Source organism: Sabethes cyaneus, chromosome 1 (assembly GCF_943734655.1).
Source record: "Sabethes cyaneus chromosome 1, idSabCyanKW18_F2, whole genome shotgun sequence".
Classification (NCBI taxonomy): domain Eukaryota; kingdom Metazoa; phylum Arthropoda; class Insecta; order Diptera; family Culicidae; genus Sabethes; species Sabethes cyaneus.
In genome coordinates this window covers 145,598,836-145,665,767 of record NC_071353.1, presented here as the reverse complement: position 1 = coordinate 145,665,767, position 66,932 = coordinate 145,598,836, and the positions used below count along the sequence as shown (strand labels likewise).

The 66,932-nt window shown below is 37.1% G+C and overlaps 2 protein-coding genes across 2 annotated transcripts; both read right to left on the bottom strand.

Annotated features, from left to right (window-relative positions):
- Window positions 1–23,260: 23,260 nt before the first annotated feature.
- Window positions 23,261–25,489, bottom strand: LOC128746354 (zinc finger protein 626-like). The gene is made up of 2 exons (XM_053843407.1): window positions 25,413–25,489; window positions 23,261–24,215 (listed from the first exon to the last, which is right to left on the bottom strand). Exons 1-2 carry the CDS (start codon window positions 25,487–25,489, stop codon window positions 23,261–23,263), a joined length of 1,032 nt encoding a protein of 343 aa, XP_053699382.1.
- Window positions 25,327–36,514, bottom strand: LOC128742730 (uncharacterized). Its single transcript, XM_053839181.1, has 3 exons — window positions 36,138–36,514; window positions 26,088–26,394; window positions 25,327–25,920 (listed from the first exon to the last, which is right to left on the bottom strand). The coding sequence occupies exons 1-3, from the start codon at window positions 36,392–36,394 to the stop codon at window positions 25,582–25,584; spliced, it is 903 nt and encodes a 300-aa protein (XP_053695156.1). The 5' UTR covers window positions 36,395–36,514; the 3' UTR covers window positions 25,327–25,581.
- Between the last annotated feature and the right edge of the window lie 30,418 nt (window positions 36,515–66,932).

Sequence of the window (66,932 nt, the reverse complement as noted above, 5' to 3'; positions counted from 1 at the left end):
TTTTCCAGACGAGACCTGGCTGGTTATAATCACCATACAGAAGATGGGCATCATGAGTGTCCAGTGAATTGACAACAGCGTCAACACATTCAATGTTCCGTGCAAGGTAACTAGAATCTACTGCACATTCAGGGGAAACATATGCTGCGCCAATGAATACATTCCTATCGGTAGTGAAAATGCGAACCCATAGATGTTCAATGTCGTCATTGCCAGTTAAAGTTGGATTTTTTTTCGAACCCAGACGGTTCGACACTGCAATAAGGACGCCTTCGCCTCTCTTTTTCCCGGTACTATCTACATCACGATCCCTACGGTGTACAGTATAACGATGGCCAAACAGTTGCGGTGAAAGGAATTCCTCATTTAGCCAAGTCTCAGTAAGAACGATTACATCGTAGTCCGCATCCAATACAGCCAGATAAAATTTGTCGACTTTCGTACGGAGCCCTCTTGTGTTTTGGTAGTAGATGCTGAGAGTACTCACCGGAACTGGCATAGCGTCGTTGGTGTGTGTAGCAAAATCCGAAATTGCACTCGCGTCACGTGGAGATCCCGAGCTGGAAGCGGGAAAAGGAACACGACTATCAGCTGCTGGCAGGAACTCGGGGGATCTTATGATGCCAACATCAATGCCACTCATATGATATTGAGGTGATGACTGTCCAGAAGTTGGTAGAGGTTGAAAGCAGCAATCAGAGAGGGAGTCGTAAGCAATGGAAACTTTGCTGATAACAGGTTCACTGCAGCTGTAACGTAAGAAGGAATCAGGCAGATGGACGATACTGGAACTCGCATACTTGCCTGAGAAAGGTTTACGGGAGTACCCGTCACCAGCCACGACCAAAGAGCCAGGACGACTTTGTTGGCAGGAACAATCACGAGGATCCGGGCGGTTATCTTGACAGGAACTACAGTCAACTTTCGTTCGTTGGGCTATCTTTAACTGGGCTACGTTTTAATCGGGCTCCCGTTAATTGGGCTATAGCCCATCTAAAACGAAGTCAAACGTCATTTCTGACAGCGTATTTTTTCTTCCGAGGGGCTCTTGAATATAGTTCATTCAAGTGTAAAAAATAATTTATATAGAAAATATTAAAATTAATTGAATGGAAAACAATTGCATAATATCGTTTGCCGATCCCTTATGAACTTGACCCTCCTATTTTTAGCATCACGGTGAAACAATTAAAAATGCCAGTATATATTAACATTGTAGCATGAAATTCAGCTATTTACTTGTTAAACAATCTAGAACTAAATTTCAACAATGAAAAGATTAGGTTCCTCTTTGATTCTGTATTTAACATAAGTGTATATTTTTATAAACCTTTCTGTGACGATATCGACAAAAACAATCGATATATCCCTCGGTTTTGACATCTCAGCCCAATTAACGAAAGTCTTTCACTAAACGGGCTAAGAGCTTAGTGCAATTAGCGAAAGTTGACTGTACCAGGATGCGCGGCTTGGTCGGGTGGCTCAGTTATGCACTAGTTGCTAGCAGGAATAGTCGATGCGCTGTTTTGCTAATTTTAGCCGTTTTTTATGAAGCGGGCAGTTGTGACTCCAGGCAGCATGGGCAACGTCGAGCGGTTCTTCATTCGGCTTGCAGAGACGGTTTTGTTCTTTGCAATTGATGCAAACTTCAGTCTGTGACGGACAATCGCGGACGTTATGCTCTCCGGAACACTTGGGGCAGCAGAAAGTATTTTGACAGGAAGATGATTTATGGCCGAATTGCGAGTACTTGAGACAGCGCATTGCGTCGATGACTTCGTAGATCTGGCATCGTTCCCATCCGATATAGACACACCGTGACTTCATTAATGAATCGAAAGCCACTGCATTGCATTCAAAAAAGGCAGTGAATGTTTTACCAGAAACGTTATTCACTTCGTTTATTCGCAGCAACTTCATCTCAGCCGACTCAGGCAGACGATTTTGTTTTTTTCAGCTGGTCGGATATATTGTTAGGTTCCTCGATAATGCCAACAATTTTGACTCGCGGTTTAAGAGGTTTCCGGGTGTCGATCTCGTATCTATCAGAGAGTGACTCTCGAGCCACACGCACCATTTTGTTTGCAAGTTCATTGGAATAACATCGAACAACGACATCACCATTATCACGATAGCGCACATCCTTAACCGCGTAGGAAACTGGATTAAATTTACTACGCACGTCTTGTTCAGTGACTTCAACCGATTGCGTTTGCTTTGGTTTAAAAATAACAGTCTGCTCAATCAGCTTTAGTTGTTTTGGCTTACTTTTTAAAATAATTGCATAGTTTGGACCAAAGAATCTCAGATTTACATAAAACAATGTAAATGTGCTTAACTTGTAGCTGGTAGACTGTCTGAAAAAATCTAAATCGTCAATTTTCCCTGCGGGCGCAAAGGACATTTTCTTGTTTTCTCGAATATAGCTTTCTTCAACAATTCCTCCCTCTTGGAACAAATATCGTGGAATAAACATTTTTTTACGAAAATATAGCAAATTTTCTTAGCAATGCAAAAATAATATGTATCTGGTTTATCAATCAGAACAATTTGAAATGTCAAGAAATGACCCACCGGATCAATTGCAGGAGTTTTAATACCCGTATTGTTATATTTTATCTTAGATCTTCTCTAGTCCTTAAAGATTGACTACAGGATGCCTAACCCGATCCATCTTGTTGTCTAAGGAAACTACACGGTATCAATTTCAAGATTGTTGGTGCCTATATTACTGATATTCTTCCAATATGAGTGGTTGCCGGACACTCTTTCGAAATTGCGAATCTTGGGGAACAACGTATTGTTTGATGGCAAACTGGTTCAATTTGTTTAAATAAGATAAATTCAGGAATCCAATGCCACCAGTTTCGTTGAAATCGGTTGAATATTGTTAAAGTTATAGGCTATGGCGGTTTTACCCCGTTAGTGGGCGTGATTCACCCCGCATGGAAAAAATACTCTATTTTTTGGACGTGTTTCCAAATCGCAATAAAAAATAGAAAATCATTATAAATATTTATGTTTTTATTTTTTACATGTAGGTAATAGATCAATTGTTCATTTAAAGCAGATAAATTAGAAATTGAGCTACAACTTTTTTTACACAGGTGGTTTTGCTTGAGGTGGCGGTCTTGCCCCGCCTACCCTTACATGAAAGTTGCTAGGTAGATAAATTCGATTCTGCAGTAATTCTACTTGCATACAATGGGAAACCTTTGAGGTGATGGTGGCTAACCCCATACATACATACATACATACATACACAAAGGACAATGTATCATTAATTTTAGTAAGCCATCAATTCAATTTTAGTAAGCCTTCAAGTATCTTTGTCTTTTTTTAACAACTTGAGAATTAAATTCCAAAATTTTAGTTGCCACCCGTTATTCCTAGGTAGCTCTCGGGTTTTTCCATTCCGATTCCAACTCGGTTTTTCCACGTATTAACGATTTAAAAAATGTATCCAAGAAAATTACCTATGTCGATCAAGTAGGTAGCGATATCCTTAGAAATACAATTCCACACACATGGCCAAATGAGAGGTAATGAAAAACAGGTAGAATTGATATTGCTATAGAAAGGAAATTCTCGTACCGTTATTTATTCAGTCGTTTTCCGATCGCAGATAGTGAATAGTTCGATAACAGTGCTTATTACACTTATATTAAAACCCGTTGAAAAATCATCATGAATGGTATAGAGCAAAACAAGGCCCGTTCTCAGTTCGAAACAATCGTCGTGGCCACTGAAAACGAGATAGCCACTCTGAATGTGCAGCTCAACCCTTCAACCACTTTCCCGATGCAGGCCGAGATTGAGGACCCAGAAATTGTGTGTCCAGAGGCCACTAGTGAGGAAAGCATCACTATCATGCGGCAACTGTCTACCAGAGTTACGGAGATGGAGCGTCATATTGTCGAGATGAAGGATATGATGGCAACTTATTTTCGTACGCCGTCCAAATCGACTGCAGATATCAACGGCGAAACCTCAAGCTTGAAGGATGCTCCAACATTGGTTGCAAATCCAAGAGTTCAACCCGCTGGAGTAGAAGTAAAAATAGACATTTATTTTGATGGCTCTCATCTAAATAAATACATGGCAAAATTGTATCCAACTCGTACGCCATCTGCTGCTGAGCTGGCGAAGGATCTTGGATTACCCTCAAACTGGGTGGATCGTACTCTCCCCATGTTTGTCCCAGGCAGAATTAGCGAACAACAATTCAAACATCTATGTTTGTTGTATTGCATTTCAAGGGCACAACATAAGTACCCGGATTTGGCGGCGGTCTACAAATATATAATGGATGACGTCAAAGCTAGTCCGACTGGAGCTATGGGAATAATTATGGAACGTGTCACTCAACCAAAAACAATTTTGTCTTCTGTTGAAGCTAAAGCCAAGCCCTCCATTGAAGACGATCTAGATGGTCTTTATGCAGAAGTGGAGCATGATAAGGTACAAATAAGGGCCCTGGAGCTTAAGCTGGCTGATTTGACTGCATCATTTTATAAACAGCAACGCGATGCTGTCGAGATAAAAGAAATGGTGGCAGCTAATTGTAGCAAGCTGTCAGAATTGATAGCAGATCTGAACGGCAAGACTCCCGCCGTAGTGCCACAAGCAGTGGTACAAGAACCAGAGAACAGTCACCAGAGACAGTTTGATGGTCTCAATTATGTTGCCAACTTGATAAGTGAAACATCTAGTGAAATATCTGCTGCTGGTGCTGCTGCGAGGAATGAACCAATCGTATATTACAATACAATGGGAGATTTGCTCTATAAGTTCTATTATCAGTAAGGGTAGGCGGGGCAAGACCGCCCCCCTAAGCAAAACCACCTGTGTAAAAAAAAGTTGTAGCTCAATTTCTAATTTATCTGCATTAAATGAACATGTAAAAAATAAAAACATAAATATCAGTAATGATTTTCTATTTTTTATTGCGATTTGGAAACACGTCCAAAAAATAGAGTATTCTTCCATGCGGGGTGAAACACGCCCACTAACGAGGTAAAACCGCCATAGCCTATAACTTTAACAATACATATTCAACCGATTTCAAAGAAACTGGTGGCATTGGATTCGTGAATTTATCTAATTTAAACAAATTGAATCAGTTTGCCATCAAACAATACATGGTTCCCCGAGATTCGCAATTTCGAAAGAGTGTCCGGCAACCACTCGTATTTGAAGAATATCAGTAATATAGGCACCGACAGTCTTGATATTGATACCGTGTAGTTTCCTTAGACAACAAGATGGGTCGGTTTAGGCATCCTGGAGTCAATCTTTAAGGACTAGAGTGGATCTAAGATAAAATATAACAATATGGGTATTAAAGTTCCTGCAATTGATCCGGTGGGTCATTTTTTGACATTTCAAATGGTTCTGATTGATAAACCAGATACATATTATTTTGGCATTGCTAAGAAAATTTGCTATATTTTCATAAAAATGTTTATTCCACAATATTTGTTTCAAGAGGGACGAATTATTGAAAAAGCTATATCCGAGAAAACCAGAAAATGTCTATAGCGCCCGCAGGAAAATTGACGATTTAGATTTTTTCAAACAGTCTACCAGCTACAAGTTATCACATTTATATTGTTTTATGTAAATCTGAGATTCTTTGCTCCAAACTATGCAATGATTTTAAAAATCTCCTTATCGCACTAGCATTATGCACGACGGTCTTGCGCCGTTCGTTGTGGGCGGTTTAACCCCCAAATGACCGATTTACACATTTCACTATTTATTTCAACAAAACTGCATGAACAGTTACCTAATTTAGGTACTGCCGGATGATGACAGGATCAGAGACGCGATATGAGTTGGATTTACTAAAAGTTTTAATGCTTTGAATAAAATAAACCCTAAGTTCTGCGGGAACAAAGTTATGAAAAACGAAACGATTATAACGAAAAATCTGTTTTTATTTATTCCTCCGATAGTTTATAAGATATTGTTGTACAAGGTATTGTAAAATATTGCGTACGCATTCAGTAATATGACTGTCATCAACATTTAACACCAATTTGAGTAAGGTCCTGTAAAACCATGGTGGACGGTTTTACCCCGGTGGGCGTTGTTACCCCGTTTACCCTTACATGCAGACTGCTAGCAGTGTTCAGAACGGCATTGTATTCGATAGTTAATCATTCATTATTTTTATAGAAAGAACTTGAACTTTTGTAGCTTGAATTATGGAAGCAAAAGCTGTGAATCGATGGATTTTGTATATAAAAAATAAATAAAATTCGTGAAAGCAAAAAATTCGAGTATATTTTTTGTTATTTGATTAATGGTATTAATCGAACGATTAACGATCACAATTCAAGTTTTTTTTGTTTGTTTGCGCAGGGTTCAACGAAAAAGAAGTAGTATGGAAAGGTAGTTCAACTTAGCTTTGCAGCAATAAGCATTTACGACGCCTCAGTGAAATAATAGTTTTTAAAATGTTAGGGTAACCAACCTATTTTGGACCCCTTCAGCAGCTGTACATAATTTGGACACTTCCATTTGATTTTGCTGTAAGTGTCCAAATTATGTACAGCTGTTGAGGGGTCCAAAATACGTTGGTTCCCCTAGTTACCCCTCGGCATTACGTAATCTTTAGTAACCCACCTAAAACAGTGTCTAATCGAGCGCGTATCTGAGCGGATTTAAAATAAATGTACTCTTTTAAGGTGAATGTCGTCAGAGTCTAGCTGTTTTTTACTGATTTCAGTATTTGTTGCCACTATCGTTTTGTTTATGCTATGGCACTTTTTCCAGCAGAACAGGATTGCTAGTAGTAGGTAATAATCTGTTATGAACTATTATGAAACGTAGAATCGCACATCTATTTTTGCTGTTGAACTATATCCGACAGTAATTCTACCACATAAAATGAATATTTATAGGTATATTATCGACACTTTACGACGACCCTTAATTTAATAGCGAAAATAATTGGTCAATTTCATGCTCAAATGCTTACGTTGGCATGACTCCATATATACGTCCGTTTCCTTGGTAACGTACAACAACGACGGTCGTGGATTCTAAATTGCAATCGAAACGAAGTAAAGTTGTTCATATCAAGTCAAGCGAACGGTTTGGGCAAAACCATGCATTATAATATCTTACCAAATAAATGTTCGGGTGGTAAAATAAAGGTTTCTGTGTCTCAAATTAAGTTTCGCGAGTGATGTGACGAATGAAACGACCGAAAAAAACTACAAGGTATACAGCCCTAAGGGTTGTACGAAAGGGTGACGTAGGACTATATCAGATCATTAGATCAAAGACTAATGTAGACTCCATTTCTGGCATATGTATGTTTATAAGAATCTGTGGCTTTGAGTGCCATTAAGAGAAAAAGTGAAATATTCAGATTTAAATCTTCATTGAATGGTGGCTTTGAAGATATGTGGACGGGGGTTCATAAGTACAACGCCTGCAACCATTGAGACATAAAGATTTCTTTTAAAAACCACTTGTGTGCATCATAAAGGTTGAAATAGTACCCCACGTTCATCGCAAATATAACGTGCCATTCGAATGTCCTTCTCTTTTGGCATGAATGGCAACAGCAACGTAAGTTAACGGCATCGATTCACTGTCTTTTGCTCCGAGAAGGTTTTACTTTCACACCTTACCGCTTGTTACATAGCAGAAAATATGGCACATATGCAAAAATTTGTAGTCCTTATCCTCCTACCACAGCGGTGAGGGGTCTCAAATCATCACAAAATAAATTCATGCCTCCAAAAACCCCCACATGCCAAATTTGGTTCCATTTGCTTATTAGTTCTTGAGTTATGAGAAAATTTGTATTTTATTTGCATGGAAGCCCCCCTCCTAAACAGGGGAGGAGTTATAATTCATCATAGAAAAAATTCTTGTCTTCTGAAACCTCCACATGCCAAATTTGGTTCCATTTCCTTGATTAGTTCTACAGTTATGAGGAAATTTGTATTTCATTTGTATGGGAGCCCCCCCTCTCAGAAGGGGAGGGGTCTCTGTACACCATAGAGAAAATTTTTACCTAGAAAAACCCTCACATGCCAGTTTTGGTTCCTATTGCTTGATAAGTTCTCGTGTTATGAGGAAATTTGAATTTCATTTGTATGGGAGCCCCTCCCCTCTTAAAAGGGGAAGGGGTCTCAGTACAGCATAGAAAAAAATCCTACCTTCTGAAACCCCCACATGCCAAATTTGGTTCCATTTGCTTGATTAGTTCTCGAGTTTTAAGGAAATTTGTGTTTCATTTGTATAGGAGCCCCCCCACACTCTTACGCCCTCTTTGAAATTGCTCTCTTACCCCCCCTCCCATAAAATTGCTGGTCATTTTATCTATCCAACGACATATAAATTGTTCAGTTTCATTCAGTAGTTCAATAGTTATTAGCATTTGAAATCTTTCATTCAAACGTTACACTTCTATTTTCGTTTTCACAAAGTGCTACCCAGTCCCAGTATAATAAACAAAGACGTAGTCCTACGCCAAAATTAATGAAAAATCGACGGCGAAAAAGTGAAAATATAGTGATGAATTTTAATTGGGCAGAAATCTTAGTATTTAGTGTAATTTATGCCACAAAAAGTAATAGAACCTATAGAATGTTTAGTGCTTCGAGTTGTAAGATCTTATTAGGGCTAGCAGCCCAAGTAACCAGTAAGCACTAAACACTAGTCCTTGGACAACATTTTATAAGCATACAGAACTATGATTAAAAGCATATTTTTCTTTATATACTTCTGTAAAACTCACATAATGCTAAAAAGGCGAAATAACGGGTTGTTAAAATGCTACGCCACAAGCATCCAATAAGCATTATCAGTGTTTGTTTGAAGCTTAAACGAAACGTCATTTTGTCTACATTATCGACGTATCGAAAAAGAATCGATGGCATATCGTTTGCTTGTTATGATAAATAAAAATAGATTCGGTCGGGATTTAAAAAACAAAAAAAAAGCTAGCGATTTTTTTTTGCTGCATCTCAAGGGGAGCAGGATAAACAGGACCATTTCTGGAAATGCTGAATAATCTTACCACCTAGACAGGGCTCGAACCGGGAGTTAGTCATGCAACCTCATTCGTTTCCTTGCACCTTTGCTATCTAAACCATAGCATATGTGATTGAGTGAGGTGAAATTAGTCGTATTTAAATCTTGGTGATATTCCCTCTCATATCATAGCTACTTGTCCTGCATTACCAATAGGGTAGAAAAAGACGGCAACCGTCAGATAGAAGAGGGCACAAATAGTGGCCGCAGAATAGCAAAATAAGAAGTCAAGTACAAGCCGTTCATCAACACTTACGGCTCGTTTTAATGCAATTGACTAAATGCATTATATTGTTACATTATATGCGCATATATTGCTTTTTTTAATACTGATTTACGTTAATGCTTCTATGCATCAACAATGTTAATATACGTTTTATAAGCATTAAGATTGCTAATATACAAAAGTTTGGCTCTTGGGATGCAGAATTATTTCCAATATACGGTTTTAGATTAATGCTTATGGTTACTTGGGGAATTGGCTGCGTTAATGTGAGATTAAATTAGATTAGATTAAAGTTTTCCAAAACTTCGGCATCACTGGATATGAGCGCAGCAGCTCTGACAGCTTTTGGTAAACAAACATAATTGCAACAAATATTCGTTGTGAATTTCTCTACACTCTGCACTCTGGTCACTTTGCACTGTATGTTGAATTATTTGCAGTTGATTATTTTGAAATAATCATCAAATGGCCCCGAAACGTATCTATTTTCTCACTTTTCTTCTGCATCTGCTGTTTGGTAACAGTAGTTTCCCGTGGGAGCAAGCATGCAAGCAACCAAAAGTTCGAATTTCGCTTTAGAAACGAACTCTGAAATTGGTTCAAATTTAGTTCCGTAGAATTTTCTTGCTGAATAACAAGACACTGCATTTGTAAACCGAACTTCATTCCCGATAAAGTACTGTTAATATTTGTAGCAACGTAAAAGTTCAACATGCAGCTTAAAAGTTCAATATGCGACTTGAAAGTTATCAAGAGTTCGGATAAAGGTGTCTAAGGAAGGTTAACAAGCTTTGTGTCTATAGATCTATAGCTTGCTAAGCAGCTCCATTTGTAAGTAACTAAGCGAACTATAAAGTTGCCTTGAGTTCGCTGCATAGAACGATAAGCAGCTACTAAAGTAAATTTGTCAAATATTAATAAAAAGCAAATAGACCAACCTTTTGTTTTAAGTCTTGACATTTTAAGAAATGCCAGGAATATATATTATATATTAATATTTTTGGGGGGAAAGAGCGGAAAGGTGAATCGATAGTTTTTATTCTTTAGTATAATTCTTTGAGCATGATATAGAAAAAAATAAAATTTATGAAAGCAAATAATAGGAGTATTTTTTTGTTATCCGTTCAATTATTCGAACGAATAACGGACACAATAGAGGTTTTCCGTCGAATTTCTTTCACTAAATGTTCGGTTTTGACTCTTAGAAATGATACCCATATAAAACTTTCTTTAATAAAGCCTCTAACTACTGTAAAAATGAAAAACTAAAATGCGTATATTTCAACCCGTCACTTCTCGGATGTATTACATGCCTTTTTGTAGGGGAGTGTCGTCGTGGTTGGGCCACGTTTTGGAATTCGCCCAATTCGCTTTCGTTTCCAAATGAATTTTGGAAATCTAAATACAGCGTTGCAAAGGTCTAAGAATAAAATATATTTCCGGAAAGTTTTGAACTGATTGCTTGAAAAATAAAAAAGTTATAGGCATTTACGTGAAGACAAAAAATGTTGTCATAGTCGGGCCATGTTGTACAGGTTGGGCCACCGCAGAAAATCTAAGACATACGTATTGAAATTCAATATAGAGACATGAAAAGAATGAATTCCGTGAACAACGACTCATACAGGTACAACCCAGATAACACAAAATCGTAATAGAAAGTTCACATTAAATCGTTTTCATGTCAATTTCATATTGGAATTGTATAATGATTAGAGTATGTCAAATCGAAGTGAACAATAATTTGTTTTGCAGTCGTGCGTGTCTTCATATACAATTCATGACTGTGAATTATAAAGCAGAATAGACAATTGCAATATTTGATTATATCTTAATCATATATTCAGGAGTATTAAGTTGCGTGTTATAAAAACTGCGCAAAATAGAATTACAAATAGTTGTCTAAATTTTCGCACGTATATCGCCTCCACTTTGGTACATATATGTTCTTACATGGCGTGAAATATAACTTTTTCGTTCAGATATGATTTTGTATACCTCAGTTGCAATCGAGATATACAAACCAAATGGTTTACTGGGAAATACCCTATTTTTAATTGCATTTTTGCGAAATTTTGGCGATCTTGTAAAATCAATTTTGCTACAATCGCCTTTTTTTGTGTGTGGATATTATCACTACGACCAGCATTTTGATCTATTGTGATGTTATCCGGGTGTTGTTCCGCACTTCGTTGTTATTGCAGTATCGCTATAGAGCGAACTGCTTATTATCCGTGCTTAAAGTGTCGGTGTGTTTTCACCCCGTTTTCCCTCTACGCTTTTTACTACTTTTCAACCAATCTAGCTCTAGAGCCAGGAAGTGCGGAGACTAGTTATAATTTGTCCTTGGACAAGAGGCTTCATTCGCACCTCGAGCAAGTATCATTCTTATAACCAGTCCCGGCTAAAGGCTTCATGGTCGATAAAGCAGAGTTCAGCACAGAGTGAGGGTGTGTATGTGTGTATGTATGTGTTCCTTACTACTTATGCATTACCAATCTCGTTCCTAGAACCAGGATGGGGAACAAGCTATAATTTGCCCTTGAACAAGAGGCTTCATTCGCACCTCAAGCAAGTACCACTCTTATAACTTGCCCTGGCAAGAGGCTTTCATTATTAGTAAATGCAGAATGCAGCAGGAAGGATGTGGAGGGGCCTGAGAATAAACCCATGCTAAAGTCACTTAACATCGGAACGGCTTGATTCTACTAAGAATCGAACCCATGACCACTCGCTTGTCAAGGCAGACTCGGTAACCTTGCGGCTACAGGGCCGCCCTATAATCGCCTTTTCCGAAGTGCACAACTACAATACAAAAAAAACAAAAATCTAGGTTTTTATCGTATTAATTTTGCTTTATTTCATCACATTTTACGTGACTGACATTCTCTAGTGATTATTACGCTTCGGCGCTTAAAATTATGGTGGCCCAACCATGACTACTCAAGTGGCCCGACCTTTACAAATAGCACTTTTCTAGTATTTCACCTTAGGCTTTCCAAACACCTTACTGGAGGAGATTTTTCTATACTCTTCGTGTGCAGCACAACACACTTCATACATTTTCAAAATTTATCTCGTTAATTGCATTTCATGAATCATTTCTTGAAGAAAAGTTCATTGCGCCTGGAAAACTTTTTTTGTAAGATTTAGGCACTGATTTCAGTACGGGTGTTTTGAATACACGATTGAAACTCACAATATTGTGAAAAGTTAGCTATCACAGTAAGAAGTTTTACAATGGTTGTATCATAAATATCATGAGTTACTAAAACTGTAAAATCGTGATGGCCTGACCATAACAGTGGCCCGACGATAACGACAATACCCTACCAGTGTCCTCTATTTTCACCACTTCGAAACCATTTGCGGCACTCTTTACCGTTGTGGCAAGCAACACACGAAACGAAAAAGAAGGTAATCATTAGCTTTTCATTCGTTTTGTCCTTTTCACTCAAACTCAACCACTGATACACATATGTCAAAATTTGTTGTGCAATGCTGCCAGAAAATCTGAAAATTTTGCGAAACAGTGCAGCCGAAACGATTTTTTTAAAACTCAACATTCGTGATTTGGTGAAAAGCAACTCAACATTCTTGCAATTTGCATTGTTTAAAAAATCGTAGCAAATTCTACATCAGTCAACGAAAAAAATATATTTTTGCACCATTGTCACTCGTATCGAGAGTACTTTCGAGAAAAAATAAGAAAACGAGGGGTATGATCTGACGGAAAACCTCTTATTTATTTGTTTGTGCAGAGTTTAACGAGAGAGAGATATAGAATGAAAAGATGGATCAACTTAATTTTGTTGCAATAAGCATTTACGACGATGATTTTGGAATTGTTAGTCAATGCCAACATTTTTTTCAAACAGCCCTGAGTGAAATAATAGTTTCTAAATAGTATTGTGCCTGGCAGCGGAATCACGATTAGGCACCAGTCTCGTGATGTGCTCAAGCGGCTCTCCGGTGCACAGAAAAGGCAGCACAAGTTGCATCTCAACAAGGAATACACACAGGAAGAGGCCAGGAAGTCTTTTGTTTTAAAGTGATGAACCCTCTATCTAAAGTCCAGCCATGCGCTTAACGGTCGCTCGAGCACTGAACCAGAGGACAAGAATGAGTTCAAGAGCTATGATTTTTAAAGCAGATGTCCAAGTAAATCTTAAATTCGAATTCCTCTATTTTTCCAGAAAAGATCTTAATGATGTCCTTTAGACACATTCCAGCGTTACGGGATACAATTAGCACCCATTTTTACTGTGTAAGTTGCTTCCTGTTTCACAATTTTTTTGACAAATACCTTGTAAAATAATTGATCAAAGAGCACCTTATTTCCCACATGAATGCCAGGGGTTTGATGAAATAGACACTGATTTGCATAGTAGGGATGGTGTCCCGCAACGCTGGAATGTGTCCTTAGAGTTTTCTGCGAAAATAGGAGGCATCGCATTTTTTGTATGCCCGCATACAAAACGCCGTGGAATTCTTGGAGCCTTTGGTCAATTTTTCCGAATATTATGGAAAAAAGTTTCTACTATTGAAAGCGAAAGACTAAGAATTGTATTTTGAATGTTCGACCAGCTTTGCCCCATTCGTAGTTTAGCGTTTCAAAGAAAGCCTCTTGGCTATGAAGTCTTTTGATTTCAAGTGACGAACCCTCCCTTTCAATCCCATATGCCAGACGTTCGAATTCCTGGAGAAATGAAAAAATCGCCTTAAAAATATGTTTTCTCTCAATCGGTATTATAAACATGCGGTCGTTTCCCGGTATGTTCGGTAACGACTGATGTGCTCAAGTTTAGTGGTCCTAAGTAACTTTCCTGGGGAACTTCAGATTGATGGCGGAAGCCGCACCATCCGATGTAGCATTGCGTTTTATTGAAAGATTACGATTGATCAAACACAAACAACGTATAAATCAGACGAAATTATTTAAAATTTATTTAACTTTCGCTCTTCGGTGTGGCATAACATGTGCTTTACGAGCTCTCGACGATATCTAAAATCTTTTCCACAGTCGGAACACTTGTGCGGACAAACCGGATCATGTGCTTTCTGGTGAATTTTCAAATGATACGCCGACTTATAGAATGAGCCGCAAGTGTCGCATCCGAACGGTCGCTCCGTACTGTGACAACTGCTGATGGTGTGCGTTCTCCGATGTTGCCTTAAGTTTCGCTTTAGGGCAAACTCTTTGTCGCATATTTCACATTTGTAATTCTGGAAGTCGGATTTGCCGGTCTCAGAGCCTGTTTTGCTATTTGCGTTACATTTCGCATTACGGTGTATCTTCATGTGAGGCAAAAGATGTTTTTCCGAGCTGAAACCTTCGGCACAGATTGGACAGACGTGTCTGTTGTGTGACGCAATGTGTGCTGCTAGGTTAGCATTCGTTGCGTAGGACTTTCCGCAAATGTGGCATTCCTTTTTTACACCACCCTTGCAATTATTTTTCTTGTGTTGGTTCAACGCAACAATACTGGCTAGCTGTACGTTGCAAACGTCACATTTCCACCATTTTACACGGACCTTGCAATAAAATGTCTTGTGTTGGTTCAACGAAGCGATGCTGGCTAACTGTATATTGCAAACGTCACATTGATAGCAACAAGTCCTCTTGTGGGCCCTACGATGCTTGCGAAGTGAATTCTTGAGTTTGTATTCTTTTCCGCAAATGTCACAGCTGTACTGAATTGAACCGTCTTTCCGATCTCCGTCGAGGTTTGTGGGCTCCAAACTATCCGCGGCACTGCAACAGAAGAGAAGGAAAGACTTTCGGAGTAAAATACGTTCACGGAAGGAATTATCACTGGGCATAGTCATAGTTATAGAATTAAACCCCGTGTACCCATGTAGAACGAGGATGACTGTTAGAAGACAATGCGCTAAGTGATTTATGAATCCAACATGGCGGACGGTGGTTGAACGTTTCCTAAAGCTCTCGGTTTAGGTTTTGAAAATGGCATCGCCTCTCAATTTTCGACTTTTATTAGCCACACCCGGCTGAAAACCCCAAATTCTAGAGTTTTCTTACCTATTGGCTGCACCACCATCAGCGATTTTGAATTTTGAAAATGACTTTAAATAACGACTTTTTACTTTTGAAAGTAATTTTCGTTAAAAAAACCCCTATTATAAGAACACAACTGCTTGAAAAAAATCTCGATTTTTTCCCGATAGGATTTGACTATTTCCTGACTGATTTTTTTTTCGTTATGGAATAAAGTTTACACAGGTGTAGAAAAAAATGAACTCCAATCTGCTGGATACGGCTCTAGCTCTCCATTTATTCACCCAGATCCATTCGAGGGAAATTCTAACTGAGTGCTGAAGGAGTGAGCTGAAACAATGAGAAAACCGAAAAGCTATGGCAATTGCCTAATTAATCAAGAAAAATGATAAAGTCGTGTATTGACTTGACTCAAAAGTTGCTGAGTGTCAATTAGACTAAGAGAGATATCAACCTGTTTACCGGTTTTGTGACATGACATTGTACAAGCAGATATCATCTTCGAGATCTACGAATCTTCAGAATCTACGAAGGCCTGTGATGCATCACCGATCAGGGTTAACTAGTTTTATAAACCATAAGTTATTCCTGATTTACACCTGTCCCGCTGGCTGCTATCCTATCACTTCAAGTTTTGGTAAGCAAGCTTTATGCGTAAGATAAAACCGGGGATTATCACAATAATTCAAAATAATGGACGCAGTACTTCAACTTTCCAATGGAAGATGTTTGGATTTTCCTGCGAGGAAAATGTTTCATCTTTTAGAGCTGCTCGAAAAGCAGCTAGTTAGCCAATAGTAGTGTTTAAATCAACCCCAAAATAATATAAAATGCTTAAATCTAAGCACGAATCAATCCAGCGACCTTTTCAGGATAAGTTGCGAGTGACAGAGGTGAGAGGTGAGGACGCTGCAAAGAAACCTGAACCAGGAATCGCCAAGAATTCCGGTGTCAATCGAAAGGTCCAACCAAACATCTATCTATTTATATAAGAGGCTTATGTCTGTCGCCCAAAACGAGGGGCGCGATATGTATTTTCGTGGTAATAATCGCCCCCATTAAGCAAAAACTCAAACCAATTGCACCTCATAGAGTTACATAGCGTCAGCGTTACATAGCGTACCTCCTATTTGATCTCAATGGATCATTGAAAAAGCTAACAAAAAATCACAGATGGCTCCAGCATAGACATGTTCTGTCAAACGCTCTCGACGAACGTCTATGACCGACTGTCAAACGGCCTTGCAATCTGATTGGTCCACCTGAAAAGACCGGTTCAGATTAACCGTTATCAACCATCAACAACAACGGAACGGCCAGAAATTATGACGTGTAATCTGTATCAGCCTTAAAGTTTACTCTACACTCAAAATAATCCACACGTCCTTTCCACGTGAAAAATCACGTAAATTACAGGCAGTACAGGCAGTTACGTGATTTTCAGATGACTTATTGGAAAAAAATAATAGCATCTATCTGATTTTCACGTTAACGCTTTAGTATGCGTGCGAACTACCTGAAAATCATGTAAATAGTACAGAAAAAGCTGGATGGAAAATATTCACATAACTTTTCCTATGATTTCGACGTGAAATTTATTGTAAAATTGTAAATATTGAGTGTAAATATGTCACGTGGGGCTTTAGTGTCCATCTAGCGGTAAGCACAAGCAAAAGCTACCTACAATGATCCATTAGACGCGAGGCGACGCACGCGGGTTACAACTATCTATTTATATAAGAGGCTTATGTCTGTACCGACAGCCAGGTCTCTGACAGGACGTCACAAGAGGCTTATCGGTAACTAAAACCAGCTCCCTGACAGGACGTCATGCTTTCGTAGCAATGGGTTGTATTCTCAGTCGACCGCTGGACTGCTCGATTGCTCAACTGGTTGACTAGACGGCTCGACTGGACTGGTCGATTAGACTGTTCGATTTGTTTGCTCGACTGAACTGTTCGATTCGACTTCTCGGCTCAACTGCTTGATTGGACAGATCGACTTGACTGCTTGACTGAACAGCTCGACTCAACTAGTACAAAATATAGGCTAATCTCATGTTTTTAGCCTTGACCTTGAAATATGCGGTCATACATATATTATTATTTGAAACGGTGGTTCTACAATTGATGAAGGGACGGTTGGGGAAAGAAATTAAATTTTTTTAGTGAAGGAGGGGAAAGAGCGGAAAGGAGAGGAGGGAGGGGGGGTATTGGTAGCTACGCTTAACAAGTAGTCGTTTTGACTCCTACCTTTTGTCCAGTGCTAGAAGGTGCATGGATCGAACTAGCATTGGGCGATACTGTATCTGTATCGAAAAAATCGATACTTTTGAGCCGATATATCGATATTTTGGATCGATACTGAGCGTCCCGATACCGGCCAGTATCGATGCTAAAACGACGATATTTGTATCGATACCTTTATAGTAAATGCTAGAGAAACTAAAATACTTTACTTATCCTAATGCGATGTCCATTAGGATTTCACCTGCATAACAATGTTCCGCCAACAAACTCGATCCATGGCTGTCCGCCTCCAATTTCTCGAATGTCCCACACTTTCCAGGACTTGCTCCATATGGTCTAACCGTCAAGCACGCTGCGTACCTCTGCGCCTGGTACCAACCGAATTCGAGGCAAACATCATTTTTACGGGATTGTTTTCTGGCATTCTCACAACATGTCCCGGCCATTGTACTCTTCCAGCCTCAGCAACTTTCTGAATGCTGGGTTGGCCGAAAAGCTGCGCCAGCTTGTGGTTCATGTTTTTCCTCCATAGACCGTACTCACATACACCACCAAAGATGATCCTAAGCACACGACTTCCAAAAGTGATCAGTCTCCGTCGAGCATTGTCCACGTTTCGTGCCCGTAGACTATCGGTCTTATTTGCGCTTTGTACATGGTACATTTGGTACAGGGATGAAGCTTGCCAGATTTTAGGGTCTTGTAGAATCCGTAGCAAGCACGACTTCCGGCAAGAATACCTCTGCGTATTTCTCTGCTGCAGATGTTATCCGACCACCTCGAACTCGTAGAAATTAAAATAAGAGGTGTACCTAATTAATGCGGCAGCTAATTTTTTTTTCGATAAATAAACTCTGCAAAAATAGATGCATTCCCAGTTCCAGTCTTAAATCAAATTTTAAGTAAAACTTCAATTTCAATTTGAAATCTAATTTAAAGTCGGATTTCTTGGGTGATGTAAAAAAATCAAATTCAATTTCAAATCCTATTTCAAGTTCAAGTATAAGTCCGATTTAACTCCAATTTCTGGCAAAGTTGTAAGTATAATTTCTAGTCAAATTTTACATCCAATTCACTATTAGTTACTAGTAAAATTTTAAGTTCTTTATTATGTCCTATTTCAAGTTCAATTTCATGTCTCATTATAAGTCCTGTTTCATGTGTAATTTGAAGTCCAATTTATATATTCTAGTCTGAATTGGTCCAAACTTGAGTTTAACTTCGCGTCCAATTTTAAGTGTGATTTGAAGTCCAAATTCAAGTTCCACTTCAAGTTTAATTTTAAGTTAAATTTAAAGTCTTACTGCCAGCTCAATTTAAAGTAAAGATTCAAGTTGAAATTGATTCAAACTGAAGTCCAATATCATTTGTTCATCAATATCAATTTGAAGTTCAATTTTAAGCATAATGCCATGCTCAATTCTAAGTTAAATTTCAGTTCCCATTTCAAGTTCAATATCAAGTTTAATTTCAGGTTCAATTTTAAGTAAAATTTCAAGTGCAATTCCAGCTCCGATTTTAAAATTAATTTCAAATGCAATTAGACAACTCACAAGTTGCTGAGTGAAGCTCTGCTTTCCTCAATGGAGGTAGCTGTCTTGGCACTCGAAGATGGATGTGGTTGGAGACCGTCAATGAAGCCGCAACTGCATTGTTAAGTGAAGAAACCCTGAGTGCATGAAATAACTTTTGACGGAGATGAACTGGAAGGGGTTGATGAATTCATAAATTAGGGATCTCTGGCAACCGCCGTCAATCATACGAGTAAGCAGATTCAACGACGCATTCTAGCTAAGTCAGGTCTACTTTTCCCTTCGTAAGTCATTTCGATCAAGGAGCATAAACCGTATGCAAAATATAAAAGCATTTGCTAGCGCTTGGCTGAGTGGTCGATTTCTGGTCGGCCCGGCCGGTTTTTCACTTGCAAAGCCGGTGACCGATCAATCTGGCAAAAAGTCGGTTTACCAACTTAAAAAAACGGATTTGTACTTTTTGTCCGATTTTTAAAATTTATTTTTCATTTCCATCATTCCACTAGATTTTCTATTAAATTTTGTAGCAATCCTGAGCAATTCGTTGCAGTTTCCGGTCAAAAGAGTTTAAAACCGCAGGCCTGACCAGTCCGACTCAGCTATTATTTCGTTCCTAACGAGATTTCGTATGAGAACGAAAGAGAATCAACAGTAGTAAAAGCACACGCATATAATTTTCTAAAAAATTAAGCTTAATAATAAACAAAAGTGTGGTTTTCGTTGCAGCCTGTCAGTGTATCGATACCACTGGTATCGATACTTGCCGCCCGATATTTCAACGGGATCGATACCTTTACAAAAATTGTATCGATATTCGAATATCGATGCTTTTCGCAGTATCGCCCAATGCTAGATCGAACCAAGCTATAATCTGAGATTATAACCGGATTCGAACCCACAACACCCACATGCGGTTAAAACAAGTCTAGGCGGGTTAAAATGCACCATGAGAAGCACGAATTAACTAAGCACACGCTTGCAGCGCAGGCAAACATGTGTCGATCTAGTAGCTCATGCGCGCGAGTGGACAAACGTCAAAACGTTTGTAAAAAGCCATATCTTAGCATCGACCGCTCCAGCGAAAAAAGATCTCGTCGGGACCGGGATCTGGAATAACAAATTTAAGGATTAGGTAGGTCACGCTGTTCTGAGTCTAGCCACTTTGCATTAAACTTAAACTAAAACTGAACGGATTCTGCTCATTGATTATGGCGCATTTTAACCCTTGGTTGTACTTTGTTTTGTACACACTTATGCGCATTTTGCCCCTAAGTAATCTGCAAACCAACTTTCGGAGGCCTTAGAAAATTTCACAATTAACCCATTATGACCCGAGTATACCTAAATTTGGACCAAATGAAGTGAAACTCTGTAATCTATTATATTATGGCTCGAATGTGTCGGGAAACGCAAAATCGTCATTTGGAATGCTTTCAGGGCCAAAATATCGCAGGTTAAATATTTTATAGGCTCAGTTTCAAACAAACAAATCACAAAGTTTTTTACAGATTTCTTATCGAATTTTGTGATAGACTTTACATATAAATACTAATTTACATGTCAGGTAATGTTTCGTCACTAAATGTAGACTTTTTCATGCGTTTTGGAGACAAACATTTTTTCGCCATTTTTTCAACTTTTTTTCCGCCATTTGTCACAACTTTGCACTGTTGAAAATACAGGTGAAATGACAAAAACTGACAAATTATATCACACACACATCAGATTGATGTCTTATCTCTCTTGTAGTGATATATTAACAATGCTAACTATTGAAATTCAGTAGTAAACAGGTTTTGAAGACGAGGTATGATATATCATACGCTGGGTCATAATGGGTTAAATTGTTTTTAAATGCTCATTTCGCCAGCCCCACAAAGATGTTTTTCTATAGTTTGGTTTTAATATCTTTATCAAGGCTTAAAACGGCGCGGCAAAAATTATTCCATGTTTAAATAAAATTGGGTTTGCTTTCATTATTGTAAAGACAAAAAAATCACAACCTGCAGCTAGGTTTTTTTGCCAAATTTTTGAAGCACTTTAACGGTAAATTTAGTATTTATTTTACTGCCTGGTCAATTGATATTATTGAACACAATAAGCAAACGTACTTAGTTTTTTTTGTCATTGCTTTAAAAATATCCCCGTAAAATTACTGCAAAAAACGAGTGCTAATAAATCATGGAAGTTCGACAAGTCGCTCGGACAAGTCCAAATCACCGTATGAATCTAAAAATTTTTCATTCGATAAATTTTCTGATTTGCTTGTATAAATTACAGAAATATAAATTACTTTAGTAGCATAAATATATGGGAAAAGAATTAGCCAACTAGTCATTCGTGCAAGCAAGCATGCAACAAATATAATTTGTTATTCGTCACAAATTGCTCGCGAAGAATAACATAAACGCTCTTCAAAATGCATCATCGCCGGCTATCCGTCAACAAATTCATCCAGTAATATTTGCTTCGTAAACTGATCGAATGTTGTAACTAAGATTACAAGCAACCTATTTATCATACCACATTCACTCGTTCGGTGCTTGTTTACAATTTACACCGATTGCATGCAATCGCAACATTGTTGTGTGCAATTTTCCTATTATAACTGTTATCGTTCATATTCATGAACATATTCACCTATCTGCAACCTTGATTTTCATCACAGTATGCCACCGTTTTTAGTAATTTCAGACTATGGGGGCATTCATAATAACGAACGCTCCAAAGACGCTATATTGCTAAAATGGATGGAAAAGACGCTAGGATTGGCTTTTTACACAAATGGTACACTTTCGCATATGATTCAAGATGTGCCACCGGGAACATTATTATTGTATTATTGGGTACGTAACTATCGGTCGAAAATAACGATAAGAATAGTGTATTTGAGCTTACAGCCGGAAAAAACCACACAATCATTGAAGTATGAAGGCATAAGTTTAGTGGTCCTAAAGAACTTCCCTGCGGAACTTCAGATTGAATGCGGAAACCCTACCATTCGACGTACCATTATTTCATTGAAAGCTTACGATTGATAAAATACACACGTAAAAACTAAATGAAGTCATTTAAGCACTATTTAGTTTTATTAAATTTGAAAAAACTACTGCAAATGGTATGACTGTAAAGGCATATTCGAACGAACCTGAAGCCACTGACAACTAGAGCAGAGGGAACAAAGCCCTCAAAAGGAGGATGGTTTTAATAGCTGTTATCTATGGCTATTACGTAAAGACTTGAATGGATAAACCCCTAATCCAAGGTGTGACGCGACCCGTGCCGAGGAAGGAAAGGGTGGAGGGGGTTCTATAAAGAGAGAGCCTGTGGAGGCCGGAGAGCCTGTGAACCGCCCTCCAAAGCAATTTACCATTGCTGCATTAAGCCTATCACTGATGCAGTGGACCATTTCTTACCGAGCAGCCTCTCTCTGCCGGAAAACAATATCTGTTGCCGGCGAGGTTCAGTCCTGTTCCTCGTCTATCCTCAACACGCTGGCTCGTTGTGAGTCAACAGACGAGCCAAGGTATCCCTGATTGGCACCTGTCTCACTCACTACCAGCCCATCACTTCCGCAATAACTGATAGATAAGCTTGAAGCGTACAGTAAAAGAAATAAACAGGGCATACCACAATGGTTCAAAATACTGGACTGGACTGGATAGTGGTAAGAGTACCCAACAGAAGAGGAGATATTTCGCTCTTCTTTTTGAAACGTTCTCTTAAACCACAAACTAGTTAGTGTCTGTATAGTTTGTGCTTGAACAATGACACTCACAGATTCTTATAAATATACATATGCCAGAAATGCAGTTTACATTAGTTTTTGATCTAATGATCTGATATAGGGCTGTCTACCTTGTAGTTTTAGTTTTCCTTTGTATTTTTCAACTAAAGATGAAAAAAATAAATATGAGAGGATCGGGAATGGGAAGAACTGAGAATTACAAATTGATGTTCGCACGATTTTCAGATTCAAGATGACCACAATAGGGAATTGAGACAAAGACAGCCAGAGATGCCTCTGCTCAACCGTCAAATGTCTTTCAACTTGAGAGGCACGTTGAAACAAGTATTTTCAAAAAAAAAAATCACTGCGTTTTATCATACAAGTATTCTTTTTTTACATACTTCTCATGATTCCACATAGTTGTACAAAATAAATTAACTGAACGTGGCTCTATATTAAATCGATCAACCCTCCTCCAGGGGACGCCTTCTGTTCCCCGTGCACGCTGTGACGTTCTCGATGCTTCGCGGCTTGGTTTTGACGTGAAAAGCGACGACCGCACTGGTCACACTCGTACGGTCGTTCGCCGGTGTGCACCGTCATGTGCTTTTGCAAACAGGACTGCCACAGGAATGGTTTGTCACAAATCGGACATTGCCGTTCCGAGAGGGTGCTATGAATCCTGAGATGTGTTTGAAAATTTTGGCTGCTTATGAAAGCTTTCCTACAAAGCGTACACTTGAACGGTCGTTCATTGCATGCGGTCCACTTGTGCGTCCGGAGACTCATACCGGAGGGAAATTGCATTCCGCAGTGGCATCTGAAACTTCGGTTATCCAAGTGTACCTGCTTGTGAGTCTTAAGCCCGTGCTCGAAGACAAACCTGGCATCGCACGCGTCACATTTGAATGGTTTTTCCTCGAGATATGCGTGGGTTTTCTGGTGATTTTTAAGAGAATGAGACGATCTGAATGACGAACCACATATGCTGCATTCAAAAATTCGTTCATCCGTGTCACAGGGAGCGTGCCTCGTGAGCTGTTGACGAAACTTAAACTGTTTTCCGCAAATTGAGCAACCGAACGGTCGATCGGTGGCGTGCGATTTTCGGTGAACTTCTAAATATCCTTTCAGGGAAAAGCTTCTGTTGCACACTTCACACTTAAAGTTTTTTCTTTCCGCATGAGTCCTCTTGTGCCTGGCCAGGCAATTGGATCTGGTGTACGCTTTGTTGCATTGATCACATTTGAACGGTCGATCGTCGGTATGGATTTTAATGTGGGCTGTGAGGTATTCCTCCCGGCGGAAGCCTTTGGCACAAATGTTGCAAACATGCTGCTCCTCCTCCGGCTGCTGCTGCCCGTTGTTTAGGGCGGTCACCTCCTCCGAGCCTTCCGCCGCAGCGCTGCAACAAAAGAATAGTAATCCTCAAACAACAGATATTTCCAGGCTGAAGCTTTCGATCATTAATTCGAAAAATCTTCATCAAAAGACGCTAGAAAAATCTTCTTCATAAGAGATGGGGTTACGCCCTACTTGGAGGGATTTTGGTTTATCCTCATCAATAGATTTTGCAATTGGTTGCAATTGTACAAGAGTGATGAGTGGGTTTCTTATTAACAGCAACTTCCGGACAAGATTTGCAAATAGAAAAATTTAAAAAGCGATTTTTACTCAAAATTAAATACACTCAAGTACTTTCTTTATACGGTTTTTTTAAATTATTAAGAACGGGGCAACCTGCTAAGCATTCATTTATTTCTCAATACGTTTGGGAGAGAACCGACATTCGTCACGTAGTTTTTGAATAGTCTCTAAGTTGCACCGTTCTTTTGTAATCGAAAAAAAAACAAACCGTGTAAAAAAAAGACTTCAGTGTACGCAAAACTGTTTAAAGATATATTTGAGCTGATCAAACTTAGATAGGTACAATTTGCTAAGATTAGGTGGAATTTGCAAATTCTGAAATATTTTAAAATGTCATCATTTAAAACTAGTTGGCTATGTAACATCTCTTACAAAACAATTCTAAGTATTCCCTAGAGAACGCGTACGCGTACCAATACATTGGCGTAAAAAAGCAAAACCTAGGTGCTACATTCCGTTATCGAAACTTGACCTTGTTTTTATACGACAGACTTCGCAGTCAGCTGTTAGAGTGCAGAACAATTGCAGGGCCAATTGCTACGATCCTATTGACTCTAACAGCCTCTCCCAGTTGTGATTCTAGCCTACGACGACTGGCTTATTAGACCAGCGTCATACCTCGAAGCCAACTGGGAGACGTTAGCACTACTGCCGAAATCAGGAAAGTCACGGGGAGACAAAACTATGCAGGCACTTGCCACTGCTGGAAAAGTTAAGTCTTCAAAACAAGATTGTTTTAGTTATTCTTTTGCTTCATGTTTTCTAAAGATTTAGCTCAGTAGTAAGAAAAGCTTATCTGATATCAAATCCCAGTTTAGCTGCAGTGAAATTAAATTTAAATGAATTGAGTGGGCTGATCGTTTCGTATTTATTCCATTGGTTCATACAATCGAAAATTTCAAACAAAAATTCAAACAAAACAGATTCACGATTATCACTTCGCAGTCATTAATACCGTGTCAGTACGATGTAATGCATCGGATGACTCGACGCCTGAACCGGCAGCGGACTCAGATCAAGAATGGCTGCCATAGTGTTGTCCGGTTCATCAGTCAATTTCACCTGCTCTCCTCTAGATGAAGCATCATTTAACCCAGGACCAGATCCATCCTCCACGACTTGGCTTAACCCTCCACCACTTCGTTATCAGTTTTTTTTCTTCTCACGTGTCTGGTTCCTCGACGTTCACCGGTAGCGGCTAGGCGCTTAAGTGAGTTCTTAAGCTTTCTCATAAAGAAGCTTGTCAGTTTCTGCTGCGTAACCACTTCCGTATCATCACTACCAACTTCTATGAAAAGCTGCAACATATTACGATAGGGCATGATTGCAATTTTCGGTCCCTTTCGGCTGGCTCCAGTCCAGGTACACTTCGTTTGCATTTCCTTGCTGATCAACAGATCCAGAACGCGTAGCATGCGGTTGTCTGCGCAGTTATCGCTACAATGTACGCGCAGCCATTTGACCTAGGATGGGTGAAATAGAGAATGAAGGTATAATTAGTGGCAAGTATTGTCAAGCTGAAGGGTAAGGAAAGACTAAAAAATTATCACCCCCCCTTAAACGCAAATAAAAGGAAATGAGGAGGCGATGATAAAACTGACATAAATAGTTGCAGTTTTAGCCGACTTACCATTTTTGATTTGTAGTCGTCGTCCGCCAAGTTAAGCTCCAGATCGGCTAGTTCTTCCTCTCGTTCAACAGGACTGAAGCAGAAATCCCAAGGTTCTCCAGTCGATTTTCGCGATCCGTTCATTTCGGGATGATGTCGGGAATCGTTTAGCCGGGAATTCAGCTTTCGGACTTCATCAAGGATGAGTTCATTTTGAATGGTGATGTCCGCCGTACGCTGCTCAATGAGATCCAGACGATGATTCACTTGTTGATAAAGTCCGATCAATTCCTTCAGGCGATTTTGCGTTGTTGTGTCCATCAGCACACTTGTATCGGGAATAGTTTCGAAAAGCGTCAATTACATTAGGCGAGTTTGTGGTTTGGAGGCTTGGAGTGGGGACCCAATACACTCAATCCTCACTAATATGAAAAACACCTCATTCAGATAAGTGATAATTCATAATTCATTTTAATCTGAATACTTGGTAACTTTATTCATTTTCACATACGCGGAAGGCGCGCACTCTATGAACTTGTTTTGATTTGACGAAAACAAACGTTTTGAAAACATTTCGATTAGGTGCGAATTCTAAATCGTCCGAATTGTAGAAGAGGAAATTGGCTCGACAGTTTCAACTAAAATGGTCTCTTTTGGGTGCTGAAGAGAGGTAAGTTGCATTTGAGCCAAATGCATTTGCCAAAGCTGCTGAGCAAGAGGAAACGTATTATTTTTTTTGTGCTTTTTTCCCATTTACCCGGTCAACTTAACCGAAATTGTGTAAGACGCTTGATCAGTTTTTAATGCACACATTCATAATACCGGGGTTCAGATTAAAAATGTTCAGATTAAAGAAAATAATTCTATCATAGAGGCGCTGGACAAAAGGAGACTGCACAACCCTCTTATTAAGCACGCGACGTATCTTCAAATTCTACCATGTGATGGCGTACAAATTGTGCCTCTTCCTCGATCTATTGTAATCGAACCGCCGAATCGAATCGAAAAATTAGTCTTGATTCGGAATGGTAAATTGACCTGTGGACCAATAATAATTTCCTTTACTAAATTTTACTTTTTGGTTGAGTGTATCTTTTATTAATTGTTTTTGTGTCAAATCGCTCCGATACTATTCGTTATTTTTTGCATGTTATTGCTTTTAAACCGTTTTGTGATACATCAATAGTGAAACTAAAACGATTGCAAATAGAATCATAGTTTTATATGACCAAATTAGTGCATAGCAAAGTGGTTTCAATTACTCTAGTGCGAACAGCTTTCTCCTTTTTGTTTACCACCGTAATCGAGTGATTCAGATTAATCGTCACGACTCGCTATCGGTACATCGACAAAGTGGATTCACAGTAGCCGTCACCGGAACGTCTACAGCCAAAGTGGTAGAAAGCTAAGTGCATTTGCGCTACGGCTTTAAATTCGAACCTCCTAATCTTCAACTTTTAATTTCAAAATGGAAAACGCTTGTGATCAGTGCGCTAAACCAGTTCAAGTCGACGGAGAACACATCAAGTGTATGAGTTACTGCGACCAACTCGTGCACGTTAAATGCGCTAAAATAAACGCGGCTTTTGTGAAAGTCTTACGCGAACGTAAAAATCTGCTTTGGATGTGTGACGAGTGTGTTAAGCTTATAAAAATGACTCGCTTCAAGAGGGTCATGTTTTCGGTAAGCTGCGCTGTTTCGTCGATCGCTGGTAGCCATGGCGAAGCTATCGGCGAATTGAAGCAAGCCATACTTGTCAACGGACAACGCATAGAACAGCTTTCGAAGAATGTTTCTGAAGCCGCCACTACGCCTCTTACGTCAAGATACGCGACCGCAGAACCGCCGAAAAAACGACGCCGCGAAGAGCGTGCAGTGGTCAGCAAACCGCTTCTTGTTGGTACTAAATCGTCCACATCGCAAACCGTGTTGACCGTTTCCCCTCCAAAAACTACAAGGTATACAGCCCTAAAGGTTGTACGAAAGGGTGACGTAGGACTGTGTCATATAATACTCATTACATTGATAACATGTTTTAATCGATGAAGTATAACTTTATGTCTGATCATTAGATCAAAGACTAATGCAAAAGGCATTTATGGCATATGCATATTTGAGTATCTGTGAGTATCATTGTTTGAATGTTTATTTGTAAAAGAAGAGCGAAATATTCTGATTTAATTCTTCATTGAATCAATGGTGGTTTGAAAAAAAACCATTTGAAATTGTTTGGTGGCCCTGAAAAGAACTATGTTTGAGCTGATAGCACTTCTTAAAAATCAGTACTATAATTACTGTTGCCAATATATAGATGGATGTCGCTATTCGGCCCTTTAGACTCTAGTATGATGGTTGCCCGCTAATACAGGAGTGATAGGAAATACCAAATCACTGTATAGTAGAAATGGATTAGTTTTATCAAAATACTGACCGTCCGTCTGTGCGATCGTGCGATAAATGAGCAGACGGCGAACCTAGTGTGCTATTTTATAGTCACTGGCACTGCCGTTGCTACTTGTAAGCTAGTGTAGGTGGTGGGGGAAACCAGATCAATTGCTGCTGCTCAAATGATTGTCCGACACTGATTGAGCAAGCTATCGAACAATTTCGCATGTCTGCGATGGGGATAATGCAAAATGTAATGTTAAGTGCATCGTGTGGGATTCACTTGGCCATTGCCCCATTGCTCCCATTGCTTAGTGGTGTAATTGGTTAAAACAACACGCTCAACTAGAGATTGGGAGCTGTGAGTTCGACTCTCACCTTCGCTAAGTCTATATTTTTGGCCTAATATCAAGAATTTTCAGTTTGCCTGAATCTTCATTTCTCGCATTAAGCATTTATTCTTCCCCAACATTGCCCTCTGATTCCGCTTGTCTTTGGGACCGGTGTTGCCGTCAATAGCCATCGATGTTGCCGATTGGATTGAAAAGGGGTGTGGCTTACAAAGTGGTCTCAAGGTTATCATTTGGATCCAAATCCTTTGGTGTATCTAATTGTCGTCCGTGCCTGTGAAGCTAGGCGATAACAAGGGAAATGTATGGAAAAATTCGACCTTGAATCTTTACACACATTTTCACTATTTAGCGTATAAAAAATTATTATTAGTATGTTACCATAAAATTGCTGGACATTTTATCTATCCAACGACATATTAACTGTTATGTTTCATTCAGTAGTATAGTAGCTATTAGCGTTTGAAATATTTCATTCAAACATCTCACTTCTATTTTTCGTTTTTACAAAGTGCTACCCAGTCCCAGTATAGTAAACAAAGACGTAGTCCTACGTCAAAAAAATTGTTCTGGCTTTACCTCTCTCGGATACGCCCCAGAGTGAAGCCCGAAGCCGTCGTCGAGTTGGTTAACGATTGTTTGCAGTGTAATGATCCGATCAAAGTGATTCCTCTGATAAAAAAAGATGCTGACCTAATCACCATGATTTATATTTCGTTCAAAGTCGGTATGGATGAAAAGTATCGAGACATTGCTCTCGATACGAGTACATGGCCCCAAGGTCTGCTTTTCAGGGAATTCGAAGGCACCAGAGTAAAAAACTACTGGGCACCATCTGTACCTCGAGCGACTCCGATAACTCCATGTATAGAGGTAACCCCAGCGAGCAATCCTTCGTCCTCCAACATAGATCTGGGATCGTTGCCAACAGGGTCTTGGAGTCCAAATGCAGGACAAATTGGATGCTGGGACGCAACGACTTTAGTACTTCGTAAGCCCTCAACCACCCCGCCGCAGTCGAGCTACTGCCGCCAGCGTACAACAGTCGTCCCGGCCCTGCGTGTGGGTTTGGGGAACAGGGCTTCCAGAACCAGACTCATGGCAAGTATCATTCTTGTCCACGTTTATACCATGCTGACGCGTACCGCGCTTTCAGACCAACGACCACTGGACCATTGAAAGATGATTCGCTCCCCGCTTCTATTTCTGCATCATCGGAACGCACGCCAAAAAGTATGATGGAATGCCATCAGAGCCGTTCCGTTCCTGTGATCGGTACCGGTGATGAGGGTTTCCAACTTGCTTTCCCAGGCAAGTACCGACTTTATAGTCCATCCTCGCTTCCTGATGTACTCTCCATCCGTAGCAATGGTTCCTGCAGCGACATCCCTTGTCATCGAGTCTCCGTTCCCAGCGCTCACCTAAACTGCCATCCGCCGTGTACTCCAGCCTCCGAGCCAAACTGCGGAATTGTCACAGCTAGCAACGTGGAAAATAACTATCCGAACGATGCATTGCCGATATTTCAAGTCGATAGAACACCGGGATGCACCGACAGTAGCACCATGGAAGTCCCTATCCTGCCCGCCGCAGTCGCGCCTTTCCTGCCAGCGCTCATCCTCCCGTTGATTCGTCTCCCGTTTCTAGCACATCATCCAACCGGTTACCGACCAGCACTCGCGACGTCCAGCAAAACATCCACGTGTACTACCAGAATGTAGGCGGAATGAATGCAAGCGTTCACAACTATCTGCTAGCGTGTGTCGATAGTCCATATGATATAATCGTTTTAACCGAAACCTAGCTTGACGGACGAACCTCTTCACACAATTCTTCGGACCGAACTACGAAGTCTTCCGTTGTGACCGAAGTGCGCACAACAGCCGAAAATCAACGGACGGCGGCGTTTCAGTAGCGGTTCATCGCCAACTCAAGACCTCTGTCTTAGAACACAACGACTGGTTACCTGCTGAACAAGTTTGGGTGTCTATAAATTTATCCGATCGCTATCTATACCTGTGCGCTGTCTATTTCCCACCGGATCGAGTAAGGGACGCCGTACTCCTCAAGGCTCATATGGCATCGGCCTCCACAATTTCTTCGGCAGCCTCCGCCTCTGATGATTTGCTAATTCTGGGAGATTTTAACCTCCCCGGGATTAATTGGTGTGAACGCGGCAACGGCTATCTGTTCGTCGACTTCAGTTCTATAACTCCTCCCCCGATCACCACCGAGTTGTTCGACTGCTATAGTACTGCCACTGTGCAGCAAATTAACAAAATCACCAATGAAAACGGACGCTGCTTGGATCTCTGCTTTGCTAGTGTCTGCAGTCAGGCTCCAGAATGTATGTTGGCGCCTGCTCCACTCGTTAAAGATGTTCTCCATCATCCACCGCTATTAGTTCCGAACATACACCATGCAAAACGACAGACTCACCGTTGTCTGTCTATTACGATTTTAACTGTGCCGATTTTGATGCGATCCAAGGTATACTAAACAGTATCGACTGGAACGCAGCCTGGGAAGAGAACAACGTAAATGCTGCCGCCTTGACCTTCTCGCATATTTTAAAATATATCATCGACCGCCACGTGCCGAAAAAGACGATACGCATAGAGCCGCACCTGCCTTGGATAAACGCCACGCTACGTCGCCTTAAATCTGAAAGAAAGGCTGCCTTGAGGAGGTTTTCAAGGTATAAAATCCAATCTCAGCGAAACTACTATCAGGCTCTCAACAAGCGCTACCAAAAGTTAAGCCGACTCTGCTTCCGCAAATACTTAAACAACGTTGGGCGAAGACTGAAGCGTAACCCCCAGTCGTTCTGGAAATATGTTAGTGTACAACGGAAAGACGACGGTCTTCCATCAGCCATGTTCCCTGGAAGCAAAACTGCGACTACATTGGATATGGTTTGTCAACTGTTCTCGCGTCAACTCTTCTTTGTCGATGAAAGGCTGTCCGAAACAGAAGTATCGACTGCTTTAGTCAGCGTTCCAAATCTCAGCGATTCTCTCACTAACCTGTCTATTGATGATTCTATGATCAAGCAGGCCGCTTTGAAGTTGAAAAGCTCAACTTCCAGTGGACCGGATGGCGTGCCTTCAATATTTTTAAAGAACTGCATTGATGCCTTGGCTGCTCCAATCCGACGTCTATTTAACTCCTCGATTAGCTCAGGCATATTTCCTGCTGCTTGGAAATCCGCTTACATGTTTCCAGTTCATAAGAAGGGGAACAAAAGAAACATAGACAACTACAGAGGCATCTCTGCCATATGTGCATTATCGAAACTCTTCGAGCTCGTTGTTATCGTGCCAATTTTTTCGTTCGTCCAGCAATACATCGCTGATGAGCAGCACGGATTCATGCCGAAGCGCTCAACGTCTACCAATCTACTAAAGCTCACTACGTACGTAACGGACTGCTTTGACGACCGATCCCAGACGGACGTTATCTACACTGACCTCTCCGCCGCCTTCGACAAGCTAAATTATCAAATCGCCGTTGCAAAACTGGACAAACTGGGCATTGGAGGGCCGCTGCTTCAGTGGTTTAAATCGTATCTGACGAACCGTCCTACCAACGTGTCTATCAATGGCTTCACCTCACCGGCTTTCACCGCTTTTCTGGAGACCCACAAGGTAGCCATTTCGGACCGTTGGTCTTTCGTATTTATTTCAACGACGTCAACTTAATGCTCAAAGGTCCTCGGCTTGTGTTCGCCGACGACCTGAAACTGTTTTCGAAAGTTAACGATTCATCGGACACTCTCGCACTCCAGGACCAACTGTTGATATTCGCTGGATGGTGCAAACACAATCGCTTGGTACTAAACCCCAACAAATGTGAAGTAATAACGTTCTCGAGAAAGCTTAACCCTATAATATTCGATTACCGATTATCAAGCGTACCCTTACGCCGTGTAGATTGCGTCAAGGATCTTGGGGTACTGCTGGACTCTAAATTGATTTTCAAACAGCATGTTACATTCGTTGTCGACAAGCCCTGCAGAAACCTGGGATTCATCATACGTATCGCAAAAAACTTCAACGATATTTATTGTTTGAAATCACTCTTCTGTGCGTTGATTCGCTCCAACCTCGAGTATTGCGCACCCGTATGGAGCTCGTATTACCAAAACGGCGTCAGTCGAATAGAGGCGGTGCAACGGAGGTTCATCCACTTTGCCTTCCGCAGGTTACCATGGAATGGTAAGTTCCGGCTACCAAGCTACGAACAGCGTTGCAGATTTATCAACTTGGACACCCTGCAAACACGTCGGGACGTAACTAGAGCCGTCTTCGTATCAGATGTTCTGACATCCCGGATTGACTGTCCTTGGATTCTAGGAAGACTAGACATCTTAACTCGGTCTCGCTTAAAGCGGAACAATTCCTTCTTGCATATACCGCATCGGAGAACTAACTACAGTACTTTCGGTACTATAACCGGCTTTCAACGGAACTTCAACCGTTTTGTGTCCTACTTCGACTTTGACGTCAGCCGCAACGTGCTGAACACCCGATTTAGAGCTCTTGCTATTAGTATTTAAGTAGTCAGTAGGATAGAAAAATCTGTTGACTTTTAATTAATAAACGATAAACAATGAATTGATGTATCAGAAAATGTCATTCAAATCGGAAAGGACAATTTGACCTGAAAGTGTTGAATACTCGCAATAAGTTGTTTTGAAATTATTTTAAATATATTATGATATCCATGTCCGCCGGCCTAGCAGAACAAAGGGATGATATGAATGGATATGAAGGGATGATGTTACACGCCATGGCTTGCATCTGTCGCCAGGACAGGTTCTCGTCAACAGCCCGGATGTTGTTTGCTAAGCTCCGCCACCTCTGGGTCTGCCAATTCTACACTGTCCTTGCGGGTTCCTGCCGAGTGCTTCTCTACAGATCTCGTTGAATCCTTACCTCAAGGTATGTCACTTTCACTAAGGTACTCCTGGTCTTTCGTTAGAGCATTCCCCATCTGCGGTGATAACGCGCAGCCTTGTCTTACGCCATCAGTAACCCTTATAGGATTGAACAACACGCCATAGTGCAACATCTTGCACAATAACGCCTTATCTGGAACCCCTCTACGCTTAAATGCGCCCCAGATGTTTCTGTGGTTAAGTCGATCAAACCGATTTTCAAAGTCAACGAACACTGGTAGAAGAGAGTTCTGGAATTTACTCTGGTAATTTATGACTCAATCTAAAAATCGCCATAAAAACATGTAAAAACCTAGTTGCGTTAAATTTCAGTTGAACTTTCATTGAAGTACTTGTCAATATAATCGGGAAAGAAATTAATGTCTGAAACATAAGGCTCATCTCGTATTGTTGAGTTACAAAGTAAATAGAATGGGCGCTAATACGCTACCTTGTGGTACACAGTAAGACTATTCAATGAAGTGAAATTTACAACCACCAAGAAAAATGAGCGGAAATTGATGATAGTCTCGCTTGGGGTAAGACATTTAATGTACATTTCACTTCACAGAGTTTTAAAACATCAAACATAAATGGCTACTAAATCAAGTCCGTTACATCCAAAGCCTCTGACGTATCAACATGTGTGGCTCGAGTGGCACGTTCCTCAGCGTTGATTGAGAGCTTTTTCCTGGCTTTCACGGAAACGTCGTCTTTGGTTCCTTCTTTCCATGACGACGTTCCCGGTGCTTCGCAGCTATGTGTTTTAGTGTAAAGCGACGCCCGCACTGGTCACACTCGTACGGCCGTTCACCGGTGTGCACTGTCATGTGCTTCTTCAAACAGGACTGCCATTGAAATCGCTTGTCACAGATCGGACATCGGCGATCGCTGTCCTCCCGGTGAATCCTGAGATGAGTCTGAAGGTTTGCGTGACTTATAAAAGCTTTCCCACAGTCCGCGTCCGTACACTTGAACGGTCGCTGCTTGCACGCCGTCTGCTTGTGCTTCTGAAGATTCGCACGGGAGGGAAAAACCATTCCGCAGTGGCACTTGAAACGCTGCTCATCCGAGTGTCTCTTCCTGTGAGCCTTCAGCCCGTGCTCGTAGACAAACTTGGCACCGCATATGTCGCATTGGAACGGCTTTTGCTCGAGATATGTGTGGATCCTTTTGTGATAGTTAAGAGCTTGTGATGATCGGTAGGAAGAGCCACAAATGTCACATTCGAAAGTTCGTTCATCGGTGTCGCAAGGCGTGTGTCTCTTGAGCTCTTGACGGTATTTGAACTTCTTTCCGCAAACGGAGCAACCGAACGGTCGATCGGTGCTATGAGCTCTGTGGTGAATCGTTAAACTTCCTCTCCGGAAAAAGCTTTTGCCGCATACTTCACACTTGAACTTCTTGTCTTCTGAATCGCTCGTCTGGCGGCGATCTGGACAGTTAGCTGCGAAAAATCCATTGCTGTATATAACACCATCAAACAGTTGCTCACTTGCACCGATATGAGTTTTTTTATGGGCTGTTAGATACTTTTCTGATATGAAGCCTCCTCCACAAATGTTATAAACGTGCTGCTGCGGTTGCCCGTTGGGGGAAGTCATCCCGTCCAAGCTCTCCGCAACGCTGCAACAGAAGAGAGAGTAATTCTCATACAACAATTATTTTTCGCTGCGCTGGGATCAATCATTGATTGAAACAAATGAAAACGAAAAACAAAAAGCTTTGGATTCAAAGGCGTCTTTTAGTGGATCAACAGATTTGACTTTGCACCGCCAAAGTCGACATTTTAAGGGTTTGAAGCCACAAGAGTTGCCGATTGCTCATGACCCGAAGGTCGGGACGTATTTTTATTCGCAAATTAGCCACCGCGAAATTATTTCAAGGGACTTACACAAATCCAATAGCATGTATTCACTGACGCAGGGGATAATTACTATCAATGCAGCCGTTTTTTATGACTCAAAGTAAGCTTTTTAGGTCACCTGAACCTGTTCTTGAATTGCCCTATCATGTGTAACATCCGGTCAGAAACGATATTTCTTTGTTTTAGAATCGAGTTATCGGAGAGAACCCTTACAAACCAATCAGCATGAATGGTGGAATGGACAACAAGGTACAGGTAATTTGTCCCTGCCAACAAGTAATCCAGCAGATCACTCTAATACTACAAATACTATAAGATTAGAACATTTTGCACCAAATGGCTTTGCTCCTACCTCCAACATTTCAGCAAGCAGATTCTTGATCATTACAATGCTTTGTAGATAGCAGATAAATGGATGAGTAAAAAGTAGTGCGAATTCGATACTTTAAAATTAAAATGAATTGTAAAATCTTAGCACTCAATCTAGTCAATAGTTCTGTATACATAGAAGACAACGGCAAACAAATACCTGGAACTGCAAGCTGCTGTTTCATCATCTGCTGCTGTAGATGCCACGGGTAGCCTGTCCTCAATCGCATCGACGCTATCGGGTCCGGGTTCTTGTTTCACAAGGACACTTGGGCCGGCAACTGATAATTCACCCTCCGAATAGGGTAGAGCATCATTTATTATAACCTCTTCCACTTTTATCGAGGCTGACTCTTCCACTTTGATCGGTGTTGTTGATTCTTCCATTTCGATATCTTTCACTATCTGATGGTACATGGTAGGCACTTTCACCACAAAACACCCGTCAACGATCGCGAAGGAAATTCGATTTTTGTCGTAGTTTATTTATCTAGTGTATTGCCGAAAAACTGGAAGGAAAATCACTTTTTTAGCTTCGATAAGCGGCACAACAAAATCAAAATAATCTTCTTAAAAGTCGAACGGGCATCAGCTGTCATATCATTTAAAGCTGGAATCACACGGACCGTCAGCGAACATCATCGGTAACGTATATCGTAACGGAACGTCCACCAGTGATGGTCGCATGGGTCGCATATGCATTTTCAACATTTTCAATGAGCCGTGATGTGACGTTCAGGCGTCGTCGCATTTTGAATTTTGATTTTTTTTTCTTCTGTGGTGTTTTCTGTTTTGTTGTGAGAAAATGGAGTGCTACAAATCACGCTGCCAAGCTGGCCATGATTTGTAGTCATGGTGAGATATGTGTAACAAAGAGTGAAAATTATTGACGTTCGTGGTCTAATCGGCAGCTCAAAGAAGGTGAGTTAAACCGGCACAAAAAAGCGGGCACTAAACCGCTTGAAGTGGGCAACCCAGCACATTAGGAATTGCTGCTCAACAGCTGGTCGCTAGAAGCAACAAATCGGCCTGCAGGCGGAAGCTACAAGGTTTCTTTTCAAGCCAATAGAAAATCATGAGAAGGATACCTACGAGGCAACGGTGCCATGCCAGTAAGTTGAATTGTACTATAATATTTTGTAAATTGGTTGGAAATTCCTTTCTTTTGTAGATCCCCGTCGCCAAAAATGCTCCTTAAACGGGGCATGAAAATGTGCCAGCTGATTCAACAGCAACACCATCCGCCACCACGGCCACCAAATACGACGACGGATTCACAACAGCAATCGCCTCCGTTTTCCCTGTCTGCATCGGAAAGCTCACCACACAAAAAAAGCTAAACTATCGAAAGGATCGAAAGTGATTCCCGAGTTCCTACTACATTTCTGAGGTGCTTACTTATACCCATGGATAGGCGTGAAGCAGCAGTTCGTTCCCCCACCACATCCCGGTGGGCTGATTTGTAAATATCAGGTGAGGCATTTTCGTTTTTAAGTTCTAGCTTTTAACTCCGGTACAAACTAGAGATGGTCGGGTATGAAAATTTGAATACCCGAACCCGACCCGTACCCGATCAAGAAAAAAATTGAAAACCAGTACCCGGCCTGAACCGGCAAGTTTATTATTTTTGATACCCGAACCCGACGGGTACGGGACGGGCCCGGGTACCCGACCATCTTTAGTGTTAAATGTGGTCAATGGAGATACTCGACCCGACCCGTACCCGGTTTCATAAACAAAAATTAAGAACCCGTACCCGACCCGAACCCGCAGATTTTTTTTTTCAATACCCGAACCCGACCCGAATCTGGTGGGTACGAGTACGGGTGCGGGTTTCTGGCAAATTTTCCGCTACCCGACCATCTCTAGTACAAACGTGATGCGTCGCGAGAGATGATTATTCGACAGATTAACGTAATAGTATTCTTCGACAAAATTTACTTCTACTCTAGTTATATCTATACCTATAAAAATGGATTTCTGTCTGTCTGTCTGTCCCTGTGTTCCTTACAGAATCGAAAACTACTGAACCGATCGGCGTGAAAATTTACATGTAGGGGTTTTTGGGGCCAGGGAAGGTTCTCTCGATGGCAAAAGATCCCTGCCCCACTAAGAAGGGGGCTCCCATACAAATCTATGCCTATAAAAATGGATTTCTGTCTGTCCTATGTTCCTTATAGAATCGAAAACTACTGAAAATTTGCATGTAGGGGTTTTTGGTGTCAGGGAAGGTTTTTATGATGGTTAGAGATCCTTCCCCCCACTAAGAGAGAGGACTCCCATACAAATCTATACCTATAAAAATGGATTTCTGTCTGTCTGCCCGAATGTTTCTTATAGAATCGAAAACTACTGAACCGATCGGAGTGAAAATTTGCATATAGGGGTTTTTGGGGCCAGGGAAGTTTCTTATTATGGTTAGAGACCCCTCCCCCACTAAGAGGGGGGGCTCCCATACAAATGAAACACAAATTTGTGCATAACTCGAGAACTAATCAAGCAAATGGAACAAAATTTTACATGTGGGTGTTTTCGGAGTCAAGAATTTTTTCTATGGTGAATTGAGACCCCTCCCCACTTTAGGAGGGGAATAATGAACTTTCTCTTTTTTAAGAGAGGGGCTTCCATTCAAATGAAATACAATTTCCTCATAACGCGAGAACTAATTAAGCAAATGGAACAAAATATGACATGTGGGTGTTTTTGGAGACAAGAATGTTTTCTATGGTGAATTGAAACCTCTCCCCGCTTCAGGAGGGTGGGCTCCTATACAAATGAAAAACAAGTTTCCTCATAACTCGAGAACTAAACAAGCAAATGGAACCAAATTTGACATGTAAGTGGTTTTGGAGGCAAGTTTTTTTCTATGGTGAATTGAGACTCTTCTCCTCTTTAGAAAGCGAGTTATGACCCATCTTCCCTTTAAGAGGGTGGGCTTCCATGCAAATAAAATGCAAATTTCCTCTTATCTCGAGAACTAATCAAGCAAATAGAACCAAATTTGGCATGTGGGAGTTTTAGATTGCAGAAATTTTTTCTATGGTGAATTACGACCCCTTCCCCTTTTAAGAGGGGGGGCTCCCATACAAATGAAATACAAATTTCCTTATAATTTGAGTACTAATCAAGCCAATGGAACCAAATTTAGCATGTAGGAGATTTTTGAGTCTTGAATTTATTTTATGATAGTTAGAGACCTCTCACCCCTGTGGTAGGGAGATATGGACTCTCATGCAAATAAAACAGATTTTTTTGCGAAACTCAAAAACTAATCGAACTCGAGAAATTCGAGACTCTTCCATAAAACATTAATCAATAACAAGACCACAAAAACCATCTATACACTCGAGTCTTTTTTTACACGGTTTGTTTTTTTCAAGAACGGTGCAATTTAGGGACCATTTACAAAATACGTGACGAGTGTCGGGCCTCTCCCAAACGTATTGAGAAATAAATTAATGGTCCCTAAATAGCCCCGTTCTCAATATTCGAAAAAACAAACTTATTTTCCTAGGTCTACCTGGGTTTCCTGGAACGAGCGACAGCGAGTAAGGAAAGGGTCGCGAAATGGTACTTTCCACAAAAAAGTTTTCCGTGAAATGGTACATCTGCTTTCTGGCTATGCAATGAGGGGACAGGGGAGTTGTTTTCTACTTTACTGTGAGGAAAAATTGCAAATTTGTATATTAAACTACCCATTCCAGGTAACTAATAAGCCTTAACGTAAGCATCAAATCAGCGTATCTGGCATTTTATACTGCACGTTATTGTATGTTAGCGATTGTATGTGACTTAAATGCTTATTGGCCTATATTTGAATAGCATTGGTGATGCTTATTGGTTACCTGGGATGCTTTCATAGTTACGTAACTGCCAAAATAAATCATCTAAGGTTGAACTCCTCAGAAACTTGCAAAACTCGAGATTGTGACAAAGATCATCCGAGATTCATGATTTATGTACAACACAGGTTAATTTGTGGCAATACGAAGTTTGTCGGGTCAGCTAGTCTATGCCTATAAAAATGGATTTCTTTCTGTCCTATGTTCCGTATAGAATCGAAAACTTCTGAACCGATCGGAGATCATATAGGGGTTTTTGGGGCCAGGGAAGGTTCTTATGATAATTAGAGACCCCTCCCCCCACTAAAAGGGGGAGCTCCCATACAAATGAAACACAAATTTGTGCATAACTCGAGAACTAATCAGGCAAATGGAACAATATTTTACATGTGGGTGTTTTTGGAGACAAGAATGTTTTTCTATGGTGAATTGAGACACCTCCCCTCTTTAGGAGGGGAATAATGACCCCTCTCCCTTTTAGGAGAGGGGCTTTCATACAAATGAAATACAATTTCCTCATTACGCGAGAACTAATTTAGCAATTGGAACAAAATATGACATGTGCGTGTTTTTGGAGACAAGAATGTTTCCTATGGTGAATTGAAACCTCTTCCCGCTTCAGGACGGGGGGGGGGGGCTCCTATACAAATGAAATACAAATTTCCTCATGACCCGAGAAGTAATTAATCAAATGGAACCATATTTGGCATGTGGGTGTTTTTGGAGGCATGAATTTTTTCTATGATGAATTAGGACCCCTTTCCCTTTTCAGGAGGGGGGCTCCCATACAAATGAAATACAAATTTCCTCATAACTCGGGAAGTAATCAAGCAAATGGAACCCAATTTGGCATGTGGGGGGTTTTGGATATTAACACACCCATGAACTCCCCAGAAACTTGCAAAACTCGAGATTGTGACAAAGGTCATCCGTGATTCGCGATTTATGTACAACACAATTTAATTTGTGGCAACACGAAGTTTGTCGGGTCAGCTAGTACCTTATATAATTGATCGTTAAACTAATCATTGCGCTATCACTGACTCACAAATTTTATCGATTTTTTTAAAATTATAATTGAATCAGTTATACCTAATGACGAACAAATGGATTTTTCTTCCATCGTTGACGTTTTGTCTAAGCATATGATCGTACCTATTATTTTATGTTGGGCGAGTGTTTAACCTTCACGTCCCCGACATAAAAAATTATGGTACTTGCAGTTACACTTTTGGTTCTATCTCCACTTATTTTCGTTCGATTTTTATGCAATTAACCTTAAAAGAACCACAATAGATTGGCCTTTATTGAAAAAATAAGTTAATAAATTTTGGTTCCATTTTCCCGGAGATATTCCAGGTCGCAGTGGGATTTTTTTGACGTCATAAGTAGCATGGGAAATAAAACTAGAAATTTGCTTAACAGAGTACGCAAAAGTTATCCATTTCATTTGTGGTCAATAAGAATGAATCTTACACTATCCTGTAGAGCGATTTGATATATGTATTTCCAAAGAAAATTCAAATAGGCCAATTTTTAGTACCGGAATGTCCAGGTCAGCTCAAAATGCATCCTAAAGTCCACGCAAGAAATCACGTTGAAAAATCCTTTCATTTGATACCCCTTTTGCCATATTACTGAAGAGAATTTAAAACGGTCAATTTTCAGTTCCGGTAGAACCGACAATGGATATTTCGGAATGTCCAGATCTGGTCAAAATACATCCAAAAGTCCACGCAAGAACTCGTGTTGTAAAATCCTTTGATTTGATACCCCATTTGCCATATTTCTGATGAAAATTCAAAACGGCCATTTTGAGGTCCGGTAGAACCGACAACGGAAAAAAGAAAATTCTATCGGAGCCGTCTTAACCGCGCTGTCCTGTGGTGGGATCTCGGGTGTCGTCGCGTTTTGAATTTTGAGTTTCAAATTTTCTTTCTCCTGTGGTGTTTGTTTAAATGTTCTAAGAAAATGGAGCACTACAAATCACGCTGCCAAGTTGGCCATGATTTGTAGTCATGGTAAGATAGAGAAACAAAGTGAAAATTAATGGCGTTTGTGTTCTAATCACCAGGCAGCGAAGTCAAACTGGAATAGGAAAGAAGGAACGGAACGATTACGACCAGTAGGTATTCGTTCCAACCGGTTAACGAAGATTGGTCCTGCGGTTGTTTTTTACTTTCGTTAGTGGTGAAAGACGGAAAGGCCTTACCCAAGAAATTTCCTTTCGGCTGCCCGAAGAAGTTTAGTTCATCCGGCGCAAAAAAACGAGCACTAAACCGCTTGAAGTTGTCGTATCACTGGCGTATTTGGAACAACCCAGCACATTAGGAATCGCTGCCCAACACCTGGTCGCTAGAAGCAACAAATCGGCCTGCACGGAACGGGACCTAAGATTTGTTCCAGCAGCGACCATAGCAGCTTCAGAAGCAGCAATGCGCGTTTATCGACAGCAGAAAGACGCTAGAAAGATGCGGACGAGGTAACGGTGGCGCCATGCGGGTAAGTTGAATTAAACCTTAATTTTTGTTAAATGGTTGAAAATCTCTCTCTCTCTCTCGCTTTTGCAGATCTCCGTCGCCGAAAATGTCCCTTAAACTGGACATGAAAATGCGCCAGCTGGCACAACAGTAACACCAACCGCCACCACCACCACACGACGACGGATTCACGCCAGTAACCGCCTCCGTCTTTGCCGTCTGCATTGGAAAGCTCACCTCAGAAAGAAGCTAAGCTATCAAAAGTGATTCCCTAGTACGACATTTCTGAGGTGCTTACTCATATCCATGGATAAGCGTGAAGCAGCAGTTCCTCCCTCCACCACACCCCGGTGGACTGATTTGTAAATATTAGGTGAGGCCTTTTCATTTTTAAGTTCTAGCTTTTAACTCCGGTACAAACGTGATGCGTCGTGGAGATGATGATTCGAAAGATTAACGCAATAGTATTCTTTGACAAAATTTACTTCTACTCTAGTTATATACCTTACCTTACATAATGTATCGTTAAACTAACCATTGCGCTATCAGGGACTCAAAAATTTCATCGATTTTGCTTTAAATTATAATTGAATCAGTTATACCTAATGACGAAGAAATGGATTATTCTTCGCATAGTCGTCATTTTGCCTACGCATATGACTGTATTTAAAAATAAAAACACATCGTACCTATTATTTTATGTCGGGAGTCGTCTATCGAAGTCGTGTTAACCGTGTTGTCCTGCGGTGGGACCTCGTCGGGCGTCGTCGCGTTTTGAATTTTAAGTTTTAAATTTTCTTTCTCCTGTGGTGTAAACACCACAAAAAAAATGTAGGAAAATGGAGCGCTACAAATCATGCTGCCAATGCCAAGTTGGCCATGATTTGTAGTCATGGTGAGATAGGGAAACAAAGTGAAAATTAATGGCGTTCGTCTTCTAATCACCAGGCAGCGAAGTCAAACTGGAATAGGAAAGAAGGAACGGAACGATTACGACCAGTAGGTATTCGTTCCGAACGGTTAACGAAGATTGGTCCTGCAGTTGCTATTTTACTTTCGTTAATAGTGAAAGCCGGAAAGGCCCCACCCAAGAAATTTCGTTTCGGCAGTCTGAAGAAGGTTAGTTCATCCGGCGCAAAAAAGCGGGCACTAAACCGCTGGAAGTTGCCGTCTCACCGGTGTATTTGGAATAACCCAGCACATTAGGAATCGCTGCCCAACACCTGCTCGGTAGAAGCAACAAATCAGCCTGCAGGCGGAAGCTAAGGTTTCTTCGAGTAGCAACAGCAGCAGCAGAAGCTCGTCATCGTCATCGCACATCGTCAATGGAAAAGCATGAGAAGGATGCCTACAAAGCAACGGTACAATGCGAGTAAGTTGAATTGTACAATAATTTTTGGTAAATTGGTTGGAAATCCCCTTCTTTTGCAGATCGCTGTCGCCGAAAATGCCCCTCAAACTGGACCGCCATCACCTACAACGACAGGTTCCGACGGTGGCGAAGCTAGCAGCAACTATTGCTTCCATCTACACCGTCTACAATGAAAAGCTCACCCCAGAGCTACCAAAAGTGATTCCCGAGTACGGACGGCATTGTTGATGTGCTTACTCAAGAAAAGGATGAAGCAGCAGTCTTCTTTGTATATATTAGGTGAGTTATCTAGATAGCTTTTAACTCCGGTACAAACTTTTTCAATTATAATTGAATCAGTTATAAAATAATGGAATAATCATTTAGTTATCGAGTACGACAAATTCTAAGCTATTAATTCGGTTTTATCTTATTTAGGTCCCCCAGTGAAACAACTTACAGCTGATGTGTGATAAGCTTGTGACTATGTCCAAACAGTGAACCCAGAACCGGAAGTAACCCTGGAGCCAGCGGATGGAGCACCACTATCGAAAGCGGGACTCGTCCCAGTAAGGTACGTGGATTTTTGGTTCTTTAACAAATGCTTGCCTTATAAGGCCGATATTTTGATTGTATGACATTTGCCCGAAAACCACTTGCCAGAATGAACCCAATGTAACCCAATCCTGCCAGTCTTCATTTTTATTCTGGCGTAGATTGCCTTCGCCGTCCCAAGATTTCTAGTAATGATGTCGTCTGCGAAAGCTAGGATTTGGCTACTCTTTCTGAGGATCGTTCCTCTCGTCTCAATGCCCTCTCAACGGATCACACCTTCAATAACAATATTTAATAACATAGAGGGCAGTCCACCCCTTGCCGAAACGCGCACGTAGCTCACCACCCGCTCCAGGGCAGTTTTGAACAGCCGCGTCAGTATGGTCGGAAAACCGTACTCGTGCATTATCTGCCATAGCTGTTCGCGTTCAACTGTATCGTAATGTATCGTGCTCTGAAATCCACGAAAATATGATGCGTGGGCACGTTGTACTCTCGACATTTCTGGGGGATTTGTCGAAGAGTAAAAATTTGATCCGTAGTTGCACGGGCCCCCATAAAACCCGCCTGATACTGCACTAGGAATTCTCTTGCTATTGGGGATAAACGACACAACAAAATCTGGGAGAGCTCCTTGTAGGCGGCGTTAACCAGCGTATTGCCGCGGTAATTACAGCAATCTAACTGATCGCCCTTTTTGTAGATGGGACAAACTACACCTTCCGTCCATCTAACGGAACTCGGAGCTGGCCGTTTTAGATTTTCTTTGGAAATATGTCAAATGGGGTATCAAATGACAGGATTTTCCAAGACGAATTCTTGGGTGGACATTTGGATGCATTTTGAGCCAATGTGGACACTCGGGAATGCCCGTTTTCAGTTCCAACGGAACTCAAAGCTGGCCATTTTGAATTTTCTTTGGAAATATGGCAAATGAGGTATCAAATGACAGGATTTTCCAAGACGAATTCTTAGGTGGACATTTGGATGTATTTTGAGCCAATGTGGACACGGGAATGCCCGTTTTCAGTTCCAACGGAACTCAAAGCTGGCCATTTTGAATTTTCTTTGGAAATATGGCAAATGAGGTATCAAATGACAGGATTTTCTAGGACGAATTCTTGGGTGGACATTTGGATGTATTGTGAGCCAATGTGGACAATCCGGAATGCCCGTTTTCAGTTCCAACGGAACTCAAAGCTGGCCATTTTGAATTTTCTTTGGAAATATGGCAAATGGGGTATCAAATGACAGGATTTTCCAAGACAAATTCTTGGTTGGACATTTGGATGTAATTTAAGCCAATGTGGACACTCCGGAACGTCCGTTTTCGGTTCTAACGGAACTCGGAACTGGCCGTTTTAGATTTTCTTTGGAAATATGGCAAATGAGGTATCAAATGACAGGATTTTCCAAGACGAATTCTTCAACTTATCAGAATGTAGACATCTCGGCATTAATGTGGCTCATTCCTTTCGGTGGTTTGGCGGTTGATGCTTCTTGAAATCCCGTCAAAAGTCTTGTCCAGGATCGAATTTTTTCACTACAGTCGTTTGAAAAGACTTACTTGCTAGAAAGAAAACCCATGGAAAACTTTACTTTTTATCGGTGAAGGAGGAAGGTTTGAAGGAACTTAAACATGCTTATGGGTATTGCACAAATATCATTTTACAAGTTTCGCTAGTACATTCATACAGTTCATTTGATATTATTATTGTTTGTGAGGACTTAATTTTACCTTCATAAATGTACTGATGTGTGTAGAGAGTGACTCTAGTACTCTAGGCTTATCCGTGAAAGCAACCAACACTCGTGGACTAAAAATGCTTCGCGCTAATGGCATAGTTCCCCTGCCGAAGAGTATTACCACAGCCGTGATTGGCCAATGCTGGGATAGAAAGGCCACGAGGGTTTGATATTTGTACAATTACTATCAGCAATTATTGATTGAAAATTAATCAGAACAGAGAAACCAGTTAATGATCGGGTATTTTGTAAATGTAATGATATTGAGTTGATTTGCTAAAATTATTTTTGTAGGATAACCAACGTGAAATATGAGAGGGCTGTTATCGAGAACCGAGGGATTTTAACCCTATGTATTAGTATAAACATTATATTATTCTATTTTAAAATATGAGTCCATTTAGCGTTACCCAGGTTGCACCACGAGGAGGCGGACTCTTTTGCAACCCGTTGTGTCGTGTGTGAGTGTATGCATGGGTGTGTTATGTGTTTGTATGAATGAATGTGTATCTGTATGTATTTGCAAATTTTGTTATGTAAATATTGTTGTCTGTATGTAAATTTTGTTACTTTTTTTTACTGTTTTTCATTTAACTGTTAATTTTGTTACGGTTCTAATTGTTATTGGGTTATTTATAAATTTTGTTACGGTTCTAGTTGTTATTCATTTAACTGTAAATTTTGTTACGTTTTTAATTGTTATTCAAAAATTGAAAATTTAGAGAACTTAGAATTTATAACAATTGACAAAATATTCCCAGCAATTGAGAAAAGGAGCATAAAACGAAAGTGAATGAAAAATATCTAAACAAAGAACAATAAAACTTCAAAACTAAAAGTAAAACTCGAAAATTACTAAAAAGCATCAAAAATAAGAAAATATAAAGCTAAAATTCTAAATTCGACATTCGAAATTTAATTTTCTAAATTCTAAAACAAGAATCTAAATACTAAAATATTAAAGGTTAAAAATCTAAAACCTAGAATTTATAAAACATAAGATTGAAATTTTGAAACTGAAAATTTAATACTGAAATTTAGTCACATGAATTTTAAAATTTTAAATGTTTAACTGAAATTTAAAATCTGAAATTCAAATTCAGACTTAACATTTAATATGTAAAATGAAGGTCTCTAACAAAATGTAAGATTAAAACTTGAAATTTAAAACACTAAAATTTACAACTGAAATTTAGAATACTAAATTTCTAAACTTGTAATGTAAAATTTATAACTGAAATTTAGAAACATAAATTTTGGAACTGAAAATTTAAAACTTATTAAAACTAACTGAAACTTAAAACTCAAAACGTGGAACTGAAATTTATGCTTTTATTGTTATTCATTTAACTGTAAATTTTGTTACGTTTTTAATTGTTTTTCATTTAACTGTTAATTTAGCTGCGGTTTTAATCGTTATTCATTTAACTATAAATATTGTTACGGTTTTAATTGTTATTTATTTAACTGTAAATTTAGTGACGTTGTTATTCAAAAAATGAAAATTTATAGAACTTAGAAGTTAGAACAATTGACAAAACATTCGAAGCAATAAAACAAAAGTGAATGAAAAATTTCAAAACAAAAAACAATAAAACTTCAAAACTAAAAGTAAAACTCGAAAATTATTAAAGAGCAGCAAAACTAAGAAAATAAGCTAAAACTCTAAATTCGACATTCGAAATTTAATTTTCTAAACTCTAAAACAAGAATCTAAATACTAAAATATTAAAATTTCCAAACGTTAGTTTAAATTTTATGGTTAAAAATCTAAAACCTAGAATTTATAAAACGTAAGACTGAAATTTTGAAACTTAGAATTTAATACTGAAATTTAGTCACATGAATTTTGAAATTTTAAATGTTTAACTAAAATTTAAAAACTGAAATTTAAATTCAAACTTAACATTTAATATGTAAAATGAAGGTCTCTAATAAAATGATTAAATGATTTAAAACTTGAAATTTCAAAAACGAAAATTTAACTAAAATTTTCAGCTGAAATTAAAAATTTAAAATGTAATACCTAAAATTAAAGTCTTTAAGGTAAACTTAAAAATAATTACTAAAATTTAGAAACATAAATTTTAAAAACTTCAGTTGAAATTTGGAAATTGAAATTTCAAACTTTACAAATTCCAAAATTACAATGAAAAACTGGAATTTAGAAACTTGAATTTTGAAACTTAGGCTTAAAACACAAAATTTAAAAAAAGCTAATTTCAGCTGTAAATTTTAGTTAAATTAGAATTTTTTAAATTTCAAATTTTAAAACCTACATTTAATTAGTGTATTAAATGTTAAGTTTTAAATTTTAGGTTTTATATTTAGGTAAGTTTTAAGCATTTTGTTTTTATTTTAGGTTTTAAATTGTATGAATTTCAAGTTTCAAATTTAGGTTTCTAATTAAAGTTTTGAACTTAGAGATAAATTTTACGTTTCAAGCTATAGTTTTAAAGTACGTTTTTAAATTTTAAGTTTGAAATTAGGATTTTCATTGAAAGTTTTGAGTTTTGAATTTAAATTTTCAAATTTTACTTGTACATTTATATAGTTTTATAGTATCAATTAGTTTATATTTTTCAGGTTAAAGTTTTTATTGTAGGCCTTAATTTTAATTTTTACTTCAAGTTTTAAATTGAAATCCAATTCGAAACTGGAATTTGAAACCTCGCAAAAAAATGTGACTTAAAACTTAAACTCGAATAAAAATTTTTAATTTTTACTTGAAATTTGAAACTGACGTTTTGGAAACTTAATTCTGAAACTGAATATTTAGAAACATGAGACATAGGAATTTGAAAACTTAAATGTTGAAACGTATGTTAAAAATTTTTATACTTGAAGCTAAAATCAAAATTAAAGCCAATAACAAAAACTTTGTATTGAAAACTAAAAATGAACTAAAATTTAAAAATATAAAAAAACTAAGATCTTAATAAAGCCTAAATTATAAACCTAAACTCAAAACTTAAAATTAAGATCCTGAAATTCAAAACATAAAACTTAAATCTTACATTCAAAGCCTAAAATAAAAGCACGAGATTTGAAACCTAAAATAAGAGCTTAGGTGTAAAACTTAAAATTCAATCCTAAAATTTAAAACTCACAATTTAATACTAAAATTTAGACACATAAATTTTGAAATTTAAAATGTGGTACTGAAATTTAAAAACTGAAATTCAAAACTTAAAATTTAAAACTTAACATTTAAACTAAAGTCTCTAATAAAATGTAGGTAAGATTTAAAACTTGAAAGTTGAAAAATTAAAATTTAACTAAAATTTTCAGCTGAAATTAAGGTAAACTTAAAACTAATTACTAAAATTTAGAAACATAAATTTTGAAAACTTCAATTGAAATTTAGAAATTGAGATTTCAAACTTTACAAATTCTAAACTTACAATGAAGAACTGGAATTTAGAAACTTGAATTTTGAAACTTAGGTTTACAACACAAAATTTAAAATAAAACGTAAGTTCTAAATTTCAGCTGTGAATTTTAGTTAAATTTGAATTTCTTATATTTCAAGTTTTAAATCTTACATTGTATTATTGTCCCTAATTTTAGGTAATAAATGTTAAGTTTTAAATTTTAGGTTTTACATTTAAGTTTTAAATGTTCTGTTTCTATTTTAGGTTTTAAATTTTATGATTTAAGTTTTTTGTTTTGAATTTCAAGATTTAAATTTCAAGTTTTAAATTTAGGTTTCTAATTAAAGTTTTGAACTTAGAGATAATTTTTGCGTTTCAAGCTAAAGTTTTGAAGTACGTTTGTAAATTTTAAGCTTTAAGTTTAGATTTTCATTGAAAGTTTTGAGTTTTGAAATTTTGAATTTAAGTTTTAAAATTTTAGTTCCACCTTTTTAGTTTTATAGTTTCAATTAGTTTATATTTTTCAGGTTTAAGTTTTTATTGTAGGCTTGAATTTTTATTTTTATTTCAAGTTTTAAAGTAAAATCCAATTCGAAACTGGAATTTGAAACCTCGAATGTCGAACTTATTATCTCGAAAAAAATGGTAGATTATTATAAGACTTAGAACTTAAACTCCAATCAAAAATTTAAACTTTTATTTGAAATTTGAAACTGAAATTTAGAAACTTAAATATTGAAACATATGTCAAAAATTTTTATACTTGAAGTTATAAGCCAATAACCAAAACTTTGTATTGAAAACTAAAAATGTAGAACTAAAATTTAAAAATATAAAAAAACTAAAGTCTTAGTAAAAACCTAAATTAGAAACCTAAACTCAAAACTTAAAATTAAGATCCTGAAATTCAAAACACATACTAAAATTTATACACATAAATTTTGAAATTTAAAATGTGTAACTAAAATTTAAAAACCTAAATTCAAAACTTTAAATTTCAAGCTTAACATTTAAACTAAAGTCTCTAATAATATGTAAGAGTTAAAAATTGAAATTTGAAAAATGAAAATTTAACTAAAATTTTCAGCTGAAATTAAAGACTTAAAAATAATTACTAAAATTTAGAAACATAAATTTTAAAAGCTTCAATTGAAATTTAGAAATTGAAATTTCAAACTTTACAAATTCTAAACTTACAATGAAAAACTGGAATTTAGAAACTGGAATTTTGAAACTTAGGCTTAAAACAAAAAATTTAAAATAAATCGTAAGTTCTAAATTTCAGCTGTGAGTTTTAGTTAAATTTGAATTTCTTAAATTACAAGTTTTAGATCCTACATTTTATTAGTGTTCCTAATTTTAGGTATTAAATGTAAAGTTTTAAATTTTAGGTTTTACATTTAGGTAAGTTTTAAATATTCTGTTTCTATTTTAGGTTTTAAATTTTATGATTTAAGTTTTTTGTTTTGAATTTAAAGTTTTAAATTTAGGTTTCTAATTAAAGTTTTGAACTTAGAGGTAAATTTTACGTTTCAAGCTAAAGTTTTAAAGTACGTTTTCAAATTTTAAGTTTTAAATTAGGATTTTCATTGAAAGTTTTGAGTTTTGAATTTAAGTATTCAAATTTTAGTTCCACATTTATGTAGTTTTATAGTATCAATTAGTTTATATTTTTCAGGTTAAAGTTTTTATGGTAATTTTTTTTAAAATTTAAAAAAAAAATATGGTAGGCTTTAATTTTTATTTTTATTTCAAGTTTTAAAATGAAATCCAATTCGAAACTGGAATTTGAAACCTCGAATGTCGAATTTAGAATATCGAATTAGAGCTTTTCACTAATTGTGTTATTTTCTGCAATATAAAGTTTTTATTTTGTTATTTTTATGCTCCTTTTCCTTTAATTTTGTAAATAATTTTTTCGATTGCTAAATTTGCTAAATTTAATTTAATTTTGTTTTTTTTTGCCTTCGGGTTTATCAATTTTTTTCACTTTTGTAATTTGTATGACAATTGTTTTTTATAGTTCATTTTTTTTTGCTTTCTAATGCATATTAATTTTTATTTTTACATTTGTAATTTTTTTTACTTAAAATTTTCATTAAATCGTATGAATAAAAAAATTTGCTTAATTTCTCTCATGAAAATTAGACACGAGAAAACAAAGCAAACTGGCTTATTCATACGACTCGGCTGTCATTTTTGTTCTCTTGTTCCTTCACTCTAATCAAATTTTTAACCCTTTATAAGACAGTGGCAACTATATTGCCACCATCGAAAAATATTAGTTTTGCTTCTGTAATAATGTTGATATTATTATAGAGGCAAAACAAATATATTTCATTGGTGGCAAAATAGTTGCCACTGCCTTATAAAGGTTTAAAAAACTATGAAGGCAACAAGAAGCGAACCGTCAGCCACGATTGTTAAAAGCAGGAAGTAGATGTCCTGTGCTGTAATTCGAGCTATTAATTGTTGATAGCTCCTACACTGGCCGCGCACCCACCGATAATGTCTGCTTCTCGTTATGAAGCGAAGCCTTCGGTTCCAGGTCCGATCACTGTACCAAAACCGAGTAGCTGGAACAGTAATCTGGACCCGGCCCCGACGAGGCAACGCCCCAGAACGGCTAGAAGCAGCCCTTGATGGACTGGGAACGGAGGAAAAACAGCAGCCAGAAGGACCAGGTTCGTCGGACAACGACTCTGTGCCTGTCGGCTGCTTTTTTTCCTCAGCCGATTTTGAACATTCTGCTAGGTCGACTCTGCTGGCTAGTGCTTGCTCGGAGATGTCATCTTCATTCTCTCCGGAAGTCCTGACACAGGCCAGAACCGACCTAATTTCATATAATTCTATTAGTTTATATTCTATTCTATTAATATTGCACATATTTACCTTTTAATTTTGTTTATACAACGTAAAATCCAAGACATTTTAGTATCCAGTTTGGAAAAAGCCCTCTCTTCTACACCATCAAAACCCGAAGGCTTGAAAATCATTGTTCGCACCTATATTTATAAACTTTTCAGAACAAACGAACTGAAAACTGTTTGCTGTGATTGCAGATGAAAAAAATATGCAACTGACAGCTGACACTCTGACACTTTGACAGTGTGACAGAAATTGTGTCAAATCTGAAATATAACAAATGCGGTATCGAGTGATAGAAGTTTTCAAGACGAATTCATGGGTGGACATTCGGATGTATTTTGAGCCAAATGTGGACACTCCGGAATATCCGCTACCGCTTCTACCGTAACTCGGAACTGGCCGTTTTAGATTTTCTTTGGAAATATGTCAAATGGGGTATCAAATGACAGGATTTTCCAAGACGAATTCTTGAGTGGACATTTGGATGCATTTTGAGCCAATGTGGACACTCGGGAATGCCCGTTTTCAGTTCCAACGGAACTCAAAGCTGGCCATTTTGAATTTTCTTTGGAAATATGGCAAATGAGGTATCAAATGACAGGATTTTCCAAGACGAATTCTTAGGTGGACATTTGGATGTATTTTGAGCCAATGTGGACACGGGAATGCCCGTTTTCAGTTCCAACGGAACTCAAAGCTGGCCATTTTGAATTTTCTTTGGAAATATGGCAAATGAGGTATCAAATGACAGGATTTTCTAGGACGAATTCTTGGGTGGACATTTGGATGTATTGTGAGCCAATGTGGACAATCCGGAATGCCCGTTTTCAGTTCCAACGGAACTCAAAGCTGGCCATTTTGAATTTTCTTTGGAAATATGGCAAATGAGGTATCAAATGACAGGATTTTCGAAGACGAATTCTTGGGTGGACATTTGGATGCATTTTGAGCCAATGTGGATACTCCGGAATGCCGGTTTTCAGTTCCAACGGAACTCAAAGCTGGCCATTTTGAATTTTCTTTGGAAATATGGCAAATGAGGTATCAAATGACAGGATTTTCCAAGACGAATTCTTGGGTGGACATTTGGCTGTAATTTAAGCCAATGTGGACACTCCGGAACGTCCGTTTTCGGTTCTATCGGAACTCGGAGCTGGCCGTTTTAGATTTTCTTTGGAAATATGGCAAATGGGGTATCAAATGACAGAATTTTCGAAGACGAATTCTTGGGTGGACTTTTGGATGCATTTTGAGCCAATGTGGACACTCCGGAATGCCGGTTTTCAGTTCCAACGGAACTCAAAGCTGGCCATTTTGAATTTTCTTTGGAAATATGGCAAATGAGGTATCAAATGACAGGATTTTCCAAGACGAATTCTTGGGTGGACTTTTGGATGTATTTTGAGCCAATGTGGACACTCCGGAATGCCCGTCTTCAGTTCCAACGGAACTCAAAGCTGGCCATTTTGAATTTTCTTTGGAAATATGTCAAATGGGGTATCAAATGACAGGATTTTCCAAGACGAATTCTTGGGTGGACATTTGGATGCATTTTGAGTCAATGTGGACACTCCGGAATGCCCGTTTTCAGTTCCAACGGAACTCAAAGCTGGCCATTTTGAATTTTCTTTGGAAATATGGCAAATGGGGTATCAAATGACAGGATTTTCCAAGACGAATTCTTAGGTGGACATTTGGATGTAATTTAAGCCAATGTGGACACTCCGGAACGTCCGTTTTCGGTTCTAACGGAACTCGGAACTGGCCGTTTTAGATTTTCTTTGGAAATATGGCAAATGAGGTATCAAATGACAGGATTTTCCAAGACGAATTCTTAGGTGGACATTTGGATGTATTTTGAGCCAATGTGGACACTCGGGAATGCCCGTTTTCAGTTCCAACGGAACTTAAAGCTGGCCATTTTGAATTTTCTTTGGAAATATGGCAAATGAGGTATCAAATGACAGGATTTTCCTAGACGAATTCTTGGGTGGGCATTTGGATGCATTTTGAGCCAATGTGGACAATCCGGAATGCCCGTTTTCAGTTCCAACGGAACTCAAAGCTGGCCATTTTGAATTTTCTTTGGAAATATGGCAAATGGGGTATCAAATGACAGGATTTTCCAAGACGAATTCTTGGGTGGACATTTGGATGCATTTTGAGTCAATGTGGACACTCCGGAATGCCCGTTTTCAGTTCCAACGGAACTCAAAGCTGGCCATTTTGAATTTTCTTTGGAAATATGGCAAATGGGGTATCAAATGACAGGATTTTCCAAGACGAATTCTTGGTTGGACATTTGGATGTAATTTAAGCCAATGTGGACACTCCGGAACGTCCGTTTTCGGTTCTAACGGAACTCGGAACTGGCCGTTTTAGATTTTCTTTGGAAATATGGCAAATGAGGTATCAAATGACAGGATTTTCGAAGACGAATTCTTGGGTGGACATTTGGATGCATTTTGAGCCAATGTGGACACTCCGGAATGCCGGTTTTCAGTTCCAACGGAACTCAAAGCTGGCCATTTTGAATTTTCTTTGGAAATATGGCAAATGAGGTATCAAATGACAGGATTTTCCAAGACGAATTCTTGGGTGGACATTTGGATGCATTTTGAGCCAATGTGGACACTCCGGAATGCCCGTTTTCAGTTCCAACGGAACTCAAAGCTGGCCATTTTGAATTTTCTTTGGAAATATGGCAAATGGGGTATCAAATGACAGGATTTTCCAAGACGAATTCTTGGTTGGACATTTGGATGTAATTTAAGCCAATGTGGACACTCCGGAACGTCCGTTTTCGGTTCTAACGGAACTCGGAACTGGCCGTTTTAGATTTTCTTTGGAAATATGGCAAATGAGGTATCAAATGACAGGATTTTCCAAGACGAATTCTTCAACTTATCAGAATGTAGACATCTCGGCATTAATGTGGCTCATTCCTTTCGGTGGTTTGGCGGTTGATGCTTCTTGAAATCCCGTCAAAAGTCTTGTCCAGGATCGAATTTTTTCACTACAGTCGTTTGAAAAGACTTACTTGCTAGAAAGAAAACCCATGGAAAACTTTACTTTTTATCGGTGAAGGAGGAAGGTTTGAAGGAACTTAAACATGCTTATGGGTATTGCACAAATATCATTTTACAAGTTTCGCTAGTACATTCATACAGTTCATTTGATATTATTATTGTTTGTGAGGACTTAATTTTACCTTCATAAATGTACTGATGTGTGTAGAGAGTGACTCTAGTACTCTAGGCTTATCCGTGAAAGCAACCAACACTCGTGGACTAAAAATGCTTCGCGCTAATGGCATAGTTCCCCTGCCGAAGAGTATTACCACAGCCGTGATTGGCCAATGCTGGGATAGAAAGGCCACGAGGGTTTGATATTTGTACAATTACTATCAGCAATTATTGATTGAAAATTAATCAGAACAGAGAAACCAGTTAATGATCGGGTATTTTGTAAATGTAATGATATTGAGTTGATTTGCTAAAATTATTTTTGTAGGATAACCAACGTGAAATATGAGAGGGCTGTTATCGAGAACCGAGGGATTTTAACCCTATGTATTAGTATAAACATTATATTATTCTATTTTAAAATATGAGTCCATTTAGCGTTACCCAGGTTGCACCACGAGGAGGCGGACTCTTTTGCAACCCGTTGTGTCGTGTGTGAGTGTATGCATGGGTGTGTTATGTGTTTGTATGAATGAATGTGTATCTGTATGTATTTGCAAATTTTGTTATGTAAATATTGTTGTCTGTATGTAAATTTTGTTACTTTTTTTTACTGTTTTTCATTTAACTGTTAATTTTGTTACGGTTCTAATTGTTATTGGGTTATTTATAAATTTTGTTACGGTTCTAGTTGTTATTCATTTAACTGTAAATTTTGTTACGTTTTTAATTGTTATTCAAAAATTGAAAATTTAGAGAACTTAGAATTTATAACAATTGACAAAATATTCCCAGCAATTGAGAAAAGGAGCATAAAACGAAAGTGAATGAAAAATATCTAAACAAAGAACAATAAAACTTCAAAACTAAAAGTAAAACTCGAAAATTACTAAAAAGCATCAAAAATAAGAAAATATAAAGCTAAAATTCTAAATTCGACATTCGAAATTTAATTTTCTAAATTCTAAAACAAGAATCTAAATACTAAAATATTAAAGGTTAAAAATCTAAAACCTAGAATTTATAAAACATAAGATTGAAATTTTGAAACTGAAAATTTAATACTGAAATTTAGTCACATGAATTTTAAAATTTTAAATGTTTAACTGAAATTTAAAATCTGAAATTCAAATTCAGACTTAACATTTAATATGTAAAATGAAGGTCTCTAACAAAATGTAAGATTAAAACTTGAAATTTAAAACACTAAAATTTACAACTGAAATTTAGAATACTAAATTTCTAAACTTGTAATGTAAAATTTATAACTGAAATTTAGAAACATAAATTTTGGAACTGAAAATTTAAAACTTATTAAAACTAACTGAAACTTAAAACTCAAAACGTGGAACTGAAATTTATGCTTTTATTGTTATTCATTTAACTGTAAATTTTGTTACGTTTTTAATTGTTTTTCATTTAACTGTTAATTTAGCTGCGGTTTTAATCGTTATTCATTTAACTATAAATATTGTTACGGTTTTAATTGTTATTTATTTAACTGTAAATTTAGTGACGTTGTTATTCAAAAAATGAAAATTTATAGAACTTAGAAGTTAGAACAATTGACAAAACATTCGAAGCAATAAAACAAAAGTGAATGAAAAATTTCAAAACAAAAAACAATAAAACTTCAAAACTAAAAGTAAAACTCGAAAATTATTAAAGAGCAGCAAAACTAAGAAAATAAGCTAAAACTCTAAATTCGACATTCGAAATTTAATTTTCTAAACTCTAAAACAAGAATCTAAATACTAAAATATTAAAATTTCCAAACGTTAGTTTAAATTTTATGGTTAAAAATCTAAAACCTAGAATTTATAAAACGTAAGACTGAAATTTTGAAACTTAGAATTTAATACTGAAATTTAGTCACATGAATTTTGAAATTTTAAATGTTTAACTAAAATTTAAAAACTGAAATTTAAATTCAAACTTAACATTTAATATGTAAAATGAAGGTCTCTAATAAAATGATTAAATGATTTAAAACTTGAAATTTCAAAAACGAAAATTTAACTAAAATTTTCAGCTGAAATTAAAAATTTAAAATGTAATACCTAAAATTAAAGTCTTTAAGGTAAACTTAAAAATAATTACTAAAATTTAGAAACATACATTTTAAAAACTTCAGTTGAAATTTGGAAATTGAAATTTCAAACTTTACAAATTCCAAAATTACAATGAAAAACTGGAATTTAGAAACTTGAATTTTGAAACTTAGGCTTAAAACACAAAATTTAAAAAAAGCTAATTTCAGCTGTGAATTTTAGTTAAATTAGAATTTCTTAAATTTCAAATTTTAAAACCTACATTTAATTAGTGTATTAAATGTTAAGTATTAAATTTTAGGTTTTATATTTAGGTAAGTTTTAAGCATTTTGTTTTTATTTTAGGTTTTAAATTGTATGAATTTCAAGTTTCAAATTTAGGTTTCTAATTAAAGTTTTGAACTTAGAGATAAATTTTACGTTTCAAGCTATAGTTTTAAAGTACGTTTTTAAATTTTAAGTTTGAAATTAGGATTTTCATTGAAAGTTTTGAGTTTTGAATTTAAATTTTCAAATTTTACTTATACATTTATATAGTTTTATAGTATCAATTAGTTTATATTTTTCAGGTTAAAGTTTTTATTGCAGGCCTTAATTTTAATTTTTACTTCAAGTTTTAAATTGAAATCCAATTCGAAACTGGAATTTGAAACCTCGCAAAAAAATGTGACTTAAAACTTAAACTCGAATAAAAATTTTTAATTTTTACTTGAAATTTGAAACTGACGTTTTGGAAACTTAATTCTGAAACTGAATATTTAGAAACATGAGACATAGGAATTTGAAAACTTAAATGTTGAAACGTATGTTAAAAATTTTTATACTTGAAGCTAAAATCAAAATTAAAGCCAATAACAAAAACTTTGTATTGAAAACTAAAAATGAACTAAAATTTAAAAATATAAAAAAACTAAGATCTTAATAAAGCCTAAATTATAAACCTAAACTCAAAACTTAAAATAAAGATCCTGAAATTCAAAACATAAAACTTAAATCTTACATTCAAAGCCCAAAATAAAAGCACGAGATTTGAAGCCTAAAATAAGAGCTTAGGTGTAAAACTTAAAATTCAATCCTAAAATTTAAAACTCACAATTTAATACTAAAATTTAGACACATAAATTTTGAAATTTAAAATGTGGTACTGAAATTTAAAAACTGAAATTCAAAACTTAAAATTTAAAACTTAACATTTAAACTAAAGTCTCTAATAAAATGTAGGTAAGATTTAAAACTTGAAAGTTGAAAAATTAAAATTTAACTAAAATTTTCAGCTGAAATTAAGGTAAACTTAAAACTAATTACTAAAATTTAGAAACATAAATTTTGAAAACTTCAATTGAAATTTAGAAATTGAAATTTCAAACTTTACAAATTCTAAACTTACAATGAAGAACTGGAATTTAGAAACTTGAATTTTGAAACTTAGGTTTACAACACAAAATTTAAAATAAAACGTAAGTTCTAAATTTCAGCTGTGAATTTTAGTTAAATTTGAATTTCTTATATTTCAAGTTTTAAATCTTACATTGTATTATTGTCCCTAATTTTAGGTAATAAATGTTAAGTTTTAAATTTTAGGTTTTACATTTAAGTTTTAAATGTTCTGTTTCTATTTTAGGTTTTAAATTTTATGATTTAAGTTTTTTGTTTTGAATTTCAAGATTTAAATTTCAAGTTTTAAATTTAGGTTTCTAATTAAAGTTTTGAACTTAGAGATAATTTTTGCGTTTCAAGCTAAAGTTTTGAAGTACGTTTGTAAATTTTAAGCTTTAAGTTTAGATTTTCATTGAAAGTTTTGAGTTTTGAAATTTTGAATTTAAGTTTTAAAATTTTAGTTCCACCTTTTTAGTTTTATAGTTTCAATTAGTTTATATTTTTCAGGTTTAAGTTTTTATTGTAGGCTTGAATTTTTATTTTTATTTCAAGTTTTAAAGTAAAATCCAATTCGAAACTGGAATTTGAAACCTCGAATGTCGAACTTATTATCTCGAAAAAAATGGTAGATTATTATAAGACTTAGAACTTAAACTCCAATCAAAAATTTAAACTTTTATTTGAAATTTGAAACTGAAATTTAGAAACTTAAATATTGAAACATATGTCAAAAATTTTTATACTTGAAGTTATAAGCCAATAACCAAAACTTTGTATTGAAAACTAAAAATGTAGAACTAAAATTTAAAAATATAAAAAAACTAAAGTCTTAGTAAAAACCTAAATTAGAAACCTAAACTCAAAACTTAAAATTAAGATCCTGAAATTCAAAACACATACTAAAATTTATACACATAAATTTTGAAATTTAAAATGTGTAACTAAAATTTAAAAACCTAAATTCAAAACTTTAAATTTCAAGCTTAACATTTAAACTAAAGTCTCTAATAATATGTAAGAGTTAAAAATTGAAATTTGAAAAATGAAAATTTAACTAAAATTTTCAGCTGAAATTAAAGACTTAAAAATAATTACTAAAATTTAGAAACATAAATTTTAAAAGCTTCAATTGAAATTTAGAAATTGAAATTTCAAACTTTACAAATTCTAAACTTACAATGAAAAACTGGAATTTAGAAACTGGAATTTTGAAACTTAGGCTTAAAACAAAAAATTTAAAATAAATCGTAAGTTCTAAATTTCAGCTGTGAGTTTTAGTTAAATTTGAATTTCTTAAATTACAAGTTTTAGATCCTACATTTTATTAGTGTTCCTAATTTTAGGTATTAAATGTAAAGTTTTAAATTTTAGGTTTTACATTTAGGTAAGTTTTAAATATTCTGTTTCTATTTTAGGTTTTAAATTTTATGATTTAAGTTTTTTGTTTTGAATTTAAAGTTTTAAATTTAGGTTTCTAATTAAAGTTTTGAACTTAGAGGTAAATTTTACGTTTCAAGCTAAAGTTTTAAAGTACGTTTTCAAATTTTAAGTTTTAAATTAGGATTTTCATTGAAAGTTTTGAGTTTTGAATTTAAGTATTCAAATTTTAGTTCCACATTTATGTAGTTTTATAGTATCAATTAGTTTATATTTTTCAGGTTAAAGTTTTCATGGTAATTTTTTTTAAAATTTAAAAAAAAAATATGGTAGGCTTTAATTTTTATTTTTATTTCAAGTTTTAAAATGAAATCCAATTCGAAACTGGAATTTGAAACCTCGAATGTCGAATTTAGAATATCGAATTAGAGCTTTTCACTAATTGTGTTATTTTCTGCAATATAAAGTTTTTATTTTGTTATTTTTATGCTCCTTTTCCTTTAATTTTGTAAATAATTTTTTCGATTGCTAAATTTGCTAAATTTAATTTAATTTTGTTTTTTTTTGCCTTCGGGTTTATCAATTTTTTTCACTTTTGTAATTTGTATGACAATTGTTTTTTATAGTTCATTTTTTTTTGCTTTCTAATGCATATTAATTTTTATTTTTACATTTGTAATTTTTTTTACTTAAAATTTTCATTAAATCGTATGAATAAAAAAATTTGCTTAATTTCTCTCATGAAAATTAGACACGAGAAAACAAAGCAAACTGGCTTATTCATACGACTCGGCTGTCATTTTTGTTCTCTTGTTCCTTCACTCTAATCAAATTTTTAACCCTTTATAAGACAGTGGCAACTATATTGCCACCATCGAAAAATATTAGTTTTGCTTCTGTAATAATGTTGATATTATTATAGAGGCAAAACAAATATATTTCATTGGTGGCAAAATAGTTGCCACTGCCTTATAAAGGTTTAAAAAACTATGAAGGCAACAAGAAGCGAACCGTCAGCCACGATTGTTAAAAGCAGGAAGTAGATGTCCTGTGCTGTAATTCGAGCTATTAATTGTTGATAGCTCCTACACTGGCCGCGCACCCACCGATAATGTCTGCTTCTCGTTATGAAGCGAAGCCTTCGGTTCCAGGTCCGATCACTGTACCAAAACCGAGTAGCTGGAACAGTAATCTGGACCCGGCCCCGACGAGGCAACGCCCCAGAACGGCTAGAAGCAGCCCTTGATGGACTGGGAACGGAGGAAAAACAGCAGCCAGAAGGACCAGGTTCGTCGGACAACGACTCTGTGCCTGTCGGCTGCTTTTTTTCCTCAGCCGATTTTGAACATTCTGCTAGGTCGACTCTGCTGGCTAGTGCTTGCTCGGAGATGTCATCTTCATTCTCTCCGGAAGTCCTGACACAGGCCAGAACCGACCTAATTTCATATAATTCTATTAGTTTATATTCTATTCTATTAATATTGCACATATTTACCTTTTAATTTTGTTTATACAACGTAAAATCCAAGACATTTTAGTATCCAGTTTGGAAAAAGCCCTCTCTTCTACACCATCAAAACCCGAAGGCTTGAAAATCATTGTTCGCACCTATATTTATAAACTTTTCAGAACAAACGAACTGAAAACTGTTTGCTGTGATTGCAGATGAAAAAAATATGCAACTGACAGCTGACACTCTGACACTTTGACAGTGTGACAGAAATTGTGTCAAATCTGAAATATAACAAATGCTGTATCGAGTGATAGAAGTTTTCAAGACGAATTCATGGGTGGACATTCGGATGTATTTTGAGCCAAATGTGGACACTCCGGAATATCCGCTACCGCTTCTACCGTAACTCGGAACTGGCCGTTTTAGATTTTCTTTGGAAATATGTCAAATGGGGTATCAAATGACAGGATTTTCCAAGACGAATTCTTGAGTGGACATTTGGATGCATTTTGAGCCAATGTGGACACTCGGGAATGCCCGTTTTCAGTTCCAACGGAACTCAAAGCTGGCCATTTTGAATTTTCTTTGGAAATATGGCAAATGAGGTATCAAATGACAGGATTTTCCAAGACCAATTCTTAGGTGGACATTTGGATGTATTTTGAGCCAATGTGGACACGGGAATGCCCGTTTTCAGTTCCAACGGAACTCAAAGCTGGCCATTTTGAATTTTCTTTGGAAATATGGCAAATGAGGTATCAAATGACAGGATTTTCTAGGACGAATTCTTGGGTGGACATTTGGATGTATTGTGAGCCAATGTGGACAATCCGGAATGCCCGTTTTCAGTTCCAACGGAACTCAAAGCTGGCCATTTTGAATTTTCTTTGGAAATATGGCAAATGAGGTATCAAATGACAGGATTTTCGAAGACGAATTCTTGGGTGGACATTTGGATGCATTTTGAGCCAATGTGGATACTCCGGAATGCCGGTTTTCAGTTCCAACGGAACTCAAAGCTGGCCATTTTGAATTTTCTTTGGAAATATGGCAAATGGGGTATCAAATGACAGGATTTTCCAAGACGAATTCTTGGTTGGACATTTGGATGTAATTTAAGCCAATGTGGACACTCCGGAACGTCCGTTTTCGGTTCTAACGGAACTCGGAACTGGCCGTTTTAGATTTTCTTTGGAAATATGGCAAATGAGGTATCAAATGACAGGATTTTCGAAGACGAATTCTTGGGTGGACATTTGGATGCATTTTGAGCCAATGTGGACACTCCGGAATGCCGGTTTTCAGTTCCAACGGAACTCAAAGCTGGCCATTTTGAATTTTCTTTGGAAATATGGCAAATGAGGTATCAAATGACAGGATTTTCCAAGACGAATTCTTGGGTGGACATTTGGATGCATTTTGAGCCAATGTGGACACTCCGGAATGCCCGTTTTCAGTTCCAACGGAACTCAAAGCTGGCCATTTTGAATTTTCTTTGGAAATATGGCAAATGAGGTATCAAATGACAGGATTTTCCAGGACGAATTCTTAGGTGGACATTTGGATGTATTTTGAGCCAATGTGGACACGGGAATGCCCGTTTTCAGTTCCAACGGAACTCAAAGCTGGCCATTTTGAATTTTCTTTGGAAATATGGCAAATGAGGTATCAAATGACAGGATTTTCCAAGACGAATTCTTGGGTGGACTTTTGGATGTATTTTGAGCCAATGTGGACACTCCGGAATGCCCGTCTTCAGTTCCAACGGAACTCAAAGCTGGCCATTTTGAATTTTCTTTGGAAATATGGCAAATGAGGTATCAAATGACAGGATTTTCCAAGACGAATTCTTGGGTGGACATTTGGATGCATTTTGAGTCAATGTGGACACTCCGGAATGCCCGTTTTCAGTTCCAACGGAACTCAAAGCTGGCCATTTTGAATTTTCTTTGGAAATATGGCAAATGGGGTATCAAATGACAGGATTTTCCAAGACGAATTCTTGGTTGGACATTTGGATGTAATTTAAGCCAATGTGGACACTCCGGAACGTCCGTTTTCGGTTCTAACGGAACTCGGAACTGGCCGTTTTAGATTTTCTTTGGAAATATGGCAAATGAGGTATCAAATGACAGGATTTTCGAAGACGAATTCTTGGGTGGACATTTGGATGCATTTTGAGCCAATGTGGACACTCCGGAATGCCGGTTTTCAGTTCCAACGGAACTCAAAGCTGGCCATTTTGAATTTTCTTTGGAAATATGGCAAATGAGGTATCAAATGACAGGATTTTCCAAGACGAATTCTTGGGTGGACATTTGGATGCATTTTGAGCCAATGTGGACACTCCGGAATGCCCGTTTTCAGTTCCAACGGAACTCAAAGCTGGCCATTTTGAATTTTCTTTGGAAATATGGCAAATGGGGTATCAAATGACAGGATTTTCCAAGACGAATTCTTGGTTGGACATTTGGATGTAATTTAAGCCAATGTGGACACTCCGGAACGTCCGTTTTCGGTTCTAACGGAACTCGGAACTGGCCGTTTTAGATTTTCTTTGGAAATATGGCAAATGAGGTATCAAATGACAGGATTTTCCAAGACGAATTCTTCAACTTATCAGAATGTAGACATCTCGGCATTAATGTGGCTCATTCCTTTCGGTGGTTTGGCGGTTGATGCTTCTTGAAATCCCGTCAAAAGTCTTGTCCAGGATCGAATTTTTTCACTACAGTCGTTTGAAAAGACTTACTTGCTAGAAAGAAAACCCATGGAAAACTTTACTTTTTATCGGTGAAGGAGGAAGGTTTGAAGGAACTTAAACATGCTTATGGGTATTGCACAAATATCATTTTACAAGTTTCGCTAGTACATTCATACAGTTCATTTGATATTATTATTGTTTGTGAGGACTTAATTTTACCTTCATAAATGTACTGATGTGTGTAGAGAGTGACTCTAGTACTCTAGGCTTATCCGTGAAAGCAACCAACACTCGTGGACTAAAAATGCTTCGCGCTAATGGCATAGTTCCCCTGCCGAAGAGTATTACCACAGCCGTGATTGGCCAATGCTGGGATAGAAAGGCCACGAGGGTTTGATATTTGTACAATTACTATCAGCAATTATTGATTGAAAATTAATCAGAACAGAGAAACCAGTTAATGATCGGGTATTTTGTAAATGTAATGATATTGAGTTGATTTGCTAAAATTATTTTTGTAGGATAACCAACGTGAAATATGAGAGGGCTGTTATCGAGAACCGAGGGATTTTAACCCTATGTATTAGTATAAACATTATATTATTCTATTTTAAAATATGAGTCCATTTAGCGTTACCCAGGTTGCACCACGAGGAGGCGGACTCTTTTGCAACCCGTTGTGTCGTGTGTGAGTGTATGCATGGGTGTGTTATGTGTTTGTATGAATGAATGTGTATCTGTATGTATTTGCAAATTTTGTTATGTAAATATTGTTGTCTGTATGTAAATTTTGTTACTTTTTTTTACTGTTTTTCATTTAACTGTTAATTTTGTTACGGTTCTAATTGTTATTGGGTTATTTATAAATTTTGTTACGGTTCTAGTTGTTATTCATTTAACTGTAAATTTTGTTACGTTTTTAATTGTTATTCAAAAATTGAAAATTTAGAGAACTTAGAATTTATAACAATTGACAAAATATTCCCAGCAATTGAGAAAAGGAGCATAAAACGAAAGTGAATGAAAAATATCTAAACAAAGAACAATAAAACTTCAAAACTAAAAGTAAAACTCGAAAATTACTAAAAAGCATCAAAAATAAGAAAATATAAAGCTAAAATTCTAAATTCGACATTCGAAATTTAATTTTCTAAATTCTAAAACAAGAATCTAAATACTAAAATATTAAAGGTTAAAAATCTAAAACCTAGAATTTATAAAACATAAGATTGAAATTTTGAAACTGAAAATTTAATACTGAAATTTAGTCACATGAATTTTAAAATTTTAAATGTTTAACTGAAATTTAAAATCTGAAATTCAAATTCAGACTTAACATTTAATATGTAAAATGAAGGTCTCTAACAAAATGTAAGATTAAAACTTGAAATTTAAAACACTAAAATTTACAACTGAAATTTAGAATACTAAATTTCTAAACTTGTAATGTAAAATTTATAACTGAAATTTAGAAACATAAATTTTGGAACTGAAAATTTAAAACTTATTAAAACTAACTGAAACTTAAAACTCAAAACGTGGAACTGAAATTTATGCTTTTATTGTTATTCATTTAACTGTAAATTTTGTTACGTTTTTAATTGTTTTTCATTTAACTGTTAATTTAGCTGCGGTTTTAATTGTTATTCATTTAACTATAAATATTGTTACGGTTTTAATTGTTATTTTTTTAACTGTAAATTTAGTGACGTTGTTATTCAAAAAATGAAAATTTATAGAACTTAGAAGTTAGAACAATTGACAAAATATTCGAAGCAATAAAACAAAAGTGAATGAAAAATTTCTAAACAAAAAACAATAAAACTTCAAAACTAAAAGTAAAACTCGAAAATTATTAAAGAGCAGCAAAACTAAGAAAATAAGCTAAAACTCTAAATTCGACATTCGAAATTTAATTTTCTAAACTCTAAAACAAGAATCTAAATACTAAAATATTAAAATTTCCAAACGTTAGTTTAAATTTTATGGTTAAAAATCTAAAACCTAGAATTTATAAAACGTAAGACTGAAATTTTGAAACTTAGAATTTAATACTGAAATTTAGTCACATAAATTTTGAAATTTTAAATGTTTAACTAAAATTTAAAAACTGAAATTTAAATTCAAACTTAACATTTAATATGTAAAATGAAGGTCTCTAATAAAATGATTAAATGATTTAAAACTTGAAATTTCAAAAATGAAAATTTAACTAAAATTTTCAGCTGAAATTAAAAATTTAAAATGTAATACCTAAAATTAAAGTCTTTAAGGTAAACTTAAAAATAATTACTAAAATTTAGAAACATAAATTTTAAAAACTTCAGTTGAAATTTGGAAATTGAAATTTCAAACTTTACAAATTCCAAAATTACAATGAAAAACTGGAATTTAGAAACTTGAATTTTGAAACTTAGGCTTAAAACACAAAATTTAAAAAAAGCTAATTTCAGCTGTGAATTTTAGTTAAATTAGAATTTCTTAAATTTCAAATTTTAAAACCTACATTTAATTAGTGTATTAAATGTTAAGTATTAAATTTTAGGTTTTATATTTAGGTAAGTTTTAAGCATTTTGTTTTTATTTTAGGTT

Bases quoted from the DNA above. Each gene is read 5' to 3' on its own strand.
- LOC128746354 (XM_053843407.1), bottom strand. From the start codon at position 25,489: ATGGCAGCCATTCTTGATCTGAGTCCGCTGCCGGTTCAGGCGTCGAGT. The intron at 24,216-25,412 runs GTATTAATGACT...CTTTTGTTGCAG, and splicing joins CATTACATCGTACTGACACG to CGCTGCGGCGGAAGGCTCGG.
- LOC128742730 (XM_053839181.1), bottom strand. From the start codon at position 36,394: ATGTACCATCAGATAGTGAAAGATATCGAAATGGAAGAATCAACAACA. The intron at 26,395-36,137 runs GTATTTGTTTGC...TCCCGATACAAG, and splicing joins ACAGCAGCTTGCAGTTCCAG to TGTGCTGATGGACACAACAA. The intron at 25,921-26,087 runs GTAAGTCGGCTA...CACCCATCCTAG, and splicing joins ACGACTACAAATCAAAAATG to GTCAAATGGCTGCGCGTACA.